General features: G+C 39.2%; 1 protein-coding gene across 5 annotated transcripts; it reads left to right on the plus strand.

Annotated features, from left to right (window-relative positions):
- Window positions 1–20,409: 20,409 nt before the first annotated feature.
- LOC129427384 (uncharacterized) lies at window positions 20,410–33,382 on the plus strand. 5 transcript variants are annotated; one of them, XM_073866564.1, is made up of 15 exons: window positions 20,410–20,806; window positions 21,653–22,388; window positions 22,457–22,528; window positions 22,620–22,661; window positions 23,070–23,201; window positions 24,279–25,500; window positions 25,588–26,629; window positions 26,713–26,860; window positions 26,966–29,071; window positions 29,168–29,254; window positions 31,846–31,959; window positions 32,038–32,231; window positions 32,450–32,526; window positions 32,623–32,720; window positions 32,825–33,382. In XM_073866564.1, the coding sequence occupies exons 2-9, from the start codon at window positions 21,662–21,664 to the stop codon at window positions 28,036–28,038; spliced, it is 4,458 nt and encodes a 1,485-aa protein (XP_073722665.1). In that variant the 5' UTR covers window positions 20,410–20,806; window positions 21,653–21,661; the 3' UTR covers window positions 28,039–29,071; window positions 29,168–29,254; window positions 31,846–31,959; window positions 32,038–32,231; window positions 32,450–32,526; window positions 32,623–32,720; window positions 32,825–33,382. The 5 variants fall into 5 exon arrangements, with proteins under 5 accessions (XP_073722665.1, XP_073722662.1, XP_073722666.1 ...); XM_073866561.1 differs by having other exon boundaries at window positions 32,038–32,526; XM_073866565.1 differs by having other exon boundaries at window positions 32,038–32,526; window positions 32,623–32,714.
- The last annotated feature ends 38,707 nt before the right edge of the window (window positions 33,383–72,089 follow it).

Below are 72,089 nucleotides of genomic sequence, written 5' to 3' on the forward strand. Positions count from 1 at the left end.
AAATAGAAACTTACATGAATACATTTTGCTTGAAAGCACTGAGTGTTATGTCCATTACTTTATCTTAAATTTGATCTCAAATGTCCAGCAGAAACCTTAAGCACACATCAGCTATGAAGACTGCTTCAGGAAACATAGGACCAGTGAGAAAACTATCAGAGGTAAAGAAACAACTAACTTGTCAATGGAGAATTCCACGTAGACCTTTTGGGATTTGAACCTGGGTCTCCCATATGGGAGAACTAGTGTTCTAACCCCTAGACCACAGAGGATGTGTTGAAGCTGAGGAGCCAAATTCTGTTCCTGTGTATTGCTGACTATGCTCAAACTGTTGGCTGGCTGGTACAGTCAGAGTCAAACCCACAAATACATGAAAACTATCAGATCTAAAGAAGATTTATTTGCTTCTTTCAAAACCAAAGACACTGTTGGCATCTGCTGTATTATTTGCTAATTGTATGTCGAGGACTCTTTCTTAAATAGAAACTTACATGAATACATTTTGCTTGAAAGCACTGAGTGTTATGTCCATTACTTTATCTTAAATTTCATTTCAAATGTCCAGCAGAAACCTTAAGCCCACATCAGCTATGAAGACTGCTTCAGGAAGCATAGGACCAGTGATTAAATTAACAATCTACTCGCTTTGTGAAGGTAAAATAGAATTTGCAGGCAAGAAGCTGCCCACAAACTCTATCAGAGGTAAAGAAACAACTAACTTGCCAATGGAGAATTCCACTTAGACCTTGTGGGATTTGAACCCCGGTCTCCCATATGGGAGAACTAGTGTTCTAACCCCTAGACCACAGAGGATATGTTGAAGCCTGGCAGCCAAATTCTGTTCCTGTGTATTGCTGACTATGCTCAAACTGTTGGCTGGCTGGTACAGTCAGAGTCAAACCCACAAATACATGAAAACTATCAGATCTAAAGATTTGTTTGCTTCTTTCAAAACCCAAAGACACTGTTGGCATCTGCTGTATTAATTGCTAATTGTATGTCAAGGACTCTTTCTTAAATAGAAACTTACATGAATACATTTTGCTTGAAAGCACTGAGTGTTATGTCCAGTACTTTATCTTAAATTTGATCTCAAATGTCCAGCAGAAACCTTAAGCCCACATCAGCTATCAAGACTGCTTCAGGAAACATAGGACCAGTGATTAAATTAACAATCTACTCGCTTTGTGAAGGTAAAATTGAATTTGCAGGCAAGAAGCTGCCCACAAACTCTATCAGAGGTAAAGACACAAATAACGTGTCAATGCAGAAATCTACTTAGACCTTGTGGGTTTCGAACCTGGGTCTCCCATATGGGAGAACTAGTGTTCTAACCCCTAGACCACAGAGGATATGTTGAAGCCAGGAAGCCAAATTCTGTTCCTGTGTATTGCTGACTATGCTCAAACTGTTGGCTGGCTGGTACAGTCAGAGTCAAACCCACAAATACATGAAAACTATCAGATCTAAAGATTTGTTTGCTTCTTTCAAAACCCAAAGACACTGTTGGCATCTGCTGTATTAATTGCTAATTGTATGTCAAGGACTCTTTCTTAAATAGAAACTTACATGAATACATTTTGCTTGAAAGCACTGAGTGTTATGTCCAGTACTTTATCTTAAATTTGATCTCAAATGTCCAGCAGAAACCTTAAGCCCACATCAGCTGTGAAGACTGCTTCAGGAAACATAGGACCAGTGATTAAATTAACAATCTACTCGCTTTGTGAAGGTAAAATAGAATTTGCAGGCAAGAAGCTGCCCACAAACTCTATCAGAGGTAAAGAAACAACTAACTTGTCAATGGAGAATTCCACTTAGACCTTGTGGGAATTGAACCCCGGTCTCCCATATGGGAGAACTAGTGTTCTAACCCCTAGACCACAGAGGATATGTTGAAGCCTGGCAGCCAAATTCTGTTCCTGTGTATTGCTCACTATGCTCAAACTGTTGGCTGGCTGGTACAGTCAGAGTCAAACCCACAAATACATGAAAACTATCAGATCTAAAGATTTGTTTGCTTCTTTCAAAACACAAAGACACTGTTGGCATCTGCTGTATTAATTGCTAATTGTATGTCAAGGACTCTTTCTTAAATAGAAACTTACATGAATACATTTTGCTTGAAAGCACTGAGTGTTATGTCCAGTACTTTATCTTAAATTTGATCTCAAATGTCCAGCAGAAACCTTAAGCCCACATCAGCTATAAAGACTGCTTCAGGAAACATAGGACCAGTGATTAAATTAACAATCTACTCGCTTTGTGAAGGTAAAATAGAGTTTGCAGGCAAGAAGCTGCCCACAAACTCTATCAGAGGTAAAGAAACAACTAACTTGTCAATGGAGAATTCCACTTAGACCTTGTGGGATTTGAACCCCGGTCTCCCATATGGGAGAACTAGTGTTCTAACCCCTAGACCACAGAGGATATGTTGAAGCCTGGCAGCCAAATTCTGTTCCTGTGTATTGCTGACTATGCTCAAACTGTTGGCTGGCTGGTACAGTCAGAGTCAAACCCACAAATACATGAAAACTATCAGATCTAAAGATTTGTTTGCTTCTTTCAAAACCCAAAGACACTGTTGGCATCTGCTGTATTAATTGCTAATTGTATGTCAAGGACTCTTTCTTAAATAGAAACTTACATGAATACATTTTGCTTGAAAGCACTGAGTGTTATGTCCATTACTTTATCTTAAATTTGATCTCAAATGTCCAGCAGAAACCTTAAGCCCACATCAGCTATGAAGACTGCTTCAGGAAACATAGGACCAGTGAGAAAACTATCAGAGGTAAAGAAACAACTAACTTGTCAATGGAGAATTCCACTTAGACCTTTTGGGATTTGAACCCCGGTCTCCCATATGGGAGAACTAGTGTTCTAACCCCTAGACAACAGAGGATGTGTTGAAGCTGGGGAGCCAAATTCTGTTCCTGTGTATTGCTGACTATGCTCAAACTGTTGGCTGGCTGGTACAGTCAGAGTCAAACCCACAAATACATGAAAACTATCAGATCTAAAGAAGATTTATTTGCTTCTTTTAAAACCAAAGACACTGTTGGCATCTGCTGTATTATTTGCTAATTGTATGTCGAGGACTCTTTCTTAAATAGAAACTTACATGAATACATTTTGCTTGAAAGCACTGAGTGTTATGTCCATTACTTTATCTTAAATTTCATTTCAAATGTCCAGCAGAAACCTTAAGCCCACATCAGCTATGAAGACTGCTTCAGGAAGCATAGGACCAGTGATTAAATTAACAATCTACTCGCTTTGTGAAGGTAAAATAGAATTTGCAGGCAAGAAGCTGCCCACAAACTCTATCAGAGGTAAAGAAACAACTAACTTTTCAATGGAGAATTCCAATTAGACCTTGTGGGATTTGAATCCCGGTCTCCCATATGGGAGAACTAGTGTTCTAACCCCTAGACCACAGAGGATATGTTGAAGCCTGGCAGCCAAATTCTGTTCCTGTGTATTGCTCACTATGCTCAAACTGTTGGCTGGCTGGTACAGTCAGAGTCAAACCCACAAATACATGAAAACTATCAGATCTAAAGATTTGTTTGCTTCTTTCAAAACACAAAGACACTGTTGGCATCTGCTGTATTAATTGCTAATTGTATGTCAAGGACTCTTTCTTAAATAGAAACTTACATGAATACATTTTGCTTGAAAGCACTGATTGTTATGTCCAGTACTTTATCTTAAATTTGATCTCAAATGTCCAGCAGAAACCTTAAGCCCACATCAGCTATGAAGACTGCTTCAGGAAGCATAGGACCAGTGATTAAATTAACAATCTACTCGCTTTGTGAAGGTAAAATTGAATTTGCAGGCAAGAAGCTGCCCACAAACTCTATCAGAGATAAAGAAACTACTAACGTGTCAATGGAGAAATCTACTTAGACCTTGTGGGATTTGAACCTGGGTCTCTCATATGGGAGAACTAGTGTTCTAACCCCTATACCACAAAGGATATGTTGAAGCCAGCAAGCCAAATTCTGTTCCTGTGTATTGCTGACTATGCTCAAACTGTTGGCTGGCTGGTACAGTCAGAGTCAAACCCACAAATACATGAAAACTATCAGATCTAAAGAAGATTTGTTTGCTTCTTTCAAAACCCAAAGACACTGTTGGCATCTGCTGTATTATTTGCTAATTGTATGTCAACAACTCTTTCTTGTATAGAAACTTACTTGAATACATTTTGCTTGAAAGCACTGAGTGTTATGTCTATTACTTTATCTTATATTTGATCTCAAATGTCCAGCAGAAAGCTTAAGCCCACATCAGCTATGAAGACTGCTTCAGGAAGCATAGGACCAGTGAGTAAATTAACAATCTACTCGCTTTGTGAAGGTAAAATTGAATTTGCAGGCAAGAAGCTGCCCACAAACTCTATCAGAGGTAAAGAAACACCTAACTTGTCAATGGAGAATTCCACTTAGACCTTGTGGGATTTGAACCCCGGTCTCCCATATGGGAGAACTAGTGTTCTAACCCCTAGACCACAGAGGATATGTTGAAGCCTGGTAGCCAAATTCTGTTCCTGTGTATTGCTGACTATGCTCAAACTGTTGGCTGGCTGGTACAGTCAGAGTCAAACCAACAAATACATGAAAACTATCAGATCTAAAGATTTGTTTGATTCTTTCAAAACCCAAAGACACTGTTGGCATCTGCTGTATTAATTGCTAATTGAATGTCAAGGACTCTTTCTTAAATAGAAACTTACATGAATACATTTTGCTTGAAAGCACTGAGTGTTATGTCCAGTACTTTATCTTAAATTTGATCTCAAATGTCCAGCAGAAACCTTAAGCCCACATCAGCTATCAAGACTGCTTCAGGAAACATAGGACCAGTGATTAAATTAACAATCTACTCGCTTTGTGAAGGTAAAATTGAATTTGCAAGCAAGAAGCTGCCCACAAACTCTATCAGAGGTAAAGAAACAACTAACTTGTCAATTGAGAATTCCACTTAGACCTTGTGGGATTTGAACCCCGGTCTCCCATATGGGAGAACTAGTGTTCTAACCCCTAGACCACAGAGGATATGTTGAAGCCAGGAAGCCAAATTCTGTTCCTGTGTATTGCTGACTATGCTCAAACTGTTGGCTGGCTGGTACAGTCAGAGTCAAACCCACAATTACATGAAAACTATCAGATCTAAAGATTTGTTTGCTTCTTTCAAAACCCAAAGACACTGTTGGCATCTGCTGTATTATTTGCTAATTGTATGTCAAGGACTCTTTCTTAAATAGAAACTTACATGAATACATTTTGCTTGAAAGCACTGAGTGTTATGTCCAGTACTTTATCTTAAATTTGATCTCAAATGTCCAGCAGAAACCTTAAGCCCACATCAGCTATCAAGACTGCTTCAGGAAACATAGGACCAGTGATTAAATTAACAATCTACTCGCTTTGTGAAGGTAAAATTGAATTTGCAGGCAAAAAGCTGCCCACAAACTCTATCAGAGGTAAAGAAACAACTAACTTGTCAATTGAGAATTCCACTTAGACCTTGTGGGATTTGAACCTGGGTCTCCCATATGGGAGAACTAGTGTTCTAACCCCTAGACCACAGAGGATATGTTGAAGCCAGGAAGCCAAATTCTGTTCCTGTGTATTGCTGACTATGCTCAAACTGTTGGCTGGCTGGTACAGTCAGAGTCAAACCCACAATTACATGAAAACTATCAGATCTAAAGATTTGTTTGCTTCTTTCTTTCAAAACCCAAAGACACTGTTGGCATCTGCTGTATTATTTGCTAATTGTATGTCAAGGACTCTTTCTTAAATAGAAACTTACATGAATACATTTTGCTTGAAAGCACTGAGTGTTATGTCCAGTACTTTATCTTAAATTTGATCTCAAATGTCCAGCAGAAACCTTAAGCCCACATCAGCTATGAAGACTGCTTCAGGAAGCATAGGACCAGTGATTAAATTAACAATCTACTCGCTTTGTGAAGGTAAAATAGAATTTGCATGCAAGAAGCTGCCCACAAACTCTATCAGAGGTAAAGAAACAACTAACTTGTCAATGGAGAATTCCACTTAGACCTTGTGGGATTTGAACCCCGGTCTCCCATATGGGAGAACTAGTGTTCTAACCCCTAGACCACAGAGGATATGTTGAAGCCTGGCAGCCAAATTCTGTTCCTGTGTATTGCTGACTATGCTCAAACTGTTGGCTGGCTGGTACAGTCAGAGTCAAACCCACAAATACATGAAAACTATCAGATCTATAGATTTGTTTGCTTCTTTCAAAACCCAAAGACACTGTTGGCATCTGCTGTATTAATTGCTAATTGAATGTCAAGGACTCTTTCTTAAATAGAAACTTACATGAATACATTTTGCTTGAAAGCACTGAGTGTTATGTCCAGTACTTTATCTTAAATTTGATCTCAAATGTCCAGCAGAAACCTTAAGCCCACATCAGCTATCAAGACTGCTTCAGGAAGCATAGGACCAGTGATTAAATTAACAATCTACTCGCTTTGTGAAGGTAAAATAGAATTTGCAGGCAAGAAGCTGCCCACAAACTCTATCAGAGGTAAAGAAACAACTAACTTTCCAATGGAGAATTCCAATTAGACCTTGTGGGATTTGAACCCCGGTCTCCCATATGGGAGAACTAGTGTTCTAACCACTAGACCACAGAGGATATGTTGAAGCCTGGCAGCCAAATTCTGTTCCTGTGTATTGCTGACTATGCTCAAACTGTTGGCTGGCTGGTACAGTCAGAGTCAAACCCACAAATACATGAAAACTATCAGATCTAAAGATTTGTTTGCTTCTTTCAAAACCCAAAGACACTGTTGGCATCTGCTGTATTAATTGCTAATTGTATGTCAAGGACTCTTTCTTAAATATAAACTTACATGAATACATTTTGCTTGAAAGCACTGAGTGTTATGTCCAGTACTTTATCTTAAATTTGATCTCAAATGTCCAGCAGAAACCTTAAGCCCACATCAGCTGTGAAGACTGCTTCAGGAAACATAGGACCAGTGATTAAATTAACAATCTACTCGCTTTGTGAAGGTAAAATAGAATTTGCAGGCAAGAAGCTGCCCACAAACTCTATCAGAGGTAAAGAAACAACTAACTTGTCAATGGAGAATTCCACTTAGACCTTGTGGGAATTGAACCCCGGTCTCCCATATGGGAGAACTAGTGTTCTAACCCCTAGACCACAGAGGATATGTTGAAGCCTGGCAGCCAAATTCTGTTCCTGTGTATTGCTCACTATGCTCAAACTGTTGGCTGGCTGGTACAGTCAGAGTCAAACCCACAAATACATGAAAACTATCAGATCTAAAGATTTGTTTGCTTCTTTCAAAACACAAAGACACTGTTGGCATCTGCTGTATTAATTGCTAATTGTATGTCAAGGACTCTTTCTTAAATAGAAACTTACATGAATACATTTTGCTTGAAAGCACTGATTGTTATGTCCAGTACTTTATCTTAAATTTGATCTCAAATGTCCAGCAGAAACCTTAAGCCCACATCAGCTATGAAGACTGCTTCAGGAAGCATAGGACCAGTGATTAAATTAACAATCTACTCGCTTTGTGAAGGTAAAATTGAATTTGCAGGCAAGAAGCTGCCCACAAACTCTATCAGAGATAAAGAAACTACTAACGTGTCAATGGAGAAATCTACTTAGACCTTGTGGGATTTGAACCTGGGTCTCTCATATGGGAGAACTAGTGTTCTAACCCCTATACCACAAAGGATATGTTGAAGTCAGCAAGCCAAATTCTGTTCCTGTGTATTGCTGACTATGCTCAAACTGTTGGCTGGCTGGTACAGTCAGAGTCAAACCCACAAATACATGAAAACTATCAGATCTAAAGAAGATTTGTTTGCTTCTTTCAAAACCCAAAGACACTGTTGGCATCTGCTGTATTATTTGCACATTGTATGTCAACAACTCTTTCTTGTATAGAAACTTACTTGAATACATTTTGCTTGAAAGCACTGAGTGTTATGTCTATTACTTTATCTTAAATTTGATCTCAAATGTCCAGCAGAAAGCTTAAGCCCACATCAGCTATGAAGACTGCTTCAGGAAGCATAGGACCAGTGATTAAATTAACAATCTACTCGCTTTGTGAAGGTAAAATAGAATTTGCAGGCAAGAAGCTGCCCACAAACTCTATCAGAGGTAAAGAAACAACTAACTTGTCAATGGAGAATTCCACTTAGACCTTGTGGGAATTGAACCCCGGTCTCCCATATGGGAGAACTAGTGTTCTAACCCCTAGACCACAGAGGATATGTTGAAGCCTGGCAGCCAAATTCTGTTCCTGTGTATTGCTCACTATGCTCAAACTGTTGGCTGGCTGGTACAGTCAGAGTCAAACCCACAAATACATGAAAACTATCAGATCTAAAGATTTGTTTGCTTCTTTCAAAACACAAAGACACTGTTGGCATCTGCTGTATTAATTGCTAATTGTATGTCAAGGACTCTTTCTTAAATAGAAACTTACATGAATACATTTTGCTTGAAAGCACTGATTGTTATGTCCAGTACTTTATCTTAAATTTGATCTCAAATGTCCAGCAGAAACCTTAAGCCCACATCAGCTATGAAGACTGCTTCAGGAAGCATAGGACCAGTGATTAAATTAACAATCTACTCGCTTTGTGAAGGTAAAATTGAATTTGCAGGCAAGAAGCTGCCCACAAACTCTATCAGAGATAAAGAAACTACTAACGTGTCAATGGAGAAATCTACTTAGACCTTGTGGGATTTGAACCTGGGTCTCTCATATGGGAGAACTAGTGTTCTAACCCCATACCACAAAGGATATGTTGAAGTCAGCAAGCCAAATTCTGTTCCTGTGTATTGCTGACTATGCTCAAACTGTTGGCTGGCTGGTACAGTCAGAGTCAAACCCACAAATACATGAAAACTATCAGATCTAAAGAAGATTTGTTTGCTTCTTTCAAAACCCAAAGACACTGTTGGCATCTGCTGTATTATTTGCTAATTGTATGTCAACAACTCTTTCTTGTATAGAAACTTACTTGAATACATTTTGCTTGAAAGCACTGAGTGTTATGTCTATTACTTTATCTTAAATTTGATCTCAAATGTCCAGCAGAAAGCTTAAGCCCACATCAGCTATGAAGACTGCTTCAGGAAGCATAGGACCAGTGATTAAATTAACAATCTACTCGCTTTGTGAAGGTAAAATAGAGTTTGCAGGCAAGAAGCTGCCCACAAACTCTATCAGAGGTAAAGAAACACCTAACTTGTCAATGGAGAATTCCACTTAGACCTTGTGGGATTTGAACCCCGGTCTCCCATATGGGAGAACTAGTGTTCTAACCCCTAGACCACAGAGGATATGTTGAAGCCTGGTAGCCAAATTCTGTTCCTGTGTATTGCTGACTATGCTCAAACTGTTGGCTGGCTGGTACAGTCAGAGTCAAACCAACAAATACATGAAAACTATCAGATCTAAAGATTTGTTTGCTTCTTTCAAAACCCAAAGACACTGTTGGCATCTGCTGTATTAATTGCTAATTGAATGTCAAGGACTCTTTCTTAAATAGAAACTTACATGAATACATTTTGCTTGAAAGCACTGAGTGTTATGTCCAGTACTTTATCTTAAATTTGATCTCAAATGTCCAGCAGAAACCTTAAGCCCACATCAGCTATCAAGACTGCTTCAGGAAACATAGGACCAGTGATTAAATTAACAATCTACTCGCTTTGTGAAGGTAAAATTGAATTTGCAAGCAAGAAGCTGCCCACAAACTCTATCAGAGGTAAAGAAACAACTAACTTGTCAATTGAGAATTCCACTTAGACCTTGTGGGATTTGAACCGGGGTCTCCCATATGGTAGAACTAGTGTTCTAAGCCCTAGACCACAGAGGATGTGTTGAAGCCGGGGAGCCAAATTCTGTTCCTGTGTATTGCTGCCTATGCTCAAACTGTTGGCTGGCTGGTACAGTCAGAGTCAAACCCACAAATACATGAAAACTATCAGATCTAAAGATTTGTTTGCATCTTTCAAAACCCAAAGACACTGTTGGCATCTGCTGTATTAATTGCTAATTGTATGTCAAGGACTCTTTCTTAAATAGAAACTTACATGAATACATTTTGCTTGAAAGCACTGAGTGTTATGTCCATTACTTTATCTTAAATTTGATCTCAAATGTCCAGCAGAAACCTTAAGCACACATCAGCTATGAAGACTGCTTCAGGAAACATAGGACCAGTGAGAAAACTATCAGAGGTAAAGAAACAACTAACTTGTCAATGGAGAATTCCACGTAGACCTTTTGGGATTTGAACCTGGGTCTCTCATATGGGAGAACTAGTGTTCTAACCCCTAGACCACAGAGGATGTGTTGAAGCTGGGGAGCAAAATTCTGTTCCTGTGTATTGCTGACTATGCTCAAACTGTTGGCTGGCTGGTACAGTCAGAGTCAAACCCACAAATACATGAAAACTATCAGATCTATAGATTTGTTTGCTTCTTTCAAAACCCAAAGACACTGTTGGCATCTGCTGTATTAATTGCTAATTGAATGTCAAGGACTCTTTCTTAAATAGAAACTTACATGAATACATTTTGCTTGAAAGCACTGAGTGTTATGTCCAGTACTTTATCTTAAATTTGATCTCAAATGTCCAGCAGAAACCTTAAGCCCACATCAGCTATCAAGACTGCTTCAGGAAGCATAGGACCAGTGATTAAATTAACAATCTACTCGCTTTGTGAAGGTAAAATAGAATTTGCAGGCAAGAAGCTGCCCACAAACTCTATCAGAGGTAAAGAAACAACTAACTTTCCAATGGAGAATTCCAATTAGACCTTGTGGGATTTGAACCCCGGTCTCCCATATGGGAGAACTAGTGTTCTAACCACTAGACCACAGAGGATATGTTGAAGCCTGGCAGCCAAATTCTGTTCCTGTGTATTGCTGACTATGTTCAAACTGTTGGCTGGCTGGTACAGTCAGAGTCAAACCCACAAATACATGAAAACTATCAGATCTAAAGATTTGTTTGCTTCTTTCAAAACCCAAAGACACTGTTGGCATCTGCTGTATTAATTGCTAATTGTATGTCAAGGACTCTTTCTTAAATATAAACTTACATGAATACATTTTGCTTGAAAGCACTGAGTGTTATGTCCAGTACTTTATCTTAAATTTGATCTCAAATGTCCAGCAGAAACCTTAAGCCCACATCAGCTGTGAAGACTGCTTCAGGAAACATAGGACCAGTGATTAAATTAACAATCTACTCGCTTTGTGAAGGTAAAATAGAATTTGCAGGCAAGAAGCTGCCCACAAACTCTATCAGAGGTAAAGAAACAACTAACTTGTCAATGGAGAATTCCACTTAGACCTTGTGGGAATTGAACCCCGGTCTCCCATATGGGAGAACTAGTGTTCTAACCCCTAGACCACAGAGGATATGTTGAAGCCTGGCAGCCAAATTCTGTTCCTGTGTATTGCTCACTATGCTCAAACTGTTGGCTGGCTGGTACAGTCAGAGTCAAACCCACAAATACATGAAAACTATCAGATCTAAAGATTTGTTTGCTTCTTTCAAAACACAAAGACACTGTTGGCATCTGCTGTATTAATTGCTAATTGTATGTCAAGGACTCTTTCTTAAATAGAAACTTACATGAATACATTTTGCTTGAAAGCACTGATTGTTATGTCCAGTACTTTATCTTAAATTTGATCTCAAATGTCCAGCAGAAACCTTAAGCCCACATCAGCTGTGAAGACTGCTTCAGGAAGCATAGGACCAGTGATTAAATTAACAATCTACTCGCTTTGTGAAGGTAAAATTGAATTTGCAGGCAAGAAGCTGCCCACAAAGTCTATCAGAGATAAAGAAACTACTAACGTGTCAATGGAGAAATCTACTTAGACCTTGTGGGATTTGAACCTGGGTCTCTCATATGGGAGAACTAGTGTTCTAACCCCTATACCACAAAGGATATGTTGAAGTCAGCAAGCCAAATTCTGTTCCTGTGTATTGCTGACTATGCTCAAACTGTTGGCTGGCTGGTACAGTCAGAGTCAAACCCACAAATACATGAAAACTATCAGATCTAAAGAAGATTTGTTTGCTTCTTTCAAAACCCAAAGACACTGTTGGCATCTGCTGTATTATTTGCTAATTGTATGTCAACAACTCTTTCTTGTATAGAAACTTACTTGAATACATTTTGCTTGAAAGCACTGAGTGTTATGTCTATTACTTTATCTTAAATTTGATCTCAAATGTCCAGCAGAAAGCTTAAGCCCACATCAGCTATGAAGACTGCTTCAGGAAGCATAGGACCAGTGATTAAATTAACAATCTACTCGCTTTGTGAAGGTAAAATAGAGTTTGCAGGCAAGAAGCTGCCCACAAACTCTATCAGAGGTAAAGAAACACCTAACTTGTCAATGGAGAATTCCACTTAGACCTTGTGGGATTTGAACCCCGGTCTCCCATATGGGAGAACTAGTGTTCTAACCCCTAGACCACAGAGGATATGTTGAAGCCTGGTAGCCAAATTCTGTTCCTGTGTATTGCTGACTATGCTCAAACTGTTGGCTGGCTGGTACAGTCAGAGTCAAACCAACAAATACATGAAAACTATCAGATCTAAAGATTTGTTTGCTTCTTTCAAAACCCAAAGACACTGTTGGCATCTGCTGTATTAATTGCTAATTGAATGTCAAGGACTCTTTCTTAAATAGAAACTTACATGAATACATTTTGCTTGAAAGCACTGAGTGTTATGTCCAGTACTTTATCTTAAATTTGATCTCAAATGTCCAGCAGAAACCTTAAGCCCACATCAGCTATCAAGACTGCTTCAGGAAACATAGGACCAGTGATTAAATTAACAATCTACTCGCTTTGTGAAGGTAAAATTGAATTTGCAAGCAAGAAGCTGCCCACAAACTCTATCAGAGGTAAAAAAAACAACTAACTTGTCAATTGAGAATTCCACTTAGACCTTGTGGGATTTGAACCGGGGTCTCCCATATGGTAGAACTAGTGTTCTAAGCCCTAGACCACAGAGGATGTGTTGAAGCCGGGGAGCCAAATTCTGTTCCTGTGTATTGCTGCCTATGCTCAAACTGTTGGCTGGCTGGTACAGTCAGAGTCAAACCCACAAATACATGAAAACTATCAGATCTAAAGATTTGTTTGCATCTTTCAAAACCCAAAGACACTGTTGGCATCTGCTGTATTAATTGCTAATTGTATGTCAAGGACTCTTTCTTAAATAGAAACTTACATGAATACATTTTGCTTGAAAGCACTGAGTGTTATGTCCATTACTTTATCTTAAATTTGATCTCAAATGTGCAGCAGAAACCTTAAGCACACATCAGCTATGAAGACTGCTTCAGGAAACATAGGACCAGTGAGAAAACTATCAGAGGTAAAGAAACAACTAACTTGTCAATGGAGAATTCCACGTAGACCTTTTGGGATTTGAACCTGGGTCTCTCATATGGGAGAACTAGTGTTCTAACCCCTAGACCACAGAGGATGTGTTGAAGCTGGGGAGCCAAATTCTGTTCCTGTGTATTGCTGACTATGCTCAAACTGTTGGCTGGCTGGTACAGTCAGAGTCAAACCCACAAATACATGAAAACTATCAGATCTAAAGAAGATTTGTTTGCTTCTTTCAAAACCCAAAGACACTGTTGGCATCTGCTGTATTATTTGCTAATTGTATGTCAACAACTCTTTCTTGTATAGAAACTTACTTGAATACATTTTGCTTGAAAGCACTGAGTGTTATGTCTATTACTTTATCTTAAATTTGATCTCAAATGTCCAGCAGAAAGCTTAAGCCCACATCAGCTATGAAGACTGCTTCAGGAAGCATAGGACCAGTGATTAAATTAACAATCTACTCGCTTTGTGAAGGTAAAATTGAATTTGCAGGCAAGAAGCTGCCCACAAACTCTATCAGAGGTAAAGAAACAACTAACGTGTCAATGCAGAAATCTACTTAGACCTTGTGGGTTTCGAACCTGGGTCTCCCATATGGGAGAACTAGTGTTCTAACCCCTAGACCACAGAGGATATGTTGAAGCCAGGAAGCCAAATTCTGTTCCTGTGTATTGCTGACTATGCTCAAACTGTTGGCTGGCTGGTACAGTCAGAGTCAAACCCACAATTACATGAAAACTATCAGATCTAAAGATTTGTTTGCTTCTTTCAAAACCCAAAGACACTGTTGGCATCTGCTGTATTAATTGCTAATTGAATGTCAAGGACTCTTTCTTAAATAGAAACTTACATGAATACATTTTGCTTGAAAGCACTGAGTGTTATGTCCAGTACTTTATCTTAAATTTGATCTCAAATGTCCAGCAGAAACCTTAAGCCCACATCAGCTGTGAAGACTGCTTCAGGAAACATAGGACCAGTGATTAAATTAACAATCTACTCGCTTTGTGAAGGTAAAATTGAATTTGCAGGCAAGAAGCTGCCCACAAACTCTATCAGAGATAAAGAAACAACTATCCTATCATTTGGAGAACTCCACTTAGACCTTGTGGGATTTGAACCTGGGTCTCCCATATGGGAGAACTAGTGTTCTAACCCCTAGACCACAGAGGATATGTTGAAGCCAGGAAGCCAAATTCTGTTCCTGTGTATTGCTGCCTATGCTCAAACTGTTGGCTGGCTGGTACAGTCAGAGTCAAACCCACAAATACATGAAAACTATCAGATCTAAAGATTTGTTTGCATCTTTCAAAACCCAAAGACACTGTTGGCATCTGCTGTATTAATTGCTAATTGTATGTCAAGGACTCTTTCTTAAATAGAAACTTACATGAATACATTTTGCTTGAAAGCACTGAGTGTTATGTCCATTACTTTATCTTAAATTTGATCTCAAATGTCCAGCAGAAACCTTAAGCCCACATCAGCTATGAAGACTGCTTCAGGAAACATAGGACCAGTGAGAAAACTATCAGAGGTAAAGAAACAACTAACTTGTCAATGGAGAATTCCACTTAGACCTTTTAGGATTTGAACCCCGGTCTCCCATATGGGAGAACTAGTGTTCTAACCCCTAGACAACAGAGGATGTGTTGAAGCTGGGGAGCCAAATTCTGTTCCTGTGTATTGCTGACTATGCTCAAACTGTTGGCTGGCTGGTACAGTCAGAGTCAAACCCACAAATACATGAAAACTATCAGATCTAAAGAAGATTTATTTGCTTCTTTTAAAACCAAAGACACTGTTGGCATCTGCTGTATTATTTGCTAATTGTATGTCGAGGACTCTTTCTTAAATAGAAACTTACATGAATACATTTTGCTTGAAAGCACTGAGTGTTATGTCCATTACTTTATCTTAAATTTCATTTCAAATGTCCAGCAGAAACCTTAAGCCCACATCAGCTATGAAGACTACTTCAGGAAGCATAGGACCAGTGATTAAATTAACAATCTACTCGCTTTGTGAAGGTAAAATAGAATTTGCAGGCAAGAAGCTGCCCACAAACTCTATCAGAGGTAAAAAAAACAACTAACTTGTCAATGGAGAATTCCACTTAGACCTTGTGGGATTTGAACCCCGGTCTCCCATATGGGAGAACTAGTGTTCTAACCCCTAGACCACAGAGGATATGTTGAAGCCTGGCAGCCAAATTCTGTTCCTGTGTATTGCTCACTATGCTCAAACTGTTGGCTGGCTGGTACAGTCAGAGTCAAACCCACAAATACATGAAAACTATCAGATCTAAAGATTTGTTTGCTTCTTTCAAAACCCAAAGACACTGTTGGCATCTGCTGTATTAATTGCTAATTGAATGTCAAGGACTCTTTCTTAAATAGAAACTTACATGAATACATTTTGCTTGAAAGCACTGAGTGTTATGTCCAGTACTTTATCTTAAATTTGATCTCAAATGTCCAGCAGAAACCTTAAGCCCACATCAGCTATCAAGACTGCTTCAGGAAACATAGGACCAGTGATTAAATTAACAATCTACTCGCTTTGTGAAGGTAAAATTGAATTTGCAGGCAAAAAGCTGCCCACAAACTCTATCAGAGGTAAAGAAACAACTAACTTGTCAATTGAGAATTCCACTTAGACCTTGTGGGATTTGAACCTGGGTCTCCCATATGGGAGAACTAGTGTTCTAACCCCTAGACCACAGAGGATATGTTGAAGCCAGGAAGCCAAATTCTGTTCCTGTGTATTGCTGACTATGCTCAAACTGTTGGCTGGCTGGTACAGTCAGAGTCAAACCCACAATTACATGAAAACTATCAGATCTAAAGATTTGTTTGCTTCTTTCAAAACCCAAATACACTGTTGGCATCTGCTGTATTATTTGCTAATTGTATGTCAAGGACTCTTTCTTAAATAGAAACTTACATGAATACATTTTGCTTGAAAGCACTGAGTGTTATGTCCAGTACTTTATCTTAAATTTGATCTCAAATGTCCAGCAGAAACCTTAAGCCCACATCAGCTGTGAAGACTGCTTCAGGAAACATAGGACCAGTGATTAAATTAACAATCTACTCGCTTTGTGAAGGTAAAATTGAATTTGCAGGCAAGAAGCTGCCCACAAACTCTATCAGAGGTAAAGAAACAACTGACGTGTCAATGGAGAAATCTACTTAGACCTTGTGGGATTTGAACCTGGGTCTCCCATATGGGAGAACTAGTGTTCTAACCCCTAGACCACAGAGGATATGTTGAAGCCAGGAAGCCAAATTCTGTTCCTGTGTATTGCTGACTATGCTCAAACTGTTGGCTGGCTGGTACAGTCAGAGTCAAACCCACAATTACATGAAAACTATCAGATCTAAAGATTTGTTTGCTTCTTTCAAAACCCAAAGACACTGTTGGCATCTGCTGTATTAATTGCTAATTGTATGTCAAGGACTCTTTCTTAAATAGAAACTTACATGAATACATTTTGCTTGAAAGCACTGATTGTTATGTCCAGTACTTTATCTTAAATTTGATCTCAAATGTCCAGCAGAAACCTTAGGCCAACATCAGCTATGAAGACTGCTTCAGGAAGCATAGGACCAGTGATTAAATTAACAATCTACTCGCTTTGTGAAGGTAAAATAGTATTTGCAGGCAAGAAGCTGCCCACAAACTCTATCAGAGATAAAGAAACTACTAACGTGTCAATGGAGAAATCTACTTAGACCTTGTGGGATTTGAACCTGGGTCTCTCATATGGGAGAACTAGTGTTCTAACCCCTATACCACAAAGGATATGTTGAAGCCAGCAAGCCAAATTCTGTTCCTGTGTATTGCTGACTATGCTCAAACTGTTGGCTGGCTGGTACAGTCAGAGTCAAACCCACAAATACATGAAAACTATCAGATCTAAAGAAGATTTGTTTGCTTCTTTCAAAACCCAAAGACACTGTTGGCATCTGCTGTATTATTTGCTAATTGTATGTCAACAACTCTTTCTTGTATAGAAACTTACTTGAATACATTTTGCTTGAAAGCACTGAGTGTTATGTCTATTACTTTATCTTAAATTTGATCTCAAATGTCCAGCAGAAAGCTTAAGCCCACATCAGCTATGAAGACTGCTTCAGGAAGCATAGGACCAGTGATTAAATTAACAATCTACTCGCTTTGTGAAGGTAAAATAGAGTTTGCAGGCAAGAAGCTGCCCACAAACTCTATCAGAGGTAAAGAAACAACTAACTTGTCAATGGAGAATTCTACTTAGACCTTGTGGGATTTGAACCCCGGTCTCCCATATGGGAGAACTAGTGTTCTAACCCCTAGACCACAGAGGATATGTTGAAGCCTGGTAGCCAAATTCTGTTCCTGTGTATTGCTGACTATGCTCAAACTGTTGGCTGGCTGGTACAGTCAGAGTCAAACCAACAAATACATGAAAACTATCAGATCTAAAGATTTGTTTGCTTCTTTCAAAACCCAAAGACACTGTTGGCATCTGCTGTATTAATTGCTAATTGAATGTCAAGGACTCTTTCTTAAATAGAAACTTCCATGAATACATTTTGCTTGAAAGCATTGAGTGTTATGTCCAGTACTTTATCTTAAATTTGATCTCAAATGTCCAGCAGAAACCTTAAGCCCACATCAGCTATCAAGACTGCTTCAGGAAACATAGGACCAGTGATTAAATTAACAATCTACTCGCTTTGTGAAGGTAAAATTGAATTTGCAAGCAAGAAGCTGCCCACAAACTCTATCAGAGGTAAAGAAACAACTAACTTGTCAATTGAGAATTCCACTTAGACCTTGTGGGATTTGAACCGGGGTCTCCCATATGGTATAACTAGTGTTCTAAGCCCTAGACCACAGAGGATGTGTTGAAGCCGGGGAGCCAAATTCTGTTCCTGTGTATTGCTGCCTATGCTCAAACTGTTGGCTGGCTGGTACAGTCAGAGTCAAACCCACAAATACATGAAAACTATCAGATCTAAAGATTTGTTTGCATCTTTCAAAACCCAAAGACACTGTTGGCATCTGCTGTATTAATTGCTAATTGTATGTCAAGGACTCTTTCTTAAATAGAAACTTACATGAATACATTTTGCTTGAAAGCACTGAGTGTTATGTCCATTACTTTATCTTAAATTTGATCTCAAATGTCCAGCAGAAACCTTAAGCACACATCAGCTATGAAGACTGCTTCAGGAAACATAGGACCAGTGAGAAAACTATCAGAGGTAAAGAAACTACTAACTACTCAATGGAGAATTCCACGTAGACCTTTTGGGATTTGAACCTGGGTCTCCCATATGGGAGAACTAGTGTTCTAACCCCTAGACCACAGAGGATGTGTTGAAGCTGGGGAGCCAAATTCTGTTCCTGTTTATTGCTGACTATGCTCAAACTGTTGGCTGGCTGGTACAGTCAGAGTCAAACCCACAAATACATGAAAACTATCAGATCTAAAGAAGATTTATTTGCTTCTTTCAAAACCAAAGACACTGTTGGCATCTGCTGTATTATTTGCTAATTGTATGTCGAGGACTCTTTCTTAAATAGAAACTTACATTAATACATTTTGCTTGAAAGCACTGAGTGTTATGTCCATTACTTTATCTTAAATTTCATTTCAAATGTCCAGCAGAAACCTTAAGCCCACATCAGCTATGAAGACTGCTTCAGGAAGCATAGGACCAGTGATTAAATTAACAATCTACTCGCTTTGTGAAGGTAAAATAGAATTTGCAGGCAAGAAGCTGCCCACAAACTCTATCAGAGGTAAAGAAACAACTAACTTGCCAATGGAGAATTCCACTTAGACCTTGTGGGATTTGAACCCCGGTCTCCCATATGGGAGAACTAGTGTTCTAACCCCTAGACCACAGAGGATATGTTGAAGCCTGGCAGCCAAATTCTGTTCCTGTGTATTGCTGACTATGCTCAAACTGTTGGCTGGCTGGTACAGTCAGAGTCAAACCCACAAATACATGAAAACTATCAGATCTAAAGATTTGTTTGCTTCTTTCAAAACCCAAAGACACTGTTGGCATCTGCTGTATTAATTGCTAATTGTATGTCAAGGACTCTTTCTTAAATAGAAACTTACATGAATACATTTTGCTTGAAAGCACTGAGTGTTATGTCCAGTACTTTATCTTAAATTTGATCTCAAATGTCCAGCAGAAACCTTAAGCCCACATCAGCTATGAAGACTGCTTCAGGAAGCATAGGACCAGTGATTAAATTAACAATCTACTCGCTTTGTGAAGGTAAAATAGAATTTGCAGGCAAGAAGCTGCCCACAAACTCTATCAGAGGTAAAGAAACAACTAACGTGTCAATGCAGAAATCTACTTAGACCTTGTGGGTTTCGAACCTGGGTCTCCCATATGGGAGAACTAGTGTTCTAACCCCTAGACCACAGAGGATATGTTGAAGCCTGGTAGCCAAATTCTGTTCCTGTGTATTGCTGACTATGCTCAAACTGTTGGCTGGCTGGTACAGTCAGAGTCAAACCCACAATTACATGAAAACTATCAGATCTAAAGATTTGTTTGCTTCTTTCAAAACCCAAAGACACTGTTGGCATCTGCTGTATTATTTGCTAATTGTATGTCAAGGACTCTTTCTTAAATAGAAACTTACATGAATACATTTTGCTTGAAAGCACTGAGTGTTATGTCCAGTACTTTATCTTAAATTTGATCTCAAATGTCCAGCAGAAACCTTAAGCCCACATCAGCTGTGAAGACTGCTTCAGGAAACATAGGACCAGTGATTAAATTAACAATCTACTCGCTTTGTGAAGGTAAAATAGAATTTGCAGGCAAGAAGCTGCCCACAAACTCTATCAGAGGTAAAGAAACAACTAACTTGTCAATGGAGAATTCCACTTAGACCTTGTGGGATTTGAACCCCGGTCTCCCGCGCGGGAGCCGAAAATGGTTAAGCTTAACTTCCCTTAACTTTTCCCATTCATTCTCTATGGTAGTGCTTAACACTACGGATGCAATATACTTTTGGCCACAGGTAGATTTCATTGCGCTGTTTCTCATTTAAATCGCGAGGTGTCATCTGTCAATCATTCGGTCTGTGGAAGGGAGGTGACGCGGATTACGAGCGCTTATTGTTTAAATAAAAGTTCACATTGTTTTGTTCTGTACAATACATTAACACATACTGAAAATAACGCGACTTTATTTAACAAAATCTTTACTTAACTAGACAGTTGTTTTTCGCAAGAAATCTTCATATTTTACCTCAGGTGACATTTGTTTTACCTCACAGATCAGCGCAAACCAAGACAGGTAAGATTAATTCTTTATTATTTTGGCAAATAATTTGTTGTTGTTCTGTTGTTGTTGATGTTATCATCATCATCATCATGTAATCGTGTTGTTGATTGTTAGAATGGTTTGTAAACATCTTTGTTAGCAAAATAAAACTAACGTAAACCAAACTTTCAATAGATAACACAGTTATATTTTATTGGATTATCTTTATATAGTATATATTATATTTATATATACGTATAGCTAAATGCTTTGTTTGTGTGTACACACACACTTTATTTATATGCAAACAGTTATTTTAATTTGTAATAATATTTCACAATATTTATTTTCTTACTGTATTTTTGATTAAATAAATGCAGCCTTGGTGAGCATAAGAGAAAAAGTAAAGTTTGTAGCATCATAAATGTCTTATAAACCTTAGTCCCACTTTATATTAGGTGGCCTTAACTACTATGTACTTAACATAAAAAAATAAGTGCAATGTCCTTATTGTGTTCATACTGTATTGCAAAACACTTTTTCTGCTATTAAGGTGGAGAAGATTAGGGACAGGTTTAGTGGTATGGTAAGGTTTAAGGGTGGGTCAAGGTGTCAACAGTGTAATTATAAACGTAATTATTAATTTTACAAATTATTAATTTCAATGTAAGTACATAGTAGTTAAGGCCACCTAATATAAAGTGGGACTTAAATCTCTTATGTCTGTTACTTTTGATCAATTTTATGTATCGTTGCTGAATAGAAGTATGTAAAAAAAGAAATAAAAAAGTTTAGTAAGAATTTTATTTATTTATTGTGAAATACTATATACTAATTGTGTTATTTTTATTAAGCATTTTAATGTGGTCATAATTTCAGGTCATCAGCATGAAGAAAACTGTCTTTTTTCCTGGGAGAGTCAAAGTGTCCTTCAGGAAAGGCCCTTCAGGCCATTTACGGCAGGACCCATCAGAAGAAGCAAAAAGAATTAAAGACAACTCTTCACTGCAGGACAAGTCTACACCTCAAAGAGAAGATCTGGTCAAGATGAATGCCCGTTCTGTTGTGTTATATAGAGGAGGGGATGTCTCTGACAAACAAGAGGTGTTGGGAGAGTATATTCTTCAGTTCGGCAAGTACAAGGGCAAGTCTTTCAGGTGGTTATTAGAAAATGATGTCGGCTATGCTTTGTACCTGTCCAATAAAGTTGAAGAAGAAGAACAGGCTGGGCAGTTCAACCCAGAGGGTCCTTGCAAGGATAGCCTTGTTTCCTTTCTTGAATACTCAAGAAGCTTTAAGGAAATTGAAGAGCTTAAACAGTATCTGTCTCAAAGGCCAGATCCAGTGCCAGTTTTGGTAGAAGACAACAATACTGTTGGATTTGGATCAAGAGCAAAAGACACTTGGAGGAAAATTTGGGATACCAGGGCAGACGGATATGCTTTTTTTATAATGAGGCAGAAGTGTGTTCCAGGCAGCAAAATGTACAACTTGCAGCAGTATCTTTTGAAACAGCACCAAAAACAGCTTCCCAAAAACACTCCTCCGTTGCCCTCACCATCAGCTTCCACTGCAAGACCACCTGCTCCTTGTACTACTGCCTCTGATCAGCCTGGTGAGTTAATAAAAGTCATGCTTGTATTGATTCTTAAAGCCTACTGATGCAATTGTTTTATTTTATAGTAATGGAGGAGGATAAAGAACTAGAGAAGATGATGCTGAGTCTTTCTCCAACAAAATATCTCACACAGCTGAGTAAGTAAATCAAGAATCATGTCGTGTGTGTTATACATATTCATGTCAAATACTGGAGTGAAACTATTTAAATTATAATGCTTCCTTTTAGCATCATCTGCAGCAACGGGATCCACAGTCTTATCTACAACAGGTTACTTTCCACATCAGTTTTGGAGGCTTATTCTGTTACAGACTTGTCCTCCATTTCTGAATTTTCTCATTTGTTATTTTGGCAGTGTTCTTGCCTGTTCTAAAAAAGCATGTTCTTTTGTTCTAACTACTGCTAAGGTTTGAACATACCAGCGGTAAGGGTGAGTGCACTTCATGAATTGTATGCATGCTATTTAAAGTGCATTTATTTGTTGTTAAAAGTGGATTGTTTATTTACAGACATTTGAACATTATTAGTTCATTATTATTACTATTATTTGAATTACTAGAATAAATGGAATAAATAATGTTTATATTCATTCAATGTAGTCAAGACATTCAAATACAAATCATGTACATTCAGTGTTATAATATGTTTTTAATTTCCTCCCTGTGCTGTTCCATGCAGGTCTGCCGCAGGTGTGTAGGCCTTCTTCACATGGCGAAGGCTCTATACCAGCCTCAGCAGCACAATCAAAACCTGCACCAATGCCGTCTGCACGGACCAAAACCCCTGTTCACAGCTACTTGAACAAAAAAAGTAAAGACAGCTAAACACACATGTGCATTCAATATGTTATGTTAACGCGGTCTCACACCCGTGGCGTCGGTATTTGGCGGCACTTGGCCGTGCGTCGGTGTGTTGGCGCGGGGGGTGTGCCTTTCGCGTCATTTTTTGATGAACTGGGGACTTCAATACTATTGGGTACGCGAAATTAAACAGTTGTCGCCTGGCATTGGGGTTAGGGAAAGGTTTGGGTAGGGATGTCATTATGTAAATCTAACCCTAAACCGACGCGAAAATGGTAGAAAATGGTAAGAAAATAGGAAAGAGAATGCAACGGACTTAATAGTATTGAAGTCCCCAGTTCGTCAAAAAATGACGCGAAAGGCATACCCTCCGCGTCAACATGTTGACGCATGGTCAAGTGTCGTCAGGTATTGACGCCATGGGGTGAGACTGGGTTGGTTATGTATATATATTTATGAAACAGTTCCAATCCTTGATTCTGATTGGTTAATAGGTGAGCATTATTCACGGTAAAACACGGTTAAGACCGCTTCACCCAACAGTTCTATATATCACTGTGTCCTTAGCAACACCCTTGGCAGCCACATGTATCAGTTTGAGAACGGTTTGTTGTTCTTATTTGAGCTTTCATGCATATTACACATTTGTACATTTGTAATGTTACAAAGGATCTTCTGACATTCTATTCATCAAAGAATCCTATGAAAAAAATAATGTATCTCACCATTTGCACAAAAATATGAAGCAGCACAACTGATTTTAACATTGATAAGAAGAAATGTTTCTTGATCATCAAATCATCATATTATTATGATTTTTGAAGGATCATGTGACACTGAAGACTGGAGGAATGGTGATAAATTCAGCTTTGATCACAGAAATGAATAACACTTTAAAACATATGCAAATAGAAAATAGTTATTTTAAATAGTAATAATATTTCACAATACTACTGTTTTTCATGTATTTTTGATTAAATAAAGACAGCCTTGTTGAGACAAAAACATTAACATTTACTGACACCGTCAGTGTATAACTATACATAATAATTTCCTTTGCTTTGTGTTTGCTTTGTGTTCTGTGCAGTTCTGCCACAGGCTTCACCAACATCACATGCAATCTCTAGTTCTCCCAGTCCACCTCCTCCTGTGTGTGGGTCTTCTTTACAGACTGATGGCTCTGTACCACCTCCCGCACAATCAGCACCTACAGCTCCTGCATCAATGCCATCTGCACATATAGTAGCACCTGTTACCAGCTACTTGCAAGATATTAGCCGCTGGAACTGCTCTCTTCATCAAAGAATTTGGATGAAAACAGAGATGGAGTCCATGGGGCTCTGGCCAGGATCACACCCAGTAAGACACCTCATGAATATGGTCTCCTTGTGGCGTTATCCCCCTCAGCCCGAGCTTATAGAGACAAACATGGGCCTTCCGTCACCAACATACTTTCAGCTTCATCCCTTTTTCATTTGGAAACCAGAACACAGTTTAATGGAAAGGCTTAGAAACAACTACATTCTGCCCTGTCTCTACAGCTGTCCAAATCCTCATGTTGTGTCCTCTGGTGTGGGAAGACCCAGAGTGATCCTTGGCACTAGTGGGCAATATTACATCCTTGCTTCACGTCTGTGCTGTAAGGCATGCAAAAAATACTGGTTCGCTGATAAACCTCAGTGGATAGACATGCTACCTCAGCGATTCAAAAACATCTTGCCAGCCTTCCTCACCCATAAGAAGGCAATCTGTAAAACGGTGATGGATGAACTGAGGCGCTCTGGAAAATCTCCTAATGACATGGCCAACCAGCTGTCTGAGGCGCTTCACCTAAAATATGAAAGAGCCCACCTTGCTTACCTTCTCGGTGTACAGAACGTCAGGGATGCTGAAGCAGGGCAGTATGGTCAGAAAACCATCACTGGGGCATTGAGGAAGGATGACACACCTGCACCGTTTGGGGGTTACGAAGACACTGATGGGTGGCATGGGGTGTCTGTGTCTGCGCATTATCTGGTGGAGTGCTTGCTTCAGGAATATCAGCGACAAGAGGAAGCTCTCACTCAGCTCCTGCAAGGCACTTTTGGACAGGTGTTCAGGTCAGATCACACACGGAAAGTTGCTAGAAAAGTAACTCTCTCATCAGGCACAATGTCATCCTATGCTGTGATGAACGAAAACTGGATGATCCTGTCCTGGGTGATGCTGCAGTCTGAGAGTGAGCAGTCCTTAGGGTCAATGTACTGTGGGCTGGCCAATCGCTACAGTGCTGCTGGTATACCCAAGGCCAAGTACCAGTGGGTGGACAGGTAAGAATAATCACATCTCATCAAGTAGTTTAAACAAAGATAATGAATACATTAAAATTAATATTTATTTTCCTTTTATGTATTTAGGGACTGCTGTTCCGCTTTTAGAGTGATGGACCCAGGACCGTATGAGCACCAGCAGTGGGAAGCTTGGAGGACCACTGAAGCTATTGTGGCAGAGGTTACATCAGGGAACCTCAAGAATTTGCATGGCGCTTGCCAGAAGTACAATGAGGACATGGTGGTTAAACTGGACTTGTTTCACTGTATGCGGCGCTTTACAAGGGAGTGTGTTTCGGAGCATCATCCTCTGTATAGCTCCTTTTGCCAATTCCTCTCCTCTGCCTTCTCTGTAGTAGATCAGAGTGACCTGGAGAAACTGAAGATCGCATACAGATTCTGTGGTATTGAGCCTTGTAATCCCACCAAACAGCACATCAGAGGGCACTGCAGAACAAAAGTGCCACATCCAAGAGAGCTGGTCCAAAGAGTGGAAGAAGTACTTCACCATTTCTATCTTGCAAAGGATCCCAACAACATCTTCCTTTTTAAACCATCGATGCTAAAATTGTGGTGGATTCAGCGTGTCCACATCCTTAGAGGCTGCCTGAGTGACCCTGAGGTGGAAGAAGGAATTCTCTACAGACATGGTGGAACCTTACAACTGAATCATGTCAAAGGTGAAGGAGCTGCTGTGCCCATCTGGATCCCGGTTAGAGGCACTTCACAGCAGGAGGGGTTTCACTTCCACCAGGCTCAGTGGGTAACAGGCAATCGCGTCTCTCCTGAGCTCTTCCAGGCACAGGGTATGACTGGTGTGGCACGCTGGAATTATCAACGGCTGGTGGACCTAAAGCAGCCTGGGATTGTCTTACCTGGAGTGTTTGACCCTGTTTTGATGATTGAGTTAAACAGGACATCTATAAGAGTGACAGGACAGCCCAAATATCCAGCCTTGCACATCTCCAGCAGTGACACAGGAGAGAGGTTTGGCCTACAATATGTGGAGCCAGGATGTCGACCTGTGCCTCTTGATTTTGACAAACACAAAAGCAGGAAGACAGACCTAGGAGATGTGGAGATGCAAGAAGAGTCTTCCTCTGGCTTTGAGCTCTCATTTCCATCTCAGGTAAGCCTTTAAACATTTTTGATAACAGACTTTTGATATAAAAAAACTTACTTGCATATTACACTCATTTTGCTCAATTTCAGGAATGCTTAGAGGATTCTTCTTCTGCTCAGACCCCTCTTGCTGCAGAACCAGAGGACACCCCACAGACTGTCGTGTTTCATGGGTTTTCCACTCAGAGTGCTGTGACAGTGAAGGAACAAACATCTGAGGAGTTTCTTTTAGATGCAGGTTATTATATAATTCATACAGGCATCAATGTATGTAATATTTCTGCCTCATCTAAGTACACAGAACACAAATACAAAATTTTATAATTTTGTGAATCTCTTTCAGAACTGCCAAGCACATCACCACTGCCTATAGCTGCTTCTCCCTGTGCTGCTCGTACTGGACCCATTAAGACGGGTGGTCGAGTTTTTGTGTTGGACCATAACAGATGGACAGATCCAATGAGAAATGCCATTGATGGTTTGCTGGCTAAACATCATGGGAGCAAGGACCTCCTTACAAAGGTGGATGCTGAATATGCTGCTATGGTACTGAGTGCCTGCACTGACCCCAACAGCCTTCTGCACTCAACCACAAAGCAGCATATAAGCAGGTACATAAAACACCTTGCTAAAAAAAAGAACACTAATGCTTCTCTCAACACCAGCCCCGAAAAGCTCCTGGAGACTCAGCAGTTATGGCAGCGTCTTCACTCAGGCAGTGAAACCATCAGTGTCCCAGTGACAGTACTCCCATCTGTCCCAGTCAATCCACCCGCAAAGAGTGTTCCTGAGGCTGTCTCTCTGGACCAGGCTGCACTTGAGAAGATGGTGAAAGACATTGTAGAGAAGCAGCAGGCAGTTCAGCAGCAGCAACAACAGCATACGGCACAAAAAAAGCAGACTAGATGCTGCTTAGCCTGTGGTCAGCCTAAGTCTCGATACATGGGTGATGGCACCTCAATACATTTCTTTTATCAAGGTGGTGATGTTAAATACTTTTACTGCTCCAAAAAAGTATTTGACTCATATTCAGCAGAGGGCCTGACCAACCCCAGAATGCCTTTTGAGGACTTTGCAGAGACTCCTTTTTTTCAGCGTGAACTGGAGGCCTCTAAGCAGAGAGGGGCAGAAATGAAGAGGGTGATTGAGGAGAGAAGCAAGAGGAAGTCAGTAGTGGAGCATCCTACTGGTCGTCTGTGCAGATTCTGCCACCTTCCACTGAAACAAGGACCCAACAGTCCTCATGTTCACACTGGTTTCCCTGGAGTGGCAGGCAAATACATTTACTGTCCTTCTAAAGTGTTTTCTCTTTATAAGGCTCAGGGAATGAGTGCAGAAATGGCATGGAGAGACTTTCAGCAGTCTCCATTCTATGAGGCTGAGAAACAGAGGTGGATTGAGGAAAAGAAAAAATGACACTCTGCTATTGAGGTATAGGCATGTTTTTTTGCCAAAGACATTCCTTGCACAAGGTTATATGTATACACATATTGTTGCACTTTCCATTTGTTCATTTAAATGCCAAAAGTATTGTATTGTATTTTAGTGTGATTTGCATTATTTTATCTCAGATTTGTAAAAACTATATGGTAATGACTGTTACTGTTAAACTCTGTACATAATTATTCAATTTAAAATATTTGTTATTGTTTTTTTCTGTATTCTCCACAACTTTAGATTAAATTAATCTTGTTTTTGTTTAATCTATAAGTAGTTATTTTTGATCTAATTGATTAATATATATTTTGGTTAGTATTGTACTGTAGTAATTACTTTTTCAGTTTTATATAATAAGGCCATACATATGTATATTATTGTACCATAACAAATAGAAATGTGTTATTTATTTGTGTTTATTGGTTATATTTCATATTTATGGGTGTTATGTACATAGTTATACAAATATAATAGGAATGTCTCTAAAAAATAAAATGGCTTAAACATGATTAACATGTTCTTTTCAATTATTCACATTCAAATAGTTTCTATATTAAAGATACCTATACCCTATTGCAATATAATTGGTCATTAGGATAAGTGCATGGTTTGTATTTGTTTACAGATTTAGCAGTATAACAAATATTTACTGCCTAAACTACCTTAAAACAGATTTTACCAATGGTGACTGCTTTTTTTTAAATAACACAATTAGCCTGACAAACCGAGAAGGTAAGTTGAATGCTATACTTATTTATTAGAAAATAAAATGATTTAAATCAGAATAAAGAAGTGTGTTACTTAGTTGTGTTAATGCAACAGACGATTAACACTAATCAGCTCTTTGTGTACAGCACAGCAGGATGAGGTGAAAGTGATCTTCCCAGGCAAGATAAAAGTGTGCTTCAGGAAAGGACAAACTGCAACATTACCTAACTCGGAAAACAGCTTCAGAGTGTTTCAGCAAAACTTGCTTCCTCTGGCCTTGTAGCATCTGTTTCTCATCCTCCAGGTTTGTTGACAGTACAGTTGAGTATATTAGGTCAAATTGAAATGTGTAAGGGATGACATATGATTTGCATCTTTGCTTTTATGCTTTGTTTCACAGAAATGGAGGATGATGAAGAATTAGAGAGAATGATGCTTTTTATATCCCCATCCAAAATCCAAGGCCAACAACCTCACACAGGCATAGGTGATAAATTGAAACATACACGCACACATAGACAAACTGACACATAGACGCACACATAGACAAACTAACACATAGACGCACACATAGACAAACTGACACATAGACGCACACAGAGACAAACTAACACATAGACGCACACAGAGACAAACTGACCCATACACGCACAAAGAGACAAACTGACCCATACACGCACAAAGAGACAAACTGACCCATACACGCACAAAGAGACAAACTGACCCATACACGCACAAAGAGACAAACTCACACATACAAGCACACAGAGACAAACTGACACATACACGTACACAGAGACAAACTGACACGTACACAGAGACAAACTGACACATACACAGAGACAAACTGACACATACACGCACACATAGACAAACTGACACATACACGTACACAGAGACAAACTGACACATACAAGCACACAGATTCAAACTGACACATACACGCACACAGAGACAAACTGACACGTACACAGAGACAAACTGACACATACACGCACACATAGACAAACTGACACATACACGCACACAGATTCAAACTGACACATACACGCACACAGAGACAAACTGACACATACAAGCACACAGATTCAAACTGACACATACACGCACACAGAGACAAACTGACACATACACGCACACAGAGACAAACTGACACGTACACAGAGACAAACTGACACATACACGCACACAGAGACAAACTGACACGTACACAGAGACAAACTGAAACATACACGCACACAGAGACAAACTGACACGTACACAGAGACAAACTGAAACATACACGCACACATAGACAAACTGACACATACACGCACACATAGACAAACTGACATGTACACAGAGACAAACTGACACATACACGTACACAGAGACAAACTGACACATACAAGCACACAGAGATAAACTCACACATACACAGAGACAAACTGACACATACACGCACACAGAGACAAACTGACAAATTGACACACACAGAGACAAACTGACACGTACACAGAGACAAACTGACACGTACACAGAGACAAACTGACACGTACACAGAGACAAACTGACACATACACGCACACAGAGACAAACTGACACATACACGTACACAGAGACAAACTGACACATACAAGCACACAGAGATAAACTCACACATACACAGAGACAAACTGACACATAGACGCACACATAGACAAACTGACACATAGACGCACACAGAGACAAACTGACCCATACACGCACAAAGAGACAAACTGACACATAGACGCACACAGAGACAAACTGACCCATACACGCACAAAGAGACAAACTGACACATAGACGCACACAGAGACAAACTGACCCATACAAGCACACAGAGACAAACTGACACATAGACGCACACAGAGACAAACTGACACATACACGCACACAGAGACAAACTGACACATAGACGCACACATAGACAAACTGACACATAGACGCACACAGAGACAAACTGACTCATACACGCACAAAGAGACAAACTGACACATAGACGCACACAGAGACAAACTGACCCATACACGCACAAAGAGACAAACTGACACATAGACGCACACAGAGACAAACTGACCCATACAAGCACACAGAGACAAACTGACACATAGACGCACACAGAGACAAACTGACACATAGACGCACACAGAGACAAACTGACACATAGACGCACACATAGACAAACTGACACATAGACGCACACAGAGACAAACTGACCCATACACGCACAAAGAGACAAACTGACCCATACACACACAAAGAGACAAACTCACACATACAAGCACACAGAGACAAACTGACACATACACGTACACAGAGACAAACTGACACATACAAGCACACAGAGACAAACTGACACATACAAGCACACAGAGACAAACTGACCCATACACACACAAAGAGACAAACTCACACATACAAGCACACAGAGACAAACTGACACATACACGTACACAGAGACAAACTGACACATACAAGCACACAGAGACAAACTGACACATGCACGCACACAGAGACAAACTGACACGTACACAGAGACAAACTGACACATGCACGCACACAGAGACAAACTGACACGTACACAGAGACAAACTGACACATACACGCACACAGAGACAAACTGACACGTACACAGAGACAAACTGACACATACACGCACACATAGACAAACTGACACATACACGTACACAGAGACAAACTGACACATACACGCACACATAGACAAACTGACACGTACACAGAGACAAACTGACACAATGCAGAATGATGCATTTTTTTTATCCCCATCCAAAATCCAAGGCCAACAACCTCACACAGGCATACGTGCATGTGTACACACACACACACACACACACACACACACACACACACACACACACACACACACACACACACACACACACAAAATATTTATTGTGGTTGCTATATGCTTTTTTTTCTGAAATTGTCCCCATATGAAGGGTATTGCTGAAAAAGACCTTAATGCTCAGTCAATTTTCCCTGAACAAACAACAGTAAAATATATTTATAATTCCATCCTTTTATACCAATCTTTGGTTTGTTCTTTTTTCATAGAAGTGGAGGAGGGTGAAGAATTGGGGAGAATGATGTTACCCACTAAAAGGCCACATGAGTGAGAACCACATACATGCTCAAACACACATACACTTCAGTCCTCTATATGTAACGGTAAAGACTTTTATATGTCATTCTCTCTGTTTATGTTATAAATGCTTGGAAGTTAAATTATCTTTACTATGCTTTCAGGTTCAGAAGTTGTTGGAATCCCAGTGGTCAAAGGTCTTATTCCTTCTGCACACTAGGAATGATTCTGACATGAATCAGGATTATATTTTCTACATTGATTTGTTGGTGTTTGTTGGTTAGCTCATGTTAAGGTCTATTCTAATTCTTGTGTCAATTGTTCTAACATTGAAAATATGTATATATCATCATTGAGGGTAAGTACAGAGTTCATGATTTGCATGGGGTTTTTTTGCATGTTATTCTTTGAAAGTTTGATATGCACATGATTTACAGATACACAAAGCTGTAGAGTACTTATGTAATGTAGATCATACCACACCCCTAATATTATAAAGATTGTTAACATGTGTTCTATGGGTTTGCATGCATTTACATTACTATTAATTAACACATTTACATTTTTCTGTGTTAGGTAGGCATAAACCACCAGCAACTCTCTCAAAACCAGACAGGCCTGATGAAAACAGTGCTACTTCATCTCCACAGGAGGTTGGTATATGGACATGTACACGTGCCGACTCAACTGTAAAGATATGCCTGTTCCTGATCAGTGTTATTGTTTTTCACCAATTCCCTTTAATCCAGTGAGGGTTCCTTTGCCAGTACCTCCAGAGTTGTTAAATTATCTACAAGCAAGACCACATCGCCTTTGACACCAGTGAATGAAACCGTTTTCTGTCAGTGTAAGGACTTAATTTAACATCATTTTACTTAATCAATTTCAAAGCAGATTTAACAAATGTAATGTTCATCTATGAGTAATGTCATCCTGCATCCCTCCTCCCAGTGACCTCTGCACAGTCTACAGACTCTACTCCTCCCTGCAGCTGCTGTCCAGTCTTTCTCAGGACTCCCTGCAGCCTATTCTGGGTACCCCTCAACTCAAAGTGACTGCCCTCATGTCTCCTGTTTCTGAATGTATGCATTGTAATTATTGTATCATAAAAATATAACTCTGTATTTTGTTATGGATATCTGTTACATGCAGAAACCACTGTGGTAGTTTAATACTTTTGGCACAATCCTATTTATAACTGTACTGTATACATGCACATGGGCAGTAGGATCATCTGTGTTTAACTGAAAAAGTACTGTGTAGCCTTATTAAGCCTGTTTCTGTTTCTTAAAATTGTCACTTAATTTCATAGATTGATTATTTATTTTGGTCATCTTGAGATATTTCCAGTATGTGTTCATTCAATATAATTGCCTTTGTTCACATTTTTGTGCACTTAACGTGTTTATATTGTTGTGGTAGAATGATTGTCTTATAAAATTAAATAGGTATGCATTTAATTGTATTCTTTTAAATGTCAATTTTATTAAAAAGTGTTTTATCTAAAAATGTCCGGAAAACTAGTTATTTATACACTACACTATAAAGTTCTATAACACATTGCATCAGTAAAACGTATTCAGAAACAAGTTTCATACAAAAAAAAACAAAGTAAAGTGATAACTGATTTATAATTATTAAATATATGAATGAGTAAATGTGTCAAAAGGTATAAATAACGTCTTCATTTTCACCTTTACTGGGATTCGAACCGTGGTTTCATTGCGGCCACCCTGAGACACGCCCTCAAATTTTTCCTCGCTTCTGATTGGCTAGTCACCGTTCTACAGGTATCCACGGGCGGCCGCCGCGGGGAGAACTAGTGTTCTAACCCCTAGACCACAGAGGATAAGTTGAAGCCTGGCCGCCAAATTCTGTTCCTGTGTATTGCTGACTATGCTCAAACTGTTGGCTGGCTGGTACAGTCAGAGTCAAACCCACAAATACATGAAAACTATCAGATCTAAAGATTTGTTTGCTTCTTTCAAAACCCAAAGACACTGTTGGCATCTGCTGTATTAATTGCTAATTGTATGTCAAGGACTCTTTCTTAAATAGAAACTTACATGAATACATTTTGCTTGAAAGCACTGAGTGTTATGTCCATTACTTTATCTTAAATTTGATCTCAAATGTCCAGCAGAAACCTTAAGCCCACATCAGCTATGAAGACTGCTTCAGGAAACATAGGACCAGTGAGAAAACTATCAGAGGTAAAGAAACAACTAACTTGTCAATGGAGAATTCCACTTAGACCTTTTGGGATTTGAACCCCGGTCTCCCATATGGGAGAACTAGTGTTCTAACCCCTAGACAACAGAGGATGTGTTGAAGCTGGGGAGCCAAATTCTGTTCCTGTGTATTGCTGACTATGCTCAAACTGTTGGCTGGCTGGTACAGTCAGAGTCAAACCCACAAATACATGAAAACTATCAGATCTAAAGAAGATTTATTTGCTTCTTTTAAAACCAAAGACACTGTTGGCATCTGCTGTATTATTTGCTAATTGTATGTCGAGGACTCTTTCTTAAATAGAAACTTACATGAATACATTTTGCTTGAAAGCACTGAGTGTTATGTCCATTACTTTATCTTAAATTTCATTTCAAATGTCCAGCAGAAACCTTAAGCCCACATCAGCTATGAAGACTGCTTCAGGAAGCATAGGACCAGTGATTAAATTAACAATCTACTCGCTTTGTGAAGGTAAAATAGAATTTGCAGGCAAGAAGCTGCCCACAAACTCTATCAGAGGTAAAGAAACAAATAACTTTCCAATGGAGAATTCCAATTAGACCTTGTGGGATTTGAATCCCGGTCTCCCATATGGGAGAACTAGTGTTCTAACCCCTAGACCACAGAGGATATGTTGAAGCCTGGCAGCCAAATTCTGTTCCTGTGTATTGCTGACTATGCTCAAACTGTTGGCTGGCTGGTACAGTCAGAGTCAAACCCACAAATACATGAAAACTATCAGATCTAAAGATTTGTTTGCTTTTTTCAAAACCCAAAGACACTGTTGGCATCTGCTGTATTAATTGCTAATTGTATGTCAAGGACTCTTTCTTAAATATAAACTTACATGAATACATTTTGCTTGAAAGCACTGAGTGTTATGTCCAGTACTTTATCTTAAATTTGATCTCAAATGTCCAGCAGAAACCTTAAGCCCACATCAGCTGTGAAGACTGCTTCAGGAAACATAGGACCAGTGATTAAATTAACAATCTACTCGCTTTGTGAAGGTAAAATAGAATTTGCAGGCAAGAAGCTGCCCACAAACTCTATCAGAGGTAAAGAAACAACTAACTTGTCAATGGAGAATTCCACTTAGACCTTGTGGGAATTGAACCCCGGTCTCCCATATGGGAGAACTAGTGTTCTAACCCCTAGACCACAGAGGATATGTTGAAGCCTGGCAGCCAAATTCTGTTCCTGTGTATTGCTCACTATGCTCAAACTGTTGGCTGGCTGGTACAGTCAGAGTCAAACCCACAAATACATGAAAACTATCAGATCTAAAGATTTGTTTGCTTCTTTCAAAACACAAAGACACTGTTGGCATCTGCTGTATTAATTGCTAATTGTATGTCAAGGACTCTTTCTTAAATAGAAACTTACATGAATACATTTTGCTTGAAAGCACTGATTGTTATGTCCAGTACTTTATCTTAAATTTGATCTCAAATGTCCAGCAGAAACCTTAAGCCCACATCAGCTATGAAGACTGCTTCAGGAAGCATAGGACCAGTGATTAAATTAACAATCTACTCGCTTTGTGAAGGTAAAATTGAATTTGCAGGCAAGAAGCTGCCCACAAACTCTATCAGAGATAAAGAAACTACTAACGTGTCAATGGAGAAATCTACTTAGACCTTGTGGGATTTGAACCTGGGTCTCTCATTTGGGAGAACTAGTGTTCTAACCCCTATACCACAAAGGATATGTTGAAGCCAGCAAGCCAAATTCTGTTCCTGTGTATTGCTGACTATGCTCAAACTGTTGGCTGGCTGGTACAGTCAGAGTCAAACCCACAAATACATGAAAACTATCAGATCTAAAGAAGATTTGTTTGCTTCTTTCAAAACCCAAAGACACTGTTGGCATCTGCTGTATTATTTGCTAATTGTATGTCAACAACTCTTTCTTGTATAGAAACTTACTTGAATACATTTTGCTTGAAAGCACTGAGTGTTATGTCTATTACTTTATCTTATATTTGATCTCAAATGTCCAGCAGAAAGCTTAAGCCCACATCAGCTATGAAGACTGCTTCAGGAAGCATAGGACCAGTGAGTAAATTAACAATCTACTCGCTTTCTGAAGGTAAAATTGAATTTGCAGGCAAGAAGCTGCCCACAAACTCTATCAGAGGTAAAGAAACACCTAACTTGTCAATGGAGAATTCCACTTAGACCTTGTGGGATTTGAACCCCGGTCTCCCATATGGGAGAACTAGTGTTCTAACCCCTAGACCACAGAGGATATGTTGAAGCCTGGTAGCCAAATTCTGTTCCTGTGTATTGCTGACTATGCTCAAACTGTTGGCTGGCTGGTACAGTCAGAGTCAAACCAACAAATACATGAAAACTATCAGATCTAAAGATTTGTTTGATTCTTTCAAAACCCAAAGACACTGTTGGCATCTGCTGTATTAATTGCTAATTGAATGTCAAGGACTCTTTCTTAAATAGAAACTTACATGAATACATTTTGCTTGAAAGCACTGAGTGTTATGTCCAGTACTTTATCTTAAATTTGATCTCAAATGTCCAGCAGAAACCTTAAGCCCACATCAGCTATCAAGACTGCTTCAGGAAACATAGGACCAGTGATTAAATTAACAATCTACTCGCTTTGTGAAGGTAAAATTGAATTTGCAAGCAAGAAGCTGCCCACAAACTCTATCAGAGGTAAAGAAACAACTAACTTGTCAATTGAGAATTCCACTTAGACCTTGTGGGATTTGAACCGGGGTCTCCCATATGGTAGAACTAGTGTTCTAAGCCCTAGACCACAGAGGATGTGTTGAAGCTGGGGAGCCAAATTCTGTTCCTGTGTATTGCTGCCTATGCTCAAACTGTTGGCTGGCTGGTACAGTCAGAGTCAAACCCACAAATACATGAAAACTATCAGATCTAAAGATTTGTTTGCATCTTTCAAAACCCAAAGACACTGTTGGCATCTGCTGTATTAATTGCTAATTGTATGTCAAGGACTCTTTCTTAAATAGAAACTTACATGAATACATTTTGCTTGAAAGCACTGAGTGTTATGTCCATTACTTTATCTTAAATTTGATCTCAAATGTCCAGCAGAAACCTTAAGCACACATCAGCTATGAAGACTGCTTCAGGAAACATAGGACCAGTGAGAAAACTATCAGAGGTAAAGAAACAACTAACTTGTCAATGGAGAATTCCACGTAGACCTTTTGGGATTTGAACCTGGGTCTCCCATATGGGAGAACTAGTGTTCTAACCCCTAGACCACAGAGGATGTGTTGAAGCTGAGGAGCCAAATTCTGTTCCTGTGTATTGCTGACTATGCTCAAACTGTTGGCTGGCTGGTACAGTCAGAGTCAAACCCACAAATACATGAAAACTATCAGATCTAAAGAAGATTTATTTGCTTCTTTCAAAACCAAAGACACTGTTGGCATCTGCTGTATTATTTGCTAATTGTATGTCGAGGACTCTTTCTTAAATAGAAACTTACATGAATACATTTTGCTTGAAAGCACTGAGTGTTATGTCCATTACTTTATCTTAAATTTCATTTCAAATGTCCAGCAGAAACCTTAAGCCCACATCAGCTATGAAGACTGCTTCAGGAAGCATAGGACCAGTGATTAAATTAACAATCTACTCGCTTTGTGAAGGTAAAATAGAATTTGCAGGCAAGAAGCTGCCCACAAACTCTATCAGAGGTAAAGAAACAACTAACTTGCCAATGGAGAATTCCACTTAGACCTTGTGGGATTTGAACCCCGGTCTCCCATATGGGAGAACTAGTGTTCTAACCCCTAGACCACAGAGGATATGTTGAAGCCTGGCAGCCAAATTCTGTTCCTGTGTATTGCTGACTATGCTCAAACTGTTGGCTGGCTGGTACAGTCAGAGTCAAACCCACAAATACATGAAAACTATCAGATCTAAAGATTTGTTTGCTTCTTTCAAAACCCAAAGACACTGTTGGCATCTGCTGTATTAATTGCTAATTGTATGTCAAGGACTCTTTCTTAAATAGAAACTTACATGAATACATTTTGCTTGAAAGCACTGAGTGTTATGTCCAGTACTTTATCTTAAATTTGATCTCAAATGTCCAGCAGAAACCTTAAGCCCACATCAGCTATCAAGACTGCTTCAGGAAACATAGGACCAGTGATTAAATTAACAATCTACTCGCTTTGTGAAGGTAAAATTGAATTTGCAGGCAAAAAGCTGCCCACAAACTCTATCAGAGGTAAAGAAACAACTAACTTGTCAATTGAGAATTCCACTTAGACCTTGTGGGATTTGAACCTGGGTCTCCCATATGGGAGAACTAGTGTTCTAACCCCTAGACCACAGAGGATATGTTGAAGCCAGGAAGCCAAATTCTGTTCCTGTGTATTGCTGACTATGCTCAAACTGTTGGCTGGCTGGTACAGTCAGAGTCAAACCCACAATTACATGAAAACTATCAGATCTAAAGATTTGTTTGCTTCTTTCAAAACCCAAAGACACTGTTGGCATCTGCTGTATTATTTGCTAATTGTATGTCAAGTACTCTTTCTTAAATAGAAACTTACATGAATACATTTTGCTTGAAAGCACTGAGTGTTATGTCCAGTACTTTATCTTAAATTTGATCTCAAATGTCCAGCAGAAACCTTAAGCCCACATCAGCTGTGAAGACTGCTTCAGGAAACATAGGACCAGTGATTAAATTAACAATCTACTCGCTTTGTGAAGGTAAAATAGAATTTGCAGACAAGAAGCTGCACACAAACTCTATCAGAGGTAAATAAACAACTAACTTGTCAATGGAGAATTCCACTTAGACCTTGTGGGATTTGAACCCCGGTCTCCAATATGGGAGAACTAGTGTTCTAACCCCTAGACCACAGAGGATATGTTGAAGCCTGGCAGCCAAATTCTGTTCCTGTGTATTGCTCACTATGCTCAAACTGTTGGCTGGCTGGTACAGTCAGAGTCAAACCCACAAATACATGAAAACTATCAGATCTAAAGATTTGTTTGCTTCTTTCAAAACACAAAGACACTGTTGGCATCTGCTGTATTAATTGCTAATTGTATGTCAAGGACTCTTTCTTAAATAGAAACTTACATGAATACATTTTGCTTGAAAGCACTGATTGTTATGTCCAGTACTTTATCTTAAATTTGATCTCAAATGTCCAGCAGAAACCTTAAGCCCACATCAGCTATGAAGACTGCTTCAGGAAGCATAGGACCAGTGATTAAATTAACAATCTACTCGCTTTGTGAAGGTAAAATTGAATTTGCAGGCAAGAAGCTGCCCACAAACTCTATCAGAGGTAAAGAAACACCTAACTTGTCAATGGAGAATTCCACTTAGACCTTGTGGGATTTGAACCCCGGTCTCCCATATGGGAGAACTAGTGTTCTAACCCCTAGACCACAGAGGATATGTTGAAGCCTGGTAGCCAAATTCTGTTCCTGTGTATTGCTGACTATGCTCAAACTGTTGGCTGGCTGGTACAGTCAGAGTCAAACCAACAAATACATGAAAACTATCAGATCTAAAGATTTGTTTGCTTCTTTCAAAACCCAAAGACACTGTTGGCATCTGCTGTATTAATTGCTAATTGAATGTCAAGGACTCTTTCTTAAATAGAAACTTACATGAATACATTTTGCTTGAAAGCACTGAGTGTTATGTCCAGTACTTTATCTTAAATTTGATCTCAAATGTCCAGCAGAAACCTTAAGCCCACATCAGCTATCAAGACTGCTTCAGGAAACATAGGACCAGTGATTAAATTAACAATCTACTCGCTTTGTGAAGGTAAAATTGAATTTGCAGGCAAGAAGCTGCCCACAAACTCTATCAGAGGTAAAGAAACAACTAACTTGTCAATTGAGAATTCCACTTAGACCTTGTGGGATTTGAACCGGGGTCTCCCATATGGTAGAACTAGTGTTCTAAGCCCTAGACCACAGAGGATGTGTTGAAGCCGGGGAGCCAAATTCTGTTCCTGTGTATTGCTGCCTATGCTCAAACTGTTGGCTGGCTGGTACAGTCAGAGTCAAACCCACAAATACATGAAAACTATCAGATCTAAAGATTTGTTTGCATCTTTCAAAACCCAAAGACACTGTTGGCATCTGCTGTATTAATTGCTAATTGTATGTCAAGGACTCTTTCTTAAATAGAAACTTACATGAATACATTTTGCTTGAAAGCACTGAGTGTTATGTCCATTACTTTATCTTAAATTTGATCTCAAATGTCCAGCAGAAACCTTAAGCACACATCAGCTATGAAGACTGCTTCAGGAAACATAGGACCAGTGAGAAAACTATCAGAGGTAAAGAAACAACTAACTTGTCAATGGAGAATTCCACTTAGACCTTTTGGGATTTGAACCCCGGTCTCCCATATGGGAGAACTAGTGTTCTAACCCCTAGACAACAGAGGATGTGTTGAAGCTGGGGAGCCAAATTCTGTTCCTGTGTATTGCTGACTATGCTCAAACTGTTGGCTGGCTGGTACAGTCAGAGTCAAACCCACAAATACATGAAAACTATCAGATCTAAAGAAGATTTATTTGCTTCTTTTAAAACCAAAGACACTGTTGGCATCTGCTGTATTATTTGCTAATTGTATGTCGAGGACTCTTTCTTAAATAGAAACTTACATGAATACATTTTGCTTGAAAGCACTGAGTGTTATGTCCATTACTTTATCTTAAATTTCATTTCAAATGTCCAGCAGAAACCTTAAGCCCACATCAGCTATGAAGACTACTTCAGGAAGCATAGGACCAGTGATTAAATTAACAATCTACTCGCTTTGTGAAGGTAAAATAGAATTTGCAGGCAAGAAGCTGCCCACAAACTCTATCAGAGGTAAAGAAACAACTAACTTGTCAATGGAGAATTCCACTTAGACCTTGTGGGATTTGAACCCCGGTCTCCCATATGGGAGAACTAGTGTTCTAACCCCTAGACCACAGAGGATATGTTGAAGCCTGGCAGCCAAATTCTGTTCCTGTGTATTGCTGACTATGCTCAAACTGTTGGCTGGCTGGTACAGTCAGAGTCAAACCCACAAATACATGAAAACTATCAGATCTAAAGATTTGTTTGCTTCTTTCAAAACCCAAAGACACTGTTGGCATCTGCTGTATTAATTGCTAATTGTATGTCAAGGACTCTTTCTTAAATAGAAACTTACATGAATACATTTTGCTTGAAAGCACTGATTGTTATGTCCAGTACTTTATCTTAAATTTGATCTCAAATGTCCAGCAGAAACCTTAAGCCCACATCAGCTATCAAGACTGCTTCAGGAAACATAGGACCAGTGATTAAATTAACAATCTACTCGCTTTGTGAAGGTAAAATAGAATTTGCATGCAAGAAGCTGCCCACAAACTCTATCAGAGGTAAAGAAACAACTAACTTGTCAATGGAGAATTCCACTTAGACCTTGTGGGATTTGAACCCCGGTCTCCCATATGGGAGAACTAGTGTTCTAACCCCTAGACCACAGAGGATATGTTGAAGCCTGGCAGCCAAATTCTGTTCCTGTGTATTGCTGACTATGCTCAAACTGTTGGCTGGCTGGTACAGTCAGAGTCAAACCCACAAATACATGAAAACTATCAGATCTATAGATTTGTTTGCTTCTTTCAAAACCCAAAGACACTGTTGGCATCTGCTGTATTAATTGCTAATTGAATGTCAAGGACTCTTTCTTAAATAGAAACTTACATGAATACATTTTGCTTGAAAGCACTGAGTGTTATGTCCAGTACTTTATCTTAAATTTGATCTCAAATGTCCAGCAGAAACCTTAAGCCCACATCAGCTATCAAGACTGCTTCAGGAAGCATAGGACCAGTGATTAAATTAACAATCTACTCGCTTTGTGAAGGTAAAATAGAATTTGCAGGCAAGAAGCTGCCCACAAACTCTATCAGAGGTAAAGAAACAACTAACTTTCCAATGGAGAATTCCAATTAGACCTTGTGGGATTTGAACCCCGGTCTCCCATATGGGAGAACTAGTGTTCTAACCACTAGACCACAGAGGATATGTTGAAGCCTGGCAGCCAAATTCTGTTCCTGTGTATTGCTGACTATGCTCAAACTGTTGGCTGGCTGGTACAGTCAGAGTCAAACCCACAAATACATGAAAACTATCAGATCTAAAGATTTGTTTGCTTCTTTCAAAACCCAAAGACACTGTTGGCATCTGCTGTATTAATTGCTAATTGTATGTCAAGGACTCTTTCTTAAATATAAACTTACATGAATACATTTTGCTTGAAAGCACTGAGTGTTATGTCCAGTACTTTATCTTAAATTTGATCTCAAATGTCCAGCAGAAACCTTAAGCCCACATCAGCTGTGAAGACTGCTTCAGGAAACATAGGACCAGTGATTAAATTAACAATCTACTCGCTTTGTGAAGGTAAAATTGAATTTGCAGGCAAGAAGCTGCCCACAAACTCTATCAGAGATAAAGAAACTACTAACGTGTCAATGGAGAAATCTACTTAGACCTTGTGGGATTTGAACCTGGGTCTCTCATATGGGAGAACTAGTGTTCTAACCCCTATACCACAAAGGATATGTTGAAGTCAGCAAGCCAAATTCTGTTCCTGTGTATTGCTGACTATGCTCAAACTGTTGGCTGGCTGGTACAGTCAGAGTCAAACCCACAAATACATGAAAACTATCAGATCTAAAGAAGATTTGTTTGCTTCTTTCAAAACCCAAAGACACTGTTGGCATCTGCTGTATTATTTGCTAATTGTATGTCAACAACTCTTTCTTGTATAGAAACTTACTTGAATACATTTTGCTTGAAAGCACTGAGTGTTATGTCTATTACTTTATCTTAAATTTGATCTCAAATGTCCAGCAGAAAGCTTAAGCCCACATCAGCTATGAAGACTGCTTCAGGAAGCATAGGACCAGTGATTAAATTAACAATCTACTCGCTTTGTGAAGGTAAAATAGAGTTTGCAGGCAAGAAGCTGCCCACAAACTCTATCAGAGGTAAAGAAACACCTAACTTGTCAATGGAGAATTCCACTTAGACCTTGTGGGATTTGAACCCCGGTCTCCCATATGGGAGAACTAGTGTTCTAACCCCTAGTCCACAGAGGATATGTTGAAGCCTGGTAGCCAAATTCTGTTCCTGTGTATTGCTGACTATGCTCAAACTGTTGGCTGGCTGGTACAGTCAGAGTCAAACCCACAAATACATGAAAACTATCAGATCTAAAGAAGATTTATTTGCTTCTTTTAAAACCAAAGACACTGTTGGCATCTGCTGTATTATTTGCTAATTGTATGTCGAGGACTCTTTCTTAAATAGAAACTTACATGAATACATTTTGCTTGAAAGCACTGAGTGTTATGTCCATTACTTTATCTTAAATTTGATCTCAAATGTGCAGCAGAAACCTTAAGCACACATCAGCTATGAAGACTGCTTCAGGAAACATAGGACCAGTGAGAAAACTATCAGAGGTAAAGAAACAACTAACTTGTCAATGGAGAATTCCACGTAGACCTTTTGGGATTTGAACCTGGGTCTCTCATATGGGAGAACTAGTGTTCTAACCCCTAGACCACAGAGGATGTGTTGAAGCTGGGGAGCCAAATTCTGTTCCTGTGTATTGCTGACTATGCTCAAACTGTTGGCTGGCTGGTACAGTCAGAGTCAAACCCACAAATACATGAAAACTATCAGATCTAAAGAAGATTTGTTTGCTTCTTTCAAAACCCAAAGACACTGTTGGCATCTGCTGTATTATTTGCTAATTGTATGTCAACAACTCTTTCTTGTATAGAAACTTACTTGAATACATTTTGCTTGAAAGCACTGAGTGTTATGTCTATTACTTTATCTTAAATTTGATCTCAAATGTCCAGCAGAAAGCTTAAGCCCACATCAGCTATGAAGACTGCTTCAGGAAGCATAGGACCAGTGATTAAATTAACAATCTACTCGCTTTGTGAAGGTAAAATAGAATTTGCAGGCAAGAAGCTGCCCACAAACTCTATCAGAGGTAAAGAAACAACTAACTTGTCAATGGAGAATTCCACTTAGACCTTGTGGGAATTGAACCCCGGTCTCCCATATGGGAGAACTAGTGTTCTAACCCCTAGACCACAGAGGATATGTTGAAGCCTGGCAGCCAAATTCTGTTCCTGTGTATTGCTCACTATGCTCAAACTGTTGGCTGGCTGGTACAGTCAGAGTCAAACCCACAAATACATGAAAACTATCAGATCTAAAGATTTGTTTGCTTCTTTCAAAACACAAAGACACTGTTGGCATCTGCTGTATTAATTGCTAATTGTATGTCAAGGACTCTTTCTTAAATAGAAACTTACATGAATACATTTTGCTTGAAAGCACTGATTGTTATGTCCAGTACTTTATCTTAAATTTGATCTCAAATGTCCAGCAGAAACCTTAAGCCCACATCAGCTATGAAGACTGCTTCAGGAAGCATAGGACCAGTGATTAAATTAACAATCTACTCGCTTTGTGAAGGTAAAATTGAATTTGCAGGCAAGAAGCTGCCCACAAACTCTATCAGAGATAAAGAAACTACTAACGTGTCAATGGAGAAATCTACTTAGACCTTGTGGGATTTGAACCTGGGTCTCTCATATGGGAGAACTAGTGTTCTAACCCCATACCACAAAGGATATGTTGAAGTCAGCAAGCCAAATTCTGTTCCTGTGTATTGCTGACTATGCTCAAACTGTTGGCTGGCTGGTACAGTCAGAGTCAAACCCACAAATACATGAAAACTATCAGATCTAAAGAAGATTTGTTTGCTTCTTTCAAAACCCAAAGACACTGTTGGCATCTGCTGTATTATTTGCTAATTGTATGTCAACAACTCTTTCTTGTATAGAAACTTACTTGAATACATTTTGCTTGAAAGCACTGAGTGTTATGTCTATTACTTTATCTTAAATTTGATCTCAAATGTCCAGCAGAAAGCTTAAGCCCACATCAGCTATGAAGACTGCTTCAGGAAGCATAGGACCAGTGATTAAATTAACAATCTACTCGCTTTGTGAAGGTAAAATAGAGTTTGCAGGCAAGAAGCTGCCCACAAACTCTATCAGAGATAAAGAAACTACTAACGTGTCAATGGAGAAATCTACTTAGACCTTGTGGGATTTGAACCCCGGTCTCCCATATGGGAGAACTAGTGTTCTAACCCCTAGACCACAGAGGATATGTTGAAGCCTGGTAGCCAAATTCTGTTCCTGTGTATTGCTGACTATGCTCAAACTGTTGGCTGGCTGGTACAGTCAGAGTCAAACCAACAAATACATGAAAACTATCAGATCTAAAGATTTGTTTGCTTCTTTCAAAACCCAAAGACACTGTTGGCATCTGCTGTATTAATTGCTAATTGAATGTCAAGGACTCTTTCTTAAATAGAAACTTACATGAATACATTTTGCTTGAAAGCACTGAGTGTTATGTCCAGTACTTTATCTTAAATTTGATCTCAAATGTCCAGCAGAAACCTTAAGCCCACATCAGCTATCAAGACTGCTTCAGGAAACATAGGACCAGTGATTAAATTAACAATCTACTCGCTTTGTGAAGGTAAAATTGAATTTGCAAGCAAGAAGCTGCCCACAAACTCTATCAGAGGTAAAGAAACAACTAACTTGTCAATTGAGAATTCCACTTAGACCTTGTGGGATTTGAACCGGGGTCTCCCATATGGTAGAACTAGTGTTCTAAGCCCTAGACCACAGAGGATGTGTTGAAGCCGGGGAGCCAAATTCTGTTCCTGTGTATTGCTGCCTATGCTCAAACTGTTGGCTGGCTGGTACAGTCAGAGTCAAACCCACAAATACATGAAAACTATCAGATCTAAAGATTTGTTTGCATCTTTCAAAACCCAAAGACACTGTTGGCATCTGCTGTATTAATTGCTAATTGTATGTCAAGGACTCTTTCTTAAATAGAAACTTACATGAATACATTTTGCTTGAAAGCACTGAGTGTTATGTCCATTACTTTATCTTAAATTTGATCTCAAATGTCCAGCAGAAACCTTAAGCACACATCAGCTATGAAGACTGCTTCAGGAAACATAGGACCAGTGAGAAAACTATCAGAGGTAAAGAAACAACTAACTTGTCAATGGAGAATTCCACGTAGACCTTTTGGGATTTGAACCTGGGTCTCTCATATGGGAGAACTAGTGTTCTAACCCCTAGACCACAGAGGATGTGTTGAAGCTGGGGAGCAAAATTCTGTTCCTGTGTATTGCTGATTATGCTCAAACTGTTGGCTGGCTGGTACAGTCAGAGTCAAACCCACAAATACATGAAAACTATCAGATCTATAGATTTGTTTGCTTCATTCAAAACCCAAAGACACTGTTGGCATCTGCTGTATTAATTGCTAATTGAATGTCAAGGACTCTTTCTTAAATAGAAACTTACATGAATACATTTTGCTTGAAAGCACTGAGTGTTATGTCCAGTACTTTATCTTAAATTTGATCTCAAATGTCCAGCAGAAACCTTAAGCCCACATCAGCTATCAAGACTGCTTCAGGAAGCATAGGACCAGTGATTAAATTAACAATCTACTCGCTTTGTGAAGGTAAAATAGAATTTGCAGGCAAGAAGCTGCCCACAAACTCTATCAGAGGTAAAGAAACAACTAACTTTCCAATGGAGAATTCCAATTAGACCTTGTGGGATTTGAACCCCGGTCTCCCATTTGGGAGAACTAGTGTTCTAACCCCTAGACCACAGAGGATATGTTGAAGCCTGGTAGCCAAATTCTGTTCCTGTGTATTGCTGACTATGCTCAAACTGTTGGCTGGCTGGTACAGTCAGAGTCAAACCAACAAATACATGAAAACTATCAGATCTAAAGATTTGTTTGCTTCTTTCAAAACCCAAAGACACTGTTGGCATCTGCTGTATTAATTGCTAATTGAATGTCAAGGACTCTTTCTTAAATAGAAACTTACATGAATACATTTTGCTTGAAAGCACTGAGTGTTATGTCCAGTACTTTATCTTAAATTTGATCTCAAATGTCCAGCAGAAACCTTAAGCCCACATCAGCTATCAAGACTGCTTCAGGAAACATAGGACCAGTGATTAAATTAACAATCTACTCGCTTTGTGAAGGTAAAATAGAGTTTGCAGGCAAGAAGCTGCCCACAAACTCTATCAGAGGTAAAGAAACACCTAACTTGTCAATGGAGAATTCCACTTAGACCTTGTGGGATTTGAACCCCGGTCTCCCATATGGGAGAACTAGTGTTCTAACCCCTAGACCACAGAGGATATGTTGAAGCCTGGTAGCCAAATTCTGTTCCTGTGTATTGCTGACTATGCTCAAACTGTTGGCTGGCTGGTACAGTCAGAGTCAAACCAACAAATACATGAAAACTATCAGATCTAAAGATTTGTTTGCTTCTTTCAAAACCCAAAGACACTGTTGGCATCTGCTGTATTAATTGCTAATTGAATGTCAAGGACTCTTTCTTAAATAGAAACTTACATGAATACATTTTGCTTGAAAGCACTGAGTGTTATGTCCAGTACTTTATCTTAAATTTGATCTCAAATGTCCAGCAGAAACCTTAAGCCCACATCAGCTATCAAGACTGCTTCAGGAAACATAGGACCAGTGATTAAATTAACAATCTACTCGCTTTGTGAAGGTAAAATTGAATTTGCAAGCAAGAAGCTGCCCACAAACTCTATCAGAGGTAAAAAAAACAACTAACTTGTCAATTGAGAATTCCACTTAGACCTTGTGGGATTTGAACCGGGGTCTCCCATATGGTAGAACTAGTGTTCTAAGCCCTAGACCACAGAGGATGTGTTGAAGCCGGGGAGCCAAATTCTGTTCCTGTGTATTGCTGCCTATGCTCAAACTGTTGGCTGGCTGGTACAGTCAGAGTCAAACCCACAAATACATGAAAACTATCAGATCTAAAGATTTGTTTGCATCTTTCAAAACCCAAAGACACTGTTGGCATCTGCTGTATTAATTGCTAATTGTATGTCAAGGACTCTTTCTTAAATAGAAACTTACATGAATACATTTTGCTTGAAAGCACTGAGTGTTATGTCCATTACTTTATCTTAAATTTGATCTCAAATGTGCAGCAGAAACCTTAAGCACACATCAGCTATGAAGACTGCTTCAGGAAACATAGGACCAGTGAGAAAACTATCAGAGGTAAAGAAACAACTAACTTGTCAATGGAGAATTCCACGTAGACCTTTTGGGATTTGAACCTGGGTCTCTCATATGGGAGAACTAGTGTTCTAACCCCTAGACCACAGAGGATGTGTTGAAGCTGGGGAGCCAAATTCTGTTCCTGTGTATTGCTGACTATGCTCAAACTGTTGGCTGGCTGGTACAGTCAGAGTCAAACCCACAAATACATGAAAACTATCAGATCTAAAGAAGATTTGTTTGCTTCTTTCAAAACCCAAAGACACTGTTGGCATCTGCTGTATTATTTGCTAATTGTATGTCAACAACTCTTTCTTGTATAGAAACTTACTTGAATACATTTTGCTTGAAAGCACTGAGTGTTATGTCTATTACTTTATCTTAAATTTGATCTCAAATGTCCAGCAGAAAGCTTAAGCCCACATCAGCTATGAAGACTGCTTCAGGAAGCATAGGACCAGTGATTAAATTAACAATCTACTCGCTTTGTGAAGGTAAAATAGAATTTGCAGGCAAGAAGCTGCCCACAAACTCTATCAGAGGTAAAGAAACAACTAACTTGCCAATGGAGAATTCCACTTAGACCTTGTGGGATTTGAACCCCGGTCTCCCATATGGGAGAACTAGTGTTCTAAGCCCTAGACCACAGAGGATATGTTGAAGCCTGGCAGCCAAATTCTGTTCCTGTGTATTGCTGACTATGCTCAAACTGTTGGCTGGCTGGTACAGTCAGAGTCAAACCCACAAATACATGAAAACTATCAGATCTAAAGATTTGTTTGCTTCTTTCAAAACCCAAAGACACTGTTGGCATCTGCTGTATTAATTGGTAATTGTATGTCAAGGACTCTTTCTTAAATAGAAACTTACATGAATACATTTTGCTTGAAAGCACTGAGTGTTATGTCCAGTACTTTATCTTAAATTTGATCTCAAATGTCCAGCAGAAACCTTAAGCCCACATCAGCTATCAAGACTGCTTCAGGAAACATAGGACCAGTGATTAAATTAACAATCTACTCGCTTTGTGAAGGTAAAATTGAATTTGCAGGCAAGAAGCTGCCCACAAACTCTATCAGAGGTAAAGAAACAACTAACGTGTCAATGCAGAAATCTACTTAGACCTTGTGGGTTTCGAACCTGGGTCTCCCATATGGGAGAACTAGTGTTCTAACCCCTAGACCACAGAGGATATGTTGAAGCCAGGAAGCCAAATTCTGTTCCTGTGTATTGCTGACTATGCTCAAACTGTTGGCTGGCTGGTACAGTCAGAGTCAAACCCACAATTACATGAAAACTATCAGATCTAAAGATTTGTTTGCTTCTTTCAAAACCCAAAGACACTGTTGGCATCTGCTGTATTAATTGCTAATTGAATGTCAAGGACTCTTTCTTAAATAGAAACTTACATGAATACATTTTGCTTGAAAGCACTGAGTGTTATGTCCAGTACTTTATCTTAAATTTGATCTCAAATGTCCAGCAGAAACCTTAAGCCCACATCAGCTGTGAAGACTGCTTCAGGAAACATAGGACCAGTGATTAAATTAACAATCTACTCGCTTTGTGAAGGTAAAATTGAATTTGCAGGCAAGAAGCTGCCCACAAACTCTATCAGAGATAAAGAAACAACTATCCTATCATTTGGAGAACTCCACTTAGACCTTGTGGGATTTGAACCTGGGTCTCCCATATGGGAGAACTAGTGTTCTAACCCCTAGACCACAGAGGATATGTTGAAGCCAGGAAGCCAAATTCTGTTCCTGTGTATTGCTGCCTATGCTCAAACTGTTGGCTGGCTGGTACAGTCAGAGTCAAACCCACAAATACATGAAAACTATCAGATCTAAAGATTTGTTTGCATCTTTCAAAACCCAAAGACACTGTTGGCATCTGCTGTATTAATTGCTAATTGTATGTCAAGGACTCTTTCTTAAATAGAAACTTACATGAATACATTTTGCTTGAAAGCACTGAGTGTTATGTCCATTACTTTATCTTAAATTTGATCTCAAATGTCCAGCAGAAACCTTAAGCCCACATAAGCTATGAAGACTGCTTCAGGAAACATAGGACCAGTGAGAAAACTATCAGAGGTAAAGAAACAACTAACTTGTCAATGGAGAATTCCACTTAGACCTTTTAGGATTTGAACCCCGGTCTCCCATATGGGAGAACTAGTGTTCTAACCCCTAGACAACAGAGGATGTGTTGAAGCTGGGGAGCCAAATTCTGTTCCTGTGTATTGCTGACTATGCTCAAACTGTTGGCTGGCTGGTACAGTCAGAGTCAAACCCACAAATACATGAAAACTATCAGATCTAAAGAAGATTTATTTGCTTCTTTTAAAACCAAAGACACTGTTGGCATCTGCTGTATTATTTGCTAATTGTATGTCGAGGACTCTTTCTTAAATAGAAACTTACATGAATACATTTTGCTTGAAAGCACTGAGTGTTATGTCCATTACTTTATCTTAAATTTCATTTCAAATGTCCAGCAGAAACCTTAAGCCCACATCAGCTATGAAGACTACTTCAGGAAGCATAGGACCAGTGATTAAATTAACAATCTACTCGCTTTGTGAAGGTAAAATAGAATTTGCAGGCAAGAAGCTGCCCACAAACTCTATCAGAGGTAAAAAAAACAACTAACTTGTCAATGGAGAATTCCACTTAGACCTTGTGGGATTTGAACCCCGGTCTCCCATATGGGAGAACTAGTGTTCTAACCCCTAGACCACAGAGGATATGTTGAAGCCTGGCAGCCAAATTCTGTTCCTGTGTATTGCTCACTATGCTCAAACTGTTGGCTGGCTGGTACAGTCAGAGTCAAACCCACAAATACATGAAAACTATCAGATCTAAAGATTTGTTTGCTTCTTTCAAAACCCAAAGACACTGTTGGCATCTGCTGTATTAATTGCTAATTGAATGTCAAGGACTCTTTCTTAAATAGAAACTTACATGAATACATTTTGCTTGAAAGCACTGAGTGTTATGTCCAGTACTTTATCTTAAATTTGATCTCAAATGTCCAGCAGAAACCTTAAGCCCACATCAGCTATCAAGACTGCTTCAGGAAACATAGGACCAGTGATTAAATTAACAATCTACTCGCTTTGTGAAGGTAAAATTGAATTTGCAGGCAAAAAGCTGCCCACAAACTCTATCAGAGGTAAAGAAACAACTAACTTGTCAATTGAGAATTCCACTTAGACCTTGTGGGATTTGAACCTGGGTCTCCCATATGGGAGAACTAGTGTTCTAACCCCTAGACCACAGAGGATATGTTGAAGCCAGGAAGCCAAATTCTGTTCCTGTGTATTGCTGACTATGCTCAAACTGTTGGCTGGCTGGTACAGTCAGAGTCAAACCCACAATTACATGAAAACTATCAGATCTAAAGATTTGTTTGCTTCTTTCAAAACCCAAATACACTGTTGGCATCTGCTGTATTATTTGCTAATTGTATGTCAAGGACTCTTTCTTAAATAGAAACTTACATGAATACATTTTGCTTGAAAGCACTGAGTGTTATGTCCAGTACTTTATCTTAAATTTGATCTCAAATGTCCAGCAGAAACCTTAAGCCCACATCAGCTGTGAAGACTGCTTCAGGAAACATAGGACCAGTGATTAAATTAACAATCTACTCGCTTTGTGAAGGTAAAATTGAATTTGCAGGCAAGAAGCTGCCCACAAACTCTATCAGAGGTAAAGAAACAACTAACGTGTCAATGGAGAAATCTACTTAGACCTTGTGGGATTTGAACCTGGGTCTCCCATATGGGAGAACTAGTGTTCTAACCCCTAGACCACAGAGGATATGTTGAAGCCAGGAAGCCAAATTCTGTTCCTGTGTATTGCTGACTATGCTCAAACTGTTGGCTGGCTGGTACAGTCAGAGTCAAACCCACAATTACATGAAAACTATCAGATCTAAAGATTTGTTTGCTTCTTTCATAACCCAAAGACACTGTTGGCATCTGCTGTATTATTTGCTAATTGTATGTCAAGGACTCTTTCTTAAATAGAAACTTACATGAATACATTTTGCTTGAAAGCACTGAGTGTTATGTCCAGTACTTTATCTTAAATTTGATCTCAAATGTCCAGCAGAAACCTTAAGCCCACATCAGCTGTGAAGACTGCTTCAGGAAACATAGGACCAGTGATTAAATTAACAATCTACTCGCTTTGTGAAGGTAAAATAGTATTTGCAGGCAAGAAGCTGCCCACAAACTCTATCAGAGGTAAAGAAACAACTAACTTGTCAATGTAGAATTCCACTTAGACCTTGTGGGATTTGAACCCCGGTCTCCCATATGGGAGAACTAGTGTTCTAACCCCTAGACCACAGAGGATATGTTGAAGCCAGGAAGCCAAATTCTGTTCCTGTGTATTGCTGACTATGCTCAAACTGTTGGCTGGCTGGTACAGTCAGAGTCAAACCCACAATTACATGAAAACTATCAGATCTAAAGATTTGTTTGCTTCTTTCAAAACCCAAAGACACTGTTGGCATCTGCTGTATTATTTGCTAATTGTATGTCAAGGACTCTTTCTTAAATAGAAACTTACATGAATACATTTTGCTTGAAAGCACTGAGTGTTATGTCCAGTACTTTATCTTAAATTTGATCTCAAATGTCCAGCAGAAACCTTAAGCCCACATCAGCTATCAAGACTGCTTCAGGAAACATAGGACCAGTGATTAAATTAACAATCTACTCGCTTTGTGAAGGTAAAATTGAATTTGCAGGCAAAAAGCTGCCCACAAACTCTATCAGAGGTAAAGAAACAACTAACTTGTCAATTGAGAATTCCACTTAGACCTTGTGGGATTTGAACCTGGGTCTCCCATATGGGAGAACTAGTGTTCTAACCCCTAGACCACAGAGGATATGTTGAAGCCAGGAAGCCAAATTCTGTTCCTGTGTATTGCTGACTATGCTCAAACTGTTGGCTGGCTGGTACAGTCAGAGTCAAACCCACAATTACATGAAAACTATCAGATCTAAAGATTTGTTTGCTTCTTTCTTTCAAAACCCAAAGACACTGTTGGCATCTGCTGTATTATTTGCTAATTGTATGTCAAGGACTCTTTCTTAAATAGAAACTTACATGAATACATTTTGCTTGAAAGCACTGAGTGTTATGTCCAGTACTTTATCTTAAATTTGATCTCAAATGTCCAGCAGAAACCTTAAGCCCACATCAGCTATGAAGACTGCTTCAGGAAGCATAGGACCAGTGATTAAATTAACAATCTACTCGCTTTGTGAAGGTAAAATAGAATTTGCATGCAAGAAGCTGCCCACAAACTCTATCAGAGGTAAAGAAACAACTAACTTGTCAATGGAGAATTCCACTTAGACCTTGTGGGATTTGAACCCCGGTCTCCCATATGGGAGAACTAGTGTTCTAACCCCTAGACCACAGAGGATATGTTGAAGCCTGGCAGCCAAATTCTGTTCCTGTGTATTGCTGACTATGCTCAAACTGTTGGCTGGCTGGTACAGTCAGAGTCAAACCCACAAATACATGAAAACTATCAGATCTATAGATTTGTTTGCTTCTTTCAAAACCCAAAGACACTGTTGGCATCTGCTGTATTAATTGCTAATTGAATGTCAAGGACTCTTTCTTAAATAGAAACTTACATGAATACATTTTGCTTGAAAGCACTGAGTGTTATGTCCAGTACTTTATCTTAAATTTGATCTCAAATGTCCAGCAGAAACCTTAAGCCCACATCAGCTATCAAGACTGCTTCAGGAAGCATAGGACCAGTGATTAAATTAACAATCTACTCGCTTTGTGAAGGTAAAATAGAATTTGCAGGCAAGAAGCTGCCCACAAACTCTATCAGAGGTAAAGAAACAACTAACTTTCCAATGGAGAATTCCAATTAGACCTTGTGGGATTTGAACCTCGGTCTCCCATATGGGAGAACTAGTGTTCCAACCACTAGACCACAGAGGATATGTTGAAGCCTGGCAGCCAAATTCTGTTCCTGTGTATTGCTGACTATGCTCAAACTGTTGGCTGGCTGGTACAGTCAGAGTCAAACCCACAAATACATGAAAACTATCAGATCTAAAGATTTGTTTGCTTCTTTCAAAACCCAAAGACACTGTTGGCATCTGCTGTATTAATTGCTAATTGTATGTCAAGGACTCTTTCTTAAATATAAACTTACATGAATACATTTTGCTTGAAAGCACTGAGTGTTATGTCCAGTACTTTATCTTAAATTTGATCTCAAATGTCCAGCAGAAACCTTAAGCCCACATCAGCTGTGAAGACTGCTTCAGGAAACATAGGACCAGTGATTAAATTAACAATCTACTCGCTTTGTGAAGGTAAAATAGAATTTGCAGGCAAGAAGCTGCCCACAAACTCTATCAGAGGTAAAGAAACAACTAACTTGTCAATGGAGAATTCCACTTAGACCTTGTGGGAATTGAACCCCGGTCTCCCATATGGGAGAACTAGTGTTCTAACCCCTAGACCACAGAGGATATGTTGAAGCCTGGCAGCCAAATTCTGTTCCTGTGTATTGCTCACTATGCTCAAACTGTTGGCTGGCTGGTACAGTCAGAGTCAAACCCACAAATACATGAAAACTATCAGATCTAAAGATTTGTTTGCTTCTTTCAAAACACAAAGACACTGTTGGCATCTGCTGTATTAATTGCTAATTGTATGTCAAGGACTCTTTCTTAAATAGAAACTTACATGAATACATTTTGCTTGAAAGCACTGATTGTTATGTCCAGTACTTTATCTTAAATTTGATCTCAAATGTCCAGCAGAAACCTTAAGCCCACATCAGCTATGAAGACTGCTTCAGGAAGCATAGGACCAGTGATTAAATTAACAATCTACTCGCTTTGTGAAGGTAAAATTGAATTTGCAGGCAAGAAGCTGCCCACAAACTCTATCAGAGATAAAGAAACTACTAACGTGTCAATGGAGAAATCTACTTAGACCTTGTGGGATTTGAACCTGGGTCTCTCATATGGGAGAACTAGTGTTCTAACCCCTATACCACAAAGGATATGTTGAAGTCAGCAAGCCAAATTCTGTTCCTGTGTATTGCTGACTATGCTCAAACTGTTGGCTGGCTGGTACAGTCAGAGTCAAACCCACAAATACATGAAAACTATCAGATCTAAAGAAGATTTGTTTGCTTCTTTCAAAACCCAAAGACACTGTTGGCATCTGCTGTATTATTTGCTAATTGTATGTCAACAACTCTTTCTTGTATAGAAACTTACTTGAATACATTTTGCTTGAAAGCACTGAGTGTTATGTCTATTACTTTATCTTAAATTTGATCTCAAATGTCCAGCAGAAAGCTTAAGCCCACATCAGCTATGAAGACTGCTTCAGGAAGCATAGGACCAGTGATTAAATTAACAATCTACTCGCGTTGTGAAGGTAAAATAGAATTTGCAGGCAAGAAGCTGCCCACAAACTCTATCAGAGGTAAAGAAACAACTAACTTGTCAATGGAGAATTCCACTTAGACCTTGTGGGAATTGAACCCCGGTCTCCCATATGGGAGAACTAGTGTTCTAACCCCTAGACCACAGAGGATATGTTGAAGCCTGGCAGCCAAATTCTGTTCCTGTGTATTGCTCACTATGCTCAAACTGTTGGCTGGCTGGTACAGTCAGAGTCAAACCCACAAATACATGAAAACTATCAGATCTAAAGATTTGTTTGCTTCTTTCAAAACACAAAGACACTGTTGGCATCTGCTGTATTAATTGCTAATTGTATGTCAAGGACTCTTTCTTAAATAGAAACTTACATGAATACATTTTGCTTGAAAGCACTGATTGTTATGTCCAGTACTTTATCTTAAATTTGATCTCAAATGTCCAGCAGAAACCTTAAGCCCACATCAGCTATGAAGACTGCTTCAGGAAGCATAGGACCAGTGATTAAATTAACAATCTACTCGCTTTGTGAAGGTAAAATTGAATTTGCAGGCAAGAAGCTGCCCACAAACTCTATCAGAGATAAAGAAACTACTAACGTGTCAATGGAGAAATCTACTTAGACCTTGTGGGATTTGAACCTGGGTCTCTCATATGGGAGAACTAGTGTTCTAACCCCATACCACAAAGGATATGTTGAAGTCAGCAAGCCAAATTCTGTTCCTGTGTATTGCTGACTATGCTCAAACTGTTGGCTGGCTGGTACAGTCAGAGTCAAACCCACAAATACATGAAAACTATCAGATCTAAAGAAGATTTGTTTGCTTCTTTCAAAACCCAAAGACACTGTTGGCATCTGCTGTATTATTTGCTAATTGTATGTCAACAACTCTTTCTTGTATAGAAACTTACTTGAATACATTTTGCTTGAAAGCACTGAGTGTTATGTCTATTACTTTATCTTAAATTTGATCTCAAATGTCCAGCAGAAAGCTTAAGCCCACATCAGCTATGAAGACTGCTTCAGGAAGCATAGGACCAGTGATTAAATTAACAATCTACTCGCTTTGTGAAGGTAAAATAGAGTTTGCAGGCAAGAAGCTGCCCACAAACTCTATCAGAGGTAAAGAAACACCTAACTTGTCAATGGAGAATTCCACTTAGACCTTGTGGGATTTGAACCCCGGTCTCCCATATGGGAGAACTAGTGTTCTAACCCCTAGACCACAGAGGATATGTTGAAGCCTGGTAGCCAAATTCTGTTCCTGTGTATTGCTGACTATGCTCAAACTGTTGGCTGGCTGGTACAGTCAGAGTCAAACCAACAAATACATGAAAACTATCAGATCTAAAGATTTGTTTGCTTCTTTCAAAACCCAAAGACACTGTTGGCATCTGCTGTATTAATTGCTAATTGAATGTCAAGGACTCTTTCTTAAATAGAAACTTACATGAATACATTTTGCTTGAAAGCACTGAGTGTTATGTCCAGTACTTTATCTTAAATTTGATCTCAAATGTCCAGCAGAAACCTTAAGCCCACATCAGCTATCAAGACTGCTTCAGGAAACATAGGACCAGTGATTAAATTAACAATCTACTCGCTTTGTGAAGGTAAAATTGAATTTGCAAGCAAGAAGCTGCCCACAAACTCTATCAGAGGTAAAGAAACAACTAACTTGTCAATTGAGAATTCCACTTAGACCTTGTGGGATTTGAACCGGGGTCTCCCATATGGTAGAACTAGTGTTCTAAGCCCTAGACCACAGAGGATGTGTTGAAGCCGGGGAGCCAAATTCTGTTCCTGTGTATTGCTGCCTATGCTCAAACTGTTGGCTGGCTGGTACAGTCAGAGTCAAACCCACAAATACATGAAAACTATCAGATCTAAAGATTTGTTTGCATCTTTCAAAACCCAAAGACACTGTTGGCATCTGCTGTATTAATTGCTAATTGTATGTCAAGGACTCTTTCTTAAATAGAAACTTACATGAATACATTTTGCTTGAAAGCACTGAGTGTTATGTCCATTACTTTATCTTAAATTTGATCTCAAATGTCCAGCAGAAACCTTAAGCACACATCAGCTATGAAGACTGCTTCAGGAAACATAGGACCAGTGAGAAAACTATCAGAGGTAAAGAAACAACTAACTTGTCAATGGAGAATTCCACGTAGACCTTTTGGGATTTGAACCTGGGTCTCTCATATGGGAGAACTAGTGTTCTAACCCCTAGACCACAGAGGATGTGTTGAAGCTGGGGAGCAAAATTCTGTTCCTGTGTATTGCTGACTATGCTCAAACTGTTGGCTGGCTGGTACAGTCAGAGTCAAACCCACAAATACATGAAAACTATTAGATCTATAGATTTGTTTGCTTCTTTCAAAACCCAAAGACACTGTTGGCATCTGCTGTATTAATTGCTAATTGAATGTCAAGGACTCTTTCTTAAATAGAAACTTACATGAATACATTTTGCTTGAAAGCACTGAGTGTTATGTCCAGTACTTTATCTTAAATTTGATCTCAAATGTCCAGCAGAAACCTTAAGCCCACATCAGCTATCAAGACTGCTTCAGGAAGCATAGGACCAGTGATTAAATTAACAATCTACTCGCTTTGTGAAGGTAAAATAGAATTTGCAGGCAAGAAGCTGCACACAAACTCTATCAGAGGTAAAGAAACAACTAACTTGTCAATGGAGAATTCCACTTAGACCTTGTGGGAATTGAACCCCGGTCTCCCATATGGGAGAACTAGTGTTCTAACCCCTAGACCACAGAGGATATGTTGAAGCCTGGCAGCCAAATTCTGTTCCTGTGTATTGCTCACTATGCTCAAACTGTTGGCTGGCTGGTACATTCAGAGTCAAACCCACAAATACATGAAAACTATCAGATCTAAAGATTTGTTTGCTTCTTTCAAAACACAAAGACACTGTTGGCATCTGCTGTATTAATTGCTAATTGTATGTCAAGGACTCTTTCTTAAATAGAAACTTACATGAATACATTTTGCTTGAAAGCACTGATTGTTATGTCCAGTACTTTATCTTAAATTTGATCTCAAATGTCCAGCAGAAACCTTAAGCCCACATCAGCTATCAAGACTGCTTCAGGAAACATAGGACCAGTGATTAAATTAACAATCTACTCGCTTTGTGAAGGTAAAATTGAATTTGCAAGCAAGAAGCTGCCCACAAACTCTATCAGAGGTAAAGAAACAACTAACTTGTCAATTGAGAATTCCACTTAGACCTTGTGGGATTTGAACCGGGGTCTCCCATATGGTAGAACTAGTGTTCTAAGCCCTAGACCACAGAGGATGTGTTGAAGCCGGGGAGCCAAATTCTGTTCCTGTGTATTGCTGCCTATGCTCAAACTGTTGGCTGGCTGGTACAGTCAGAGTCAAACCCACAAATACATGAAAACTATCAGATCTAAAGATTTGTTTGCATCTTTCAAAACCCAAAGACACTGTTGGCATCTGCTGTATTAATTGCTAATTGTATGTCAAGGACTCTTTCTTAAATAGAAACTTACATGAATACATTTTGTTTGAAAGCACTGAGTGTTATGTCCATTACTTTATCTTAAATTTGATCTCAAATGTCCAGCAGAAACCTTAAGCACACATCAGCTATGAAGACTGCTTCAGGAAACATAGGACCAGTGAGAAAACTATCAGAGGTAAAGAAACAACTAACTTGTCAATGGAGAATTCCACGTAGACCTTTTGGGATTTGAACCTGGGTCTCTCATATGGGAGAACTAGTGTTCTAACCCCTAGACCACAGAGGATGTGTTGAAGCTGGGGAGCAAAATTCTGTTCCTGTGTATTGCTGACTATGCTCAAACTGTTGGCTGGCTGGTACAGTCAGAGTCAAACCCACAAATACATGAAAACTATCAGATCTATAGATTTGTTTGCTTCTTTCAAAACCCAAAGACACTGTTGGCATCTGCTGTATTAATTGCTAATTGAATGTCAAGGACTCTTTCTTAAATAGAAACTTACATGAATACATTTTGCTTGAAAGCACTGAGTGTTATGTCCAGTACTTTATCTTAAATTTGATCTCAAATGTCCAGCAGAAACCTTAAGCCCACATCAGCTATCAAGACTGCTTCAGGAAGCATAGGACCAGTGATTAAATTAACAATCTACTCGCTTTGTGAAGGTAAAATAGAATTTGCAGGCAAGAAGCTGCCCACAAACTCTATCAGAGGTAAAGAAACATCTAACTTTCCAATGGAGAATTCCAATTAGACCTTGTGGGATTTGAACCCCGGTCTCCCATATGGGAGAACTAGTGTTCTAACCACTAGACCACAGAGGATATGTTGAAGCCTGGCAGCCAAATTCTGTTCCTGTGTATTGCTGACTATGCTCAAACTGTTGGCTGGCTGGTACAGTCAGAGTCAAACCCACAAATACATGAAAACTATCAGATCTAAAGATTTGTTTGCTTCTTTCAAAACCCAAAGACACTGTTGGCATCTGCTGTATTAATTGCTAATTGTATGTCAAGGACTCTTTCTTAAATATAAACTTACATGAATACATTTTGCTTGAAAGCACTGAGTGTTATGTCCAGTACTTTATCTTAAATTTGATCTCAAATGTCCAGCAGAAACCTTAAGCCCACATCAGCTGTGAAGACTGCTTCAGGAAACATAGGACCAGTGATTAAATTAACAATCTACTCGCTTTGTGAAGGTAAAATAGAATTTGCAGGCAAGAAGCTGCCCACAAACTCTATCAGAGGTAAAGAAACAACTAACTTGTCAATGGAGAATTCCACTTAGACCTTGTGGGAATTGAACCCCGGTCTCCCATATGGGAGAACTAGTGTTCTAACCCCTAGACCACAGAGGATATGTTGAAGCCTGGCAGCCAAATTCTGTTCCTGTGTATTGCTCACTATGCTCAAACTGTTGGCTGGCTGGTACAGTCAGAGTCAAACCCACAAATACATGAAAACTATCAGATCTAAAGATTTGTTTGCTTCTTTCAAAACACAAAGACACTGTTGGCATCTGCTGTATTAATTGCTAATTGTATGTCAAGGACTCTTTCTTAAATAGAAACTTACATGAATACATTTTGCTTGAAAGCACTGATTGTTATGTCCAGTACTTTATCTTAAATTTGATCTCAAATGTCCAGCAGAAACCTTAAGCCCACATCAGCTATGAAGACTGCTTCAGGAAGCATAGGACCAGTGATTAAATTAACAATCTACTCGCTTTGTGAAGGTAAAATTGAATTTGCAGGCAAGAAGCTGCCCACAAACTCTATCAGAGATAAAGAAACTACTAACGTGTCAATGGAGAAATCTACTTAGACCTTGTGGGATTTGAACCTGGGTCTCTCATATGGGAGAACTAGTGTTCTAACCCCTATACCACAAAGGATATGTTGAAGTCAGCAAGCCAAATTCTGTTCCTGTGTATTGCTGACTATGCTCAAACTGTTGGCTGGCTGGTACAGTCAGAGTCAAACCCACAAATACATGAAAACTATCAGATCTAAAGAAGATTTGTTTGCTTCTTTCAAAACCCAAAGACACTGTTGGCATCTGCTGTATTATTTGCTAATTGTATGTCAACAACTCTTTCTTGTATAGAAACTTACTTGAATACATTTTGCTTGAAAGCACTGAGTGTTATGTCTATTACTTTATCTTAAATTTGATCTCAAATGTCCAGCAGAAAGCTTAAGCCCACATCAGCTATGAAGACTGCTTCAGGAAGCATAGGACCAGTGATTAAATTAACAATCTACTCGCTTTGTGAAGGTAAAATAGAGTTTGCAGGCAAGAAGCTGCCCACAAACTCTATCAGAGGTAAAGAAACACCTAACTTGTCAATGGAGAATTCCACTTAGACCTTGTGGGATTTGAACCCCGGTCTCCCATATGGGAGAACTAGTGTTCTAACCCCTAGACCACAGAGGATATGTTGAAGCCTGGTAGCCAAATTCTGTTCCTGTGTATTGCTGACTATGCTCAAACTGTTGGCTGGCTGGTACAGTCAGAGTCAAACCAACAAATACATGAAAACTATCAGATCTAAAGATTTGTTTGCTTCTTTCAAAACCCAAAGACACTGTTGGCATCTGCTGTATTAATTGCTAATTGAATGTCAAGGACTCTTTCTTAAATAGAAACTTACATGAATACATTTTGCTTGAAAGCACTGAGTGTTATGTCCAGTACTTTATCTTAAATTTGATCTCAAATGTCCAGCAGAAACCTTAAGCCCACATCAGCTATCAAGACTGCTTCAGGAAACATAGGACCAGTGATTAAATTAACAATCTACTCGCTTTGTGAAGGTAAAATTGAATTTGCAAGCAAGAAGCTGCCCACAAACTCTATCAGAGGTAAAGAAACAACTAACTTGTCAATTGAGAATTCCACTTAGACCTTGTGGGATTTGAACCGGGGTCTCCCATATGGTAGAACTAGTGTTCTAAGCCCTAGACCACAGAGGATGTGTTGAAGCCGGGGAGCCAAATTCTGTTCCTGTGTATTGCTGCCTATGCTCAAACTGTTGGCTGGCTGGTACAGTCAGAGTCAAACCCACAAATACATGAAAACTATCAGATCTAAAGATTTGTTTGCATCTTTCAAAACCCAAAGACACTGTTGGCATCTGCTGTATTAATTGCTAATTGTATGTCAAGGACTCTTTCTTAAATAGAAACTTACATGAATACATTTTGCTTGAAAGCACTGAGTGTTATGTCCATTACTTTATCTTAAATTTGATCTCAAATGTCCAGCAGAAACCTTAAGCACACATCAGCTATGAAGACTGCTTCAGGAAACATAGGACCAGTGAGAAAACTATCAGAGGTAAAGAAACAACTAACTTGTCAATGGAGAATTCCACGTAGACCTTTTGGGATTTGAACCTGGGTCTCTCATATGGGAGAACTAGTGTTCTAACCCCTAGACCACAGAGGATGTGTTGAAGCTGGGGAGCAAAATTCTGTTCCTGTGTATTGCTGACTATGCTCAAACTGTTGGCTGGCTGGTACAGTCAGAGTCAAACCCACAAATACATGAAAACTATCAGATCTATAGATTTGTTTGCTTCTTTCAAAACCCAAAGACACTGTTGGCATCTGCTGTATTAATTGCTAATTGAATGTCAAGGACTCTTTCTTAAATAGAAACTTACATGAATACATTTTGCTTGAAAGCACTGAGTGTTATGTCCAGTACTTTATCTTAAATTTGATCTCAAATGTCCAGCAGAAACCTTAAGCCCACATCAGCTGTGAAGACTGCTTCAGGAAACATAGGACCAGTGATTAAATTAACAATCTACTCGCTTTGTGAAGGTAAAATAGTATTTGCAGGCAAGAAGCTGCCCACAAACTCTATCAGAGGTAAAGAAAGAACTAACTTGTCAATGTAGAATTCCACTTAGACCTTGTGGGATTTGAACCCCGGTCTCCCATATGGGAGAACTAGTGTTCTAACCCCTAGACCACAGAGGATATGTTGAAGCCAGGAAGCCAAATTCTGTTCCTGTGTATTGCTGACTATGCTCAAACTGTTGGCTGGCTGGTACAGTCAGAGTCAAACCCACAATTACATGAAAACTATCAGATCTAAAGATTTGTTTGCTTCTTTCAAAACCCAAAGACACTGTTGGCATCTGCTGTATTATTTGCTAATTGTATGTCAAGGACTCTTTCTTAAATAGAAACTTACATGAATACATTTTGCTTGAAAGCACTGAGTGTTATGTCCAGTACTTTATCTTAAATTTGATCTCAAATGTCCAGCAGAAACCTTAAGCCCACATCAGCTATCAAGACTGCTTCAGGAAACATAGGACCAGTGATTAAATTAACAATCTACTCGCTTTGTGAAGGTAAAATTGAATTTGCAGGCAAAAAGCTGCCCACAAACTCTATCAGAGGTAAAGAAACAACTAACTTGTCAATTGAGAATTCCACTTAGACCTTGTGGGATTTGAACCTGGGTCTCCCATATGGGAGAACTAGTGTTCTAACCCCTAGACCACAGAGGATATGTTGAAGCCAGGAAGCCAAATTCTGTTCCTGTGTATTGCTGACTATGCTCAAACTGTTGGCTGGCTGGTACAGTCAGAGTCAAACCCACAATTACATGAAAACTATCAGATCTAAAGATTTGTTTGCTTCTTTCTTTCAAAACCCAAAGACACTGTTGGCATCTGCTGTATTATTTGCTAATTGTATGTCAAGGACTCTTTCTTAAATAGAAACTTACATGAATACATTTTGCTTGAAAGCACTGAGTGTTATGTCCAGTACTTTATCTTAAATTTGATCTCAAATGTCCAGCAGAAACCTTAAGCCCACATCAGCTATGAAGACTGCTTCAGGAAGCATAGGACCAGTGATTAAATTAACAATCTACTCGCTTTGTGAAGGTAAAATAGAATTTGCATGCAAGAAGCTGCCCACAAACTCTATCAGAGGTAAAGAAACAACTAACTTGTCAATGGAGAATTCCACTTAGACCTTGTGGGATTTGAACCCCGGTCTCCCATATGGGAGAACTAGAGTTCTAACCCCTAGACCACAGAGGATATGTTGAAGCCTGGCAGCCAAATTCTGTTCCTGTGTATTGCTGACTATGCTCAAACTGTTGGCTGGCTGGTACAGTCAGAGTCAAACCCACAAATACATGAAAACTATCAGATCTATAGATTTGTTTGCTTCTTTCAAAACCCAAAGACACTGTTGGCATCTGCTGTATTAATTGCTAATTGAATGTCAAGGACTCTTTCTTAAATAGAAACTTACATGAATACATTTTGCTTGAAAGCACTGAGTGTTATGTCCAGTACTTTATCTTAAATTTGATCTCAAATGTCCAGCAGAAACCTTAAGCCCACATCAGCTATCAAGACTGCTTCAGGAAGCATAGGACCAGTGATTAAATTAACAATCTACTCGCTTTGTGAAGGTAAAATAGAATTTGCAGGCAAGAAGCTGCCCACAAACTCTATCAGAGGTAAAGAAACAACTAACTTTCCAATGGAGAATTCCAATTAGACCTTGTGGGATTTGAACCCCGGTCTCCCATATGGGAGAACTAGTGTTCTAACCACTAGACCACAGAGGATATGTTGAAGCCTGGCAGCCAAATTCTGTTCCTGTGTATTGCTGACTATGCTCAAACTGTTGGCTGGCTGGTACAGTCAGAGTCAAACCCACAAATACATGAAAACTATCAGATCTAAAGATTTGTTTGCTTCTTTCAAAACCCAAAGACACTGTTGGCATCTGCTGTATTAATTGCTAATTGTATGTCAAGGACTCTTTCTTAAATATAAACTTACATGAATACATTTTGCTTGAAAGCACTGAGTGTTATGTCCAGTACTTTATCTTAAATTTGATCTCAAATGTCCAGCAGAAACCTTAAGCCCACATCAGCTGTGAAGACTGCTTCAGGAAACATAGGACCAGTGATTAAATTAACAATCTACTCGCTTTGTGAAGGTAAAATAGAATTTGCAGGCAAGAAGCTGCCCACAAACTCTATCAGAGGTAAAGAAACAACTAACTTGTCAATGGAGAATTCCACTTAGACCTTGTGGGAATTGAACCCCGGTCTCCCATATGGGAGAACTAGTGTTCTAACCCCTAGACCACAGAGGATATGTTGAAGCCTGGCAGCCAAATTCTGTTCCTGTGTATTGCTCACTATGCTCAAACTGTTGGCTGGCTGGTACAGTCAGAGTCAAACCCACAAATACATGAAAACTATCAGATCTAAAGATTTGTTTGCTTCTTTCAAAACACAAAGACACTGTTGGCATCTGCTGTATTAATTGCTAATTGTATGTCAAGGACTCTTTCTTAAATAGAAACTTACATGAATACATTTTGCTTGAAAGCACTGATTGTTATGTCCAGTACTTTATCTTAAATTTGATCTCAAATGTCCAGCAGAAACCTTAAGCCCACATCAGCTATGAAGACTGCTTCAGGAAGCATAGGACCAGTGATTAAATTAACAATCTACTCGCTTTGTGAAGGTAAAATTGAATTTGCAGGCAAGAAGCTGCCCACAAACTCTATCAGAGATAAAGAAACTACTAACGTGTCAATGGAGAAATCTACTTAGACCTTGTGGGATTTGAACCTGGGTCTCTCATATGGGAGAACTAGTGTTCTAACCCCTATACCACAAAGGATATGTTGAAGTCAGCAAGCCAAATTCTGTTCCTGTGTATTGCTGACTATGCTCAAACTGTTGGCTGGCTGGTACAGTCAGAGTCAAACCCACAAATACATGAAAACTATCAGATCTAAAGAAGATTTGTTTGCTTCTTTCAAAACCCAAAGACACTGTTGGCATCTGCTGTATTATTTGCTAATTGTATGTCAACAACTCTTTCTTGTATAGAAACTTACTTGAATACATTTTGCTTGAAAGCACTGAGTGTTATGTCTATTACTTTATCTTAAATTTGATCTCAAATGTCCAGCAGAAAGCTTAAGCCCACATCAGCTATGAAGACTGCTTCAGGAAGCATAGGACCAGTGATTAAATTAACAATCTACTCGCGTTGTGAAGGTAAAATAGAATTTGCAGGCAAGAAGCTGCCCACAAACTCTATCAGAGGTAAAGAAACAACTAACTTGTCAATGGAGAATTCCACTTAGACCTTGTGGGAATTGAACCCCGGTCTCCCATATGGGAGAACTAGTGTTCTAACCCCTAGACCACAGAGGATATGTTGAAGCCTGGCAGCCAAATTCTGTTCCTGTGTATTGCTCACTATGCTCAAACTGTTGGCTGGCTGGTACAGTCAGAGTCAAACCCACAAATACATGAAAACTATCAGATCTAAAGATTTGTTTGCTTCTTTCAAAACACAAAGACACTGTTGGCATCTGCTGTATTAATTGCTAATTGTATGTCAAGGACTCTTTCTTAAATAGAAACTTACATGAATACATTTTGCTTGAAAGCACTGATTGTTATGTCCAGTACTTTATCTTAAATTTGATCTCAAATGTCCAGCAGAAACCTTAAGCCCACATCAGCTATGAAGACTGCTTCAGGAAGCATAGGACCAGTGATTAAATTAACAATCTACTCGCTTTGTGAAGGTAAAATTGAATTTGCAGGCAAGAAGCTGCCCACAAACTCTATCAGAGATAAAGAAACTACTAACATGTCAATGGAGAAATCTACTTAGACCTTGTGGGATTTGAACCTGGGTCTCTCATATGGGAGAACTAGTGTTCTAACCCCATACCACAAAGGATATGTTGAAGTCAGCAAGCCAAATTCTGTTCCTGTGTATTGCTGACTATGCTCAAACTGTTGGCTGGCTGGTACAGTCAGAGTCAAACCCACAAATACATGAAAACTATCAGATCTAAAGAAGATTTGTTTGCTTCTTTCAAAACCCAAAGACACTGTTGGCATCTGCTGTATTATTTGCTAATTGTATGTCAACAACTCTTTCTTGTATAGAAACTTACTTGAATACATTTTGCTTGAAAGCACTGAGTGTTATGTCTATTACTTTATCTTAAATTTGATCTCAAATGTCCAGCAGAAAGCTTAAGCCCACATCAGCTATGAAGACTGCTTCAGGAAGCATAGGACCAGTGATTAAATTAACAATCTACTCGCTTTGTGAAGGTAAAATAGAGTTTGCAGGCAAGAAGCTGCCCACAAACTCTATCAGAGGTAAAGAAACACCTAACTTGTCAATGGAGAATTCCACTTAGACCTTGTGGGATTTGAACCCCGGTCTCCCATATGGGAGAACTAGTGTTCTAACCCCTAGACCACAGAGGATATGTTGAAGCCTGGTAGCCAAATTCTGTTCCTGTGTATTGCTGACTATGCTCAAACTGTTGGCTGGCTGGTACAGTCAGAGTCAAACCAACAAATACATGAAAACTATCAGATCTAAAGATTTGTTTGCTTCTTTCAAAACCCAAAGACACTGTTGGCATCTGCTGTATTAATTGCTAATTGAATGTCAAGGACTCTTTCTTAAATAGAAACTTACATGAATACATTTTGCTTGAAAGCACTGAGTGTTATGTCCAGTACTTTATCTTAAATTTGATCTCAAATGTCCAGCAGAAACCTTAAGCCCACATCAGCTATCAAGACTGCTTCAGGAAACATAGGACCAGTGATTAAATTAACAATCTACTCGCTTTGTGAAGGTAAAATTGAATTTGCAAGCAAGAAGCTGCCCACAAACTCTATCAGAGGTAAAGAAACAACTAACTTGTCAATTGAGAATTCCACTTAGACCTTGTGGGATTTGAACCGGGGTCTCCCATATGGTAGAACTAGTGTTCTAAGCCCTAGACCACAGAGGATGTGTTGAAGCCGGGGAGCCAAATTCTGTTCCTGTGTATTGCTGCCTATGCTCAAACTGTTGGCTGGCTGGTACAGTCAGAGTCAAACCCACAAATACATGAAAACTATCAGATCTAAAGATTTGTTTGCATCTTTCAAAACCCAAAGACACTGTTGGCATCTGCTGTATTAATTGCTAATTGTATGTCAAGGACTCTTTCTTAAATAGAAACTTACATGAATACATTTTGCTTGAAAGCACTGAGTGTTATGTCCATTACTTTATCTTAAATTTGATCTCAAATGTCCAGCAGAAACCTTAAGCACACATCAGCTATGAAGACTGCTTCAGGAAACATAGGGCCAGTGAGAAAACTATCAGAGGTAAAGAAACAACTAACTTGTCAATGGAGAATTCCACGTAGACCTTTTGGGATTTGAACCTGGGTCTCTCATATGGGAGAACTAGTGTTCTAACCCCTAGACCACAGAGGATGTGTTGAAGCTGGGGAGCAAAATTCTGTTCCTGTGTATTGCTGACTATGCTCAAACTGTTGGCTGGCTGGTACAGTCAGAGTCAAACCCACAAATACATGAAAACTATCAGATCTATAGATTTGTTTGCTTCTTTCAAAACCCAAAGACACTGTTGGCATCTGCTGTATTAATTGCTAATTGAATGTCAAGGACTCTTTCTTAAATAGAAACTTACATGAATACATTTTGCTTGAAAGCACTGAGTGTTATGTCCAGTACTTTATCTTAAATTTGATCTCAAATGTCCAGCAGAAACCTTAAGCCCACATCAGCTATCAAGACTGCTTCAGGAAGCATAGGACCAGTGATTAAATTAACAATCTACTCGCTTTGTGAAGGTAAAATAGAATTTGCAGGCAAGAAGCTGCCCACAAACTCTATCAGAGGTAAAGAAACAACTAACTTGTCAATGGAGAATTCCACTTAGACCTTGTGGGAATTGAACCCCGGTCTCCCATATGGGAGAACTAGTGTTCTAACCCCTAGACCACAGAGGATATGTTGAAGCCTGGCAGCCAAATTCTGTTCCTGTGTATTGCTCACTATGCTCAAACTGTTGGCTGGCTGGTACAGTCAGAGTCAAACCCACAAATACATGAAAACTATCAGATCTAAAGATTTGTTTGCTTCTTTCAAAACACAAAGACACTGTTGGCATCTGCTGTATTAATTGCTAATTGTATGTCAAGGACTCTTTCTTAAATAGAAACTTACATGAATACATTTTGCTTGAAAGCACTGATTGTTATGTCCAGTACTTTATCTTAAATTTGATCTCAAATGTCCAGCAGAAACCTTAAGCCCACATCAGCTATCAAGACTGCTTCAGGAAACATAGGACCAGTGATTAAATTAACAATCTACTCGCTTTGTGAAGGTAAAATTGAATTTGCAAGCAAGAAGCTGCCCACAAACTCTATCAGAGGTAAAGAAACAACTAACTTGTCAATTGAGAATTCCACTTAGACCTTGTGGGATTTGAACCGGGGTCTCCCATATGGTAGAACTAGTGTTCTAAGCCCTAGACCACAGAGGATGTGTTGAAGCCGGGGAGCCAAATTCTGTTCCTGTGTATTGCTGCCTATGCTCAAACTGTTGGCTGGCTGGTACAGTCAGAGTCAAACCCACAAATACATGAAAACTATCAGATCTAAAGATTTGTTTGCATCTTTCAAAACCCAAAGACACTGTTGGCATCTGCTGTATTAATTGCTAATTGTATGTCAAGGACTCTTTCTTAAATAGAAACTTACATGAATACATTTTGTTTGAAAGCACTGAGTGTTATGTCCATTACTTTATCTTAAATTTGATCTCAAATGTCCAGCAGAAACCTTAAGCACACATCAGCTATGAAGACTGCTTCAGGAAACATAGGACCAGTGAGAAAACTATCAGAGGTAAAGAAACAACTAACTTGTCAATGGAGAATTCCACGTAGACCTTTTGGGATTTGAACCTGGGTCTCTCATATGGGAGAACTAGTGTTCTAACCCCTAGACCACAGAGGATGTGTTGAAGCTGGGGAGCAAAATTCTGTTCCTGTGTATTGCTGACTATGCTCAAACTGTTGGCTGGCTGGTACAGTCAGAGTCAAACCCACAAATACATGAAAACTATCAGATCTATAGATTTGTTTGCTTCTTTCAAAACCCAAAGACACTGTTGGCATCTGCTGTATTAATTGCTAATTGAATGTCAAGGACTCTTTCTTAAATATAAACTTACATGAATACATTTTGCTTGAAAGCACTGAGTGTTATGTCCAGTACTTTATCTTAAATTTGATCTCAAATGTCCAGCAGAAACCTTAAGCCCACATCAGCTGTGAAGACTGCTTCAGGAAACATAGGACCAGTGATTAAATTAACAATCTACTCGCTTTGTGAAGGTAAAATAGAATTTGCAGGCAAGAAGCTGCCCACAAACTCTATCAGAGGTAAAGAAACAACTAACTTGTCAATGGAGAATTCCACTTAGACCTTGTGGGAATTGAACCCCGGTCTCCCATATGGGAGAACTAGTGTTCTAACCCCTAGACCACAGAGGATATGTTGAAGCCTGGCAGCCAAATTCTGTTCCTGTGTATTGCTCACTATGCTCAAACTGTTGGCTGGCTGGTACAGTCAGAGTCAAACCCACAAATACATGAAAACTATCAGATCTAAAGATTTGTTTGCTTCTTTCAAAACACAAAGACACTGTTGGCATCTGCTGTATTAATTGCTAATTGTATGTCAAGGACTCTTTCTTAAATAGAAACTTACATGAATACATTTTGCTTGAAAGCACTGATTGTTATGTCCAGTACTTTATCTTAAATTTGATCTCAAATGTCCAGCAGAAACCTTAAGCCCACATCAGCTATGAAGACTGCTTCAGGAAGCATAGGACCAGTGATTAAATTAACAATCTACTCGCTTTGTGAAGGTAAAATTGAATTTGCAGGCAAGAAGCTGCCCACAAACTCTATCAGAGATAAAGAAACTACTAACGTGTCAATGGAGAAATCTACTTAGACCTTGTGGGATTTGAACCTGGGTCTCTCATATGGGAGAACTAGTGTTCTAACCCCTATACCACAAAGGATATGTTGAAGTCAGCAAGCCAAATTCTGTTCCTGTGTATTGCTGACTATGCTCAAACTGTTGGCTGGCTGGTACAGTCAGAGTCAAACCCACAAATACATGAAAACTATCAGATCTAAAGAAGATTTGTTTGCTTCTTTCAAAACCCAAAGACACTGTTGGCATCTGCTGTATTATTTGCTAATTGTATGTCAACAACTCTTTCTTGTATAGAAACTTACTTGAATACATTTTGCTTGAAAGCACTGAGTGTTATGTCTATTACTTTATCTTAAATTTGATCTCAAATGTCCAGCAGAAAGCTTAAGCCCACATCAGCTATGAAGACTGCTTCAGGAAGCATAGGACCAGTGATTAAATTAACAATCTACTCGCTTTGTGAAGGTAAAATAGAGTTTGCAGGCAAGAAGCTGCCCACAAACTCTATCAGAGGTAAAGAAACACCTAACTTGTCAATGGAGAATTCCACTTAGACCTTGTGGGATTTGAACCCCGGTCTCCCATATGGGAGAACTAGTGTTCTAACCCCTAGACCACAGAGGATATGTTGAAGCCTGGTAGCCAAATTCTGTTCCTGTGTATTGCTGACTATGCTCAAACTGTTGGCTGGCTGGTACAGTCAGAGTCAAACCAACAAATACATGAAAACTATCAGATCTAAAGATTTGTTTGCTTCTTTCAAAACCCAAAGACACTGTTGGCATCTGCTGTATTAATTGCTAATTGAATGTCAAGGACTCTTTCTTAAATAGAAACTTACATGAATACATTTTGCTTGAAAGCACTGAGTGTTATGTCCAGTACTTTATCTTAAATTTG

The sequence above is a fragment of the Misgurnus anguillicaudatus genome, chromosome 4 (genome assembly GCF_027580225.2).
Source record: "Misgurnus anguillicaudatus chromosome 4, ASM2758022v2, whole genome shotgun sequence".
Lineage (NCBI taxonomy): Eukaryota > Metazoa > Chordata > Actinopteri > Cypriniformes > Cobitidae > Misgurnus > Misgurnus anguillicaudatus.

Coding starts and splice junctions, on each gene's coding strand:
- LOC129427384 (XM_073866561.1), top strand. CDS start 21,662: ATGAAGAAAACTGTCTTTTTTCCTGGGAGAGTCAAAGTGTCCTTCAGG. Junction 22,662..23,069: donor CACAGTCTTATCTACAACAG/GTTACTTTCCAC, acceptor TGTTCCATGCAG/GTCTGCCGCAGGTGTGTAGG. Junction 23,202..24,278: donor CAGCTACTTGAACAAAAAAA/GTAAAGACAGCT, acceptor TGTTCTGTGCAG/TTCTGCCACAGGCTTCACCA.